Raw genomic sequence first — 72,089 nt, 5'->3', positions numbered from 1 at the left:
TGAAAGCCTTCTGAAAATCCAAGTATACTGCGTCCATCGACTCCCCTTTGTCAATTCTGTTAGTAACATCCTCAAAAACTCCAAGTTCGTCAAACATAATTTTCCATTCATAAATCCATGTTGACTATGCCCAATCAGATCAGTATTATCCAAGTATCCATTTATCACATCCTATAGAATAAGTTATAGCATTTTCCCTACAATCCCTTACCATCCCTCTGTTACAGATTGTCAGAGTGTCCCCTTGATCACAAGGGTTACCACTTGCAGAATGTGTAGCTGCTGTGCTACCATGATTCTAAATGCCTGCTGTCATGGCAACAGTCATTATGGTTTCAATCTCCATCAGTCTATTGTTCCTGCACTCTTTTAGCCACCACAGGCGATAAGAGGGTGACTGCCAGGTGACTTGTGACTCTGGTGCACATGCCAACTATACATGACCAGCATGTGTACAGTGAGAGCCATGAAAGCCATGCTGCCATGTGAAATATCATCAAGCAGACCACTGGAGTGCTGAGGCAACTGTTCTGCTCCCTGGACCACTCTGAAAGAGCACTGCAGTACCAGCCAGAGTGAGTGTCTAGATTCATTGTAGTCTTTTGCAGTCCCCATAACCTGATCATCATGAGCTTACAGGCCTTGATGCCAGGGATCTGGTGAACAGCTCAGAATGAGGAGGAGGATGAAGAGGGGGAAGGCAGGAGGCAGCTAACATATCCTCATTCCGGCCAGGTTTTCTGTGTTCCTATGAACAAAACCCCAGGAACGTGTTGCACTGCAATCCCACCCCCTTACCGTCCATCTGCTCATTATATTCCAGTCCTAACCCTTAGCATCCATCTGCCCAGTGTACCCCAATCCCATCCCTCATCATCCCTCTGCCCAGTTTACCCCAGCCCCCACCCTTACCATCTCTCTGTTACAGACCGTTAGAGCATCCTCTTTACCAAAGTGCCGCAAACCCACTACAAAACAACCATTCCGTAACAATTTTATCCAACAAACATCCAATATTTCATATAAAACACAATCAGTTACTCTTGTGCCATTCCTTCCATGTGCCTTTGCCTGTCCTAGTGCTGCTGCACTGTGCTACTCCAGTAGCTGTAGCATGGTTGGTGAAAAGCTGCTAACTTTCACTAAGACTGACTACAGATGGCCTTGGATGAGGAGCTCTGGGCCTAGAAGGCGTGGCTCCAGATTGCACTATGAAGGCATGGGCAGCAGCAGCCTAGGTTGGCTGGCTGACAACAGCTAGGGCACTGGCAGAGTGGCAGTAATGGGAGCCTACATGCTGTCATCCTGAGAGAGGACAGCAGGGTCGTGCTCCATGAAGGCACTGCTACTCCCCTGGGACAGTGCTTCGGCCACCTTAGTCATGTGTTGGAGGCATTGGTTAGAAAATGCTGCAACATGATTGGGTCTGCAAATGTTCTTGTGGAACTGACCGCCACTCTCATGCTGGAGAGGGTGGGCTCCTTGCCCTGCGCAAAGCTCTGTGCCAAGTTGGAGCTAGACTCCTTCCTGATCCTTGATGGGGACATCAGGCTTGCAGCAGTGCAAAGAGTGTGGGAGTGAGGTGTAGCTATGAATTTGAGTCCTGCTTGATAGAGGTTGTTGGCTGTAGAATAAAGGAGGAGTGATGAATTGAGCAGTGGGTGACTCTCGTGGTTTGGTTGTATTGATATGATGCTTGAAGATGAATTCACTGACCTTGCCCACTCGTGTGAGATCATTAAACTTCTGGCAGCACTGAACCCACATCCTCTGGGCGACACTATTTGCATTGACCCCAGTGGCCATCCGCTCCCTTTCCCTTCTGAGCTCTGGTCTGGAGGGCCCCTGCCTCCCTACAGGAAGAGGGTCTCTCTCCTCGTCTCCAGCTCCTGGACCAGGACTTCGGATGCGACATCAGACAATCTGGAGCCCGCCCTCTGCCATGCTGCACCATCTTTACTCTTCTGTAGGTCAGACCTTCTTCTCCAATGACTTCTGGTGCCTGCTGCAGCCAGGATACACCTCGCTTTTAGAAACTGCAGGCTGTAAGTAATGCAGACTAGCTTTCTGTGGTGCTAGCTTGATAGAACCTTTCCCTTGTGTGAAGCCACTCAACAGTGTATTTAGCACTGGGCTGTATATGCCACTATTATTTCAATCAGAAGGCAGCACCAAGTTTGCCTCTGCCTGCTTTACTTTGAATGGACACAGATTAATAATGTATTGCGAAACCCAATACCCATTTTTCAGGTCAATTAAACCTCCAGCTCCTAATCTCTTGATACTAGTGATTAACCTCACGAGTTTCCCCCCTGCACCATCTCCCTTGAATGATTCACTTACATCAGCAATGGGCTCGTCAAAGGATGTCGGTGTTAAAATTCCATACTTTAGAAATGAAACCCTAAAAATGTAGTCATCAAAATATTTTCCCAAAATCATAGAAAGGTGCAGCATTGAGGAGGCCATTCTGTCCATCGTGCCTATACTAGGCCTTTGAAAGAGCAGTTGTGCTTGGTCCCACATCTCTGATTTTTGTCTGAAAGCTGGTATGTTCCTCAACCTCACAAGTCTGTCCAACTCTCTTTTTGAATTATTTATGGGATCAACTTCCACACCTTTTCAGGTAGAGCGCTCCAGAGCCTAACAACACTCTGGGTGAAAAAAATTCTCATCTCCCCTCCTTTTGCCAATTATTTTAAATCGATGATCTCTGCTCCACTCATCAGGGAATAGTTTCTCTCTATCTGCTCTATTAAAACCACCCATCATCTTTAAAATCTTTGATTAGGTCACTTTTCAATATTCTCTGTTCCAAGAAGAGCAGTCCAATCTTCCCCGACTGTAATCCTTCATCCCTGGTAACATCCTAGTAAACCATCTCTGTACCCTTCTGAAGGTCTTTATATCTTTCCTGATGTATTGTGCCCAGATGTGTTCACAATACTCGAGTTGAGGCCTAAGCAGTAATTTATGAAGTTCCAGCATGATCTCTTTGCTTTTATATTCTGTACCCCTATTTAAAAACTCAAGAAACCCATATACTTTTTTAACCACCTTATCAGCTTGCCCTACGATTTTTACCTTAGGTTTGTGTACATGGACACCAAGCTCTCTCTGCTCATCTACACCTTTCAAAATATTGGTACAGTGTCTCAAAACCGGTAACCTTGGGACCGAATCCATGCTGGATTTTGGATCTTGCCAACTTTCTGGTCAGGCAGTTCGGGCTGGGTTGGGTTGTTTGGGCCAGGTCAGATCCAGTCAGGTAATTCAGGCCAAACTGCATTGGCAGGGTTAAGGGTCGCTCAGACCACTTGGAGAGTGGCAAAAGACTGGCGTGTGAAGTGGATAATTAGTCCAGCATGCCACTAAGCCAATGCAGCATCCAGTCAGACAAGCCAGCAAGTTATTTTTATCAATTAATAAGAGTTAAAATTCATGTTTGACACCTTATAAAAACGTCCCATTTTTGGACATCTGCAATTTTCTGATAGCCTGACTTGAGACACTGTACCTGCAGTGGCATTTACATTAAACTGTCTTTCCATATTTGTCCTCACTAAGGGCATCACTTCACACTTCTCCACATTGAACTCTATCTGCCAAGCTTCTGCCCATTTCATCATCTTGCCTGTGTCATCCTGAAGTGTATAAATAACCTCATTATTACCTCTGCCACTGAAGGTGAGTCGAGGTAATGTTTTCATCCCTGTTTGTTAGTCTGCTTGTCTGTAAACAATATATTTCAAAAACTAATGGAGGGATCTCACTGAAACTCGGTACACTGATAGGGTAAGAATTAATTCATTTTATATCCTGGAATTTTTGGAAGGATCTGTTAACATTGTGAGATTGGGTGAATTGATGTTGTTTTGCAATGTTGGGGTTTGTTTTATTTAGCATGTTGTTGATTGTGTTAGAATGTCATGGATTGTCTCAGCTACTGTGTTGGAATTTTTCACAGCTGTCAAAATGTGAGCAGGGTTTTCAGAGCAGGTTGTTGGGTTTGGATTGGCCTGAAGCCTCCTCACTGAGATGGAAGCTCTTAATGAAAAGATTTCTTTTTCAGCTTGGTAGCTACAGGCCCTTAAGAAAGTGCAGTATAATTGTAATAATGTTGAGCTAACACAGTGTGGAGGGGATATGTTCTCTAGTGAGTGCCTGCTTCAGTTGTGAACTACACATTTCAAACTATCTGCAAACTTTAAAATGCTGCTTCCTACAACTGAGTCTAAGTTGTTTATAAAAATTGCAAAGAGTAATGGACACAAAACTGACCTTCGGAAACCACTTTCCTATCTGAAAATCATCCATCCACCACCCTTTGTCTCCCGTCACTGAGCCAACTTTGTATCCATACCACCACTTTCTCCTTAATTTCATGGGCTTCCATTTTCTTAACAGACCATCTGTGGGGCACATTGTCAAACGTCTGCTGAAAGTCCATAGATACACTACTGTGCTATTTCTATCAACCATCTCTATACCTCATTAAAGAATTCAATCTATAATTAAATCAAATCCATGCAGGCTCTCCTTGATTAACTTTCCAAACAAAAGTTTATTTTGTATCTGAGAGTAGTTTCTAATAATTTGTCTACCACTGATGTTAGGCTGCCTGGCCTGTAGTTTCCTGGATTGTCTCCTCTCCCCTTTGTTGAATAGATCTATAACATTAGCAACCCTCCAGTCCTGTGACACTATTCCAGTATCCAATGAAGATAGGAACGTTGAGGGCAGTGTCTCTGCTATTTTTTCCTTTGCTTCTTGCAACAACCTAGGATGCATTCCTTCTGTTCCAGGTGACTTACCAACTTTCAGTAATGCTAAACTTTTCAGGAAGTCTTCTCTGTCTATTATAATCTTTTCCACAACTTTTCTATCATCTTATAGTGTAACCTTCACATCACCAGCTTCCTTTGAGAGGACAGATATAAAATGCTCATTTAATACTTTAACCATGTCCTCTGCCTCTACATGAAGATTTCCCTTTGGGTCTTTAATAGATCTAACTTTTTCCTTAACTAACAGGTTGCACATTGTGAGCAATATTTAATGGAGGAAATGCAGGGTCTGTCCTGCTGGCTGGAAGCTGACATCTTCTTTAAGGAAGGCCCATCAAATTAAGTGCCAGTCCAGCACTTAACTTGACAGCAGCAGGCCTACACTAGATTCAAGGACCCGGGGACAGAATCCTGCCCTTGCCCTTCTCAGTGGTGGAGGTCACAGGTTTGGAAGTGCTGTTGAAGGAGCTGCCAGCCAATCAGAGGGTCTTCACCAGGGAGGGAGTGGCTTCTGCTGTTACTACCAGCTGAGGTCGAGTAGGGTTGCCAACTGTGATTAAACGTATTCCTGGAGGTTTCATCACAAAATTTGCCCCCACGTTCCAGGCACTATTCGGCCAACACCTCCATCCTTGTGCCTTCCTACACCACTTGGAAAGCAAAAAGACTCATTATCCAATTGGATGATGCTTGACCACCAGCCAAATAGCCTTTTTCTCATGTTCAATATTTTTGTATCTGGTAAAGAGAAATATTCAAAGAGACTGACAACAAAACAATCTTTTTTAATGTCCCGATATTTCTCCAGGATTGCACGCAGCAGTGTCTTGGGGATTGATCTTCAATTCCTGGAGACTCCAGGCCAATCCTGAAAGGTTGGCAACCCTAGGCCGAAGATCACCGATGGATCCTGGACAAGTGACTAATGGTGGGAAGGAGAGTCGCAGGATATGGGTCATGGGGCAGGGTGGGGAGAGGGGTCAGCATCAAAGACAGGGGTTGGCTCTCAGCAGACCGCTCCTTCCCAATGTCAGGCCCCTTGATCAGGCACTGAGTGCCTTTGAACAAGGGACTGCCCCTTCACCCCTGGGAGCCCGCAAGCAACTCTGACAGGGTTTGCTTTTCAGGGTTTCTGCATGGAGAGTTCCATCACCGCCCCACCCAGCAGCCCCTCTTCTCCCGCCCCTTGATTATTGGAGGGTGAGTTGGGCTTGGGGAGAAATGTTCCTTATACTTTCCCTTAGGACATTCAAGATGTAAGAGAGAATTCAGGTCTGAGCAATTATGCTGTTTAGATTGACAACTTGATAGCTTTCAGTCAGATATGGGAGGAGCATTTACAACATCTAGAAGAATTATTTACTCAATTACAAGAAGCTAATTTGGTGATGAACCTGGCTAAAAGTAGATTTGCAAAAGCGCAAGTTACATATCTAGGCCATACCACTGGACACAGTAAAATGGCTCCGAGAGATGCGAAAGTCAAAACTATTGTGGATTTCCCACTGCCTACAACAAAACAAGAAATTTTGAGATTTCTGGACATGAGTGTGTTTTATCAGAAATTTGTACCAAATTTTAGCCAAGTGGTTGCTCCACTGACTGAACTATTAAAAAAGAACAAGAAGTTTTTATGGACACTGGAGTGTCAGAAGTCATTTGGCAGTTTGAAAACTGTATTAACTATGTTTTGGCAGTACCCAATTATGCCAAGGAATTTAAGTTGACCGTTGACGCAAGCAATATAGTCATTGGGGCTGTAGTGTTACAAGAAATTGACACTGGAATTGAAAAACCAATAGGGTATTTTTTTACAGAAGTTAAATGTACAACAGAGAAGATATTCAATGATCGAAAAGGAGAATTTGGGTTTGGTGTTAGCATTGCAGCATTTTGACATATATGTTGCGAACAATTCATCAGAAACCATTGTTTATACAGACCGCAATCCTTTAAAGTTTCTGGACAAATTTTGAGACAGAAGTGCAAGGCTCTTCAGATGGAGTTTATTACTGCAACTATTTAGTCTGCAGATTATACATGTGGCTGGACGAGAAAATCTGATTGCAAATGCATTGTCAAGGGTTTGAAGCTGAAAGGGAAAATGAAAGTTGGATATTTAAAACCTGGACACGGGACTGGAATAATTTCTGTTGATACCAATGATTTGTATATACATTGTTATGTTAATGCATGCATCTGGTAATGTAACAGTGTAATGTAAGATGTGTTCAGAAAATGAAGCCATCTTTTTAAATTATGGCAGCTCAGTTTTTAATAAGGAGGGGGATGTCAGGAAGAAGTAATTTTCATAATATTATTGGAATCTATTGTAAAGTAGAGTAATAGTGGGGTCTCTGTCTATGGGTGTGTGTGTGGACTTAATTGAATTAAAGCTAGCTGGTCTGAAGGTGTTGATGTATCAGGAGATAAGCGAGGTTTGAAATGTTAAGTAGGTAAACGAGGGGGAAATTTCAGAATGTGAGATGTAAAGGGAACATTTGCATTTTAAAATAAACCAAACTAGCTTGAATTCAAAAGAATGGGTGAAATGTTTCACTTAGCTAGGAGAAGTTAAGGAACAGTGTGTTTATTTTTCCCAACGATTACTGGTAAAATTGGTACTATGTTAGATTTTATTGTTAGAGAAGTAAAGTACAAAGACAAAGTGAGACAATGGGAATTTGCATTCAAAGTGGAAAATATGTATAAAGGAGAGAAAGCTGTGTGTAAAGGAAGGCATTTTAAGATCTAACAAGTGTGAAAAGCTTCCAGCATCTAAGCCTCAAACTGCTGTGTACAAGGAACCGAAGCTGAGAAAAACTCACTTTGAATTCGACTGTCCTGTTACTTTGCCTGGGTCTTTTTAAAATCTATGTGTCTTCAAATTGGCTTAATGGAGGTGTAACTGGGAGTTCGATTAATCAGGGAAGCAGCAGTCTAAATGCGAGAGAGGTGCAAGGCAGCTCAAACTCACTGCAGCTTCCCTTTCTCCTCAAGGAGTCAGCCAGGGGCCCTCAAGCATCCATTGGGAAGAGGATAATCAGGTCCACCCCATGGGGTCATCCATCCAGGTGACTCAGGGAGTGTCTGGCCCATCCGAATCCCATCTTCCTGTGACTCCCACAGCGCCAGCTTCACAGGCTGAGGAGGGTGCCATTGGCACACAGAGGAATACCCAAAGAAGGCCTGGGCTCTCCAGGTCTCGGCCCTCCAGAGGACGTAACAGACAGGGTGTAGCAGTCAGCAGGCTGCCTCCACCTCTGCGGTGGATGTTGGGGGAGCACCAAGATGTAGCGGCAGGGTAAAAAAGGTTAAGAAGATGCAATGGCACAGCCTGGACATGGGTATTAATCACTCTTACATAATGTTCACTTTGTTACTAAACTCCCAAGAATGTCTCCCTGTCTATGGCTCTTTGTTATTATGAACAGTGCTCGTGTCATTCAGATGTGAAACATTGGCTCCCGCACAAGATAAAGGCAGGTGTCTCAGTCTAGGTCCTCATCCCTGTGCAGTGTGTAACCTTCAGACCAAAGTGATGGTCCGACTTCACACTCACTGGACACATTACTGATTCCCGCACCTCGATGGTGCTTGCCATTGCTACCAGAATGTAGTGGCCAGGCATCAGAGAGTCCCATAATTCTCTCTGTGTGCTCTCAGCACCTTTAAGGTGGGACTGGCCCCCATCTCATCAGCACCTGCGACTGATGACGCTGTGCTCCTGAAGGTGCTGAACGCTGACAAAGGCTCAGGTCATTTAAAGTTTCAAGGCTGCGTCTCTATGATAGGACCCTACTCACAGAGCACAAGCAAGCTGTCCTCAGCCAGACAGAAGTCAGACATTCTCAGAGGCTATCTGAAGATCTATGGAGTGTCCTCACTGGAAGTTGTCATCATCCTCCACAAATCTAGCAGCTTTGAGGGTCTCCCAAGCACGCTTGCCTTGTCTGGCCAGTGTGAAGGCCTCATCACTGTCATCCTCTTCGACATCCTCCTCATTGGAGGAGATGTGCAGCTCCTCCATCTCCTCCTCAGCCGGGTACTCCCCCCCGTTGCAGCGCCAGGTTGTGGAGCACGCAGCAAGCGACAATGATGCGCGACACCCTCTGGACTATGCTGCAGTGTTCCACCAGACACCAAGGCACCAGAACCACATTTTCAAAATGCCTATCGTTTGCTCCACCAAAGTCTGGCACGAGCCTTGTTATACTGTCGCTCTGCTGCTGTCTGAGACCGTCATGAGTACGGGTGTCATCAGCCACGTCCCTTGCTCCCGAGGAGCCAACCCTGCAGCCTCTCTGGACCCTGGAAGATGTCAGGGATCTGAGATTTGCTGAGAATGTAAGAGTCTTGGACACTCCCTGGGAATCGTACGCAGACCTGTTGGATGCGTTTGTGGTGGTTGCACACCAGCTGCACATTCAGTGAGAGGAAACCCTTGCAGTTGCTGTAGTTGACTGTTGTTGCCACAGAGATCTAAGTGCCAGGTGAATGCAGCCGATGGCACCCTGCACCTGTGGAAAACCTGAGATCTGCGCAAATCCCAGCGCTCTTGCTTCCGAACTTTCCTGATCCCAGGCAAAATGCACAAAGTTCTGAGCCTTTGAGAACATGGTATCCATGACCTTCTGGGTACACTTGTGCATAGAGGCTTGTGAGATCCTGCACAGGTCACCTGAGGAACCCTGGAAGGAGCCACTGGCATAAAAATTGAGCACCGAAGTTACTTTCACAGCCGCTGGCAGTGGATGCCCTCTATATCTCTGTGGTGCTAAATCCTGCAGCAGGTGGCATTCATGACCGACCTGTTCTCTAGGCATGTGCAGTCTTCAGCAACACTGGCTCTCAGTCATCTGCAGGAATGACCAGTGCCGTCTATAGACCCTGGGTCTAGCGAGGCGCCTGCGAGTGACGGCGCACTGTGAATCTACAGCTGCGTGCACAGCAGGCCCTGCCGCTCCTTCATCTTGAGATAGGTGCTCCTCCCTTTGCTGAGGCAGGCGCCTCTGCTGCTCTCTTCTTCTCTGGTCTCTGTAAGCCTTGAGGCATACCGCTAATCATCAGGGTCCATGACCCTAATGTTCTCCTCCTGCAGGATCAAAGAGAGAGATGCGTAGTTTAGTATGGGTGTTCTAAGAACCTCTCTTGGTTAAGTCTGAAGGCCCCTTCACGCATGTAGGAGAGTGCTGGCCACCACTTGGTTGGCCTGTGTGTATTGCACTCATTGACTGTCTGAAACCCCACCCACCTGTGCCCCACTCCACTTGATCGTTTGGCAACAGTGTTGCCCATTGGACTGCATGCTGTGCTCTCAGCTCAGGCACAGGCATCCTCCTAACCTGCACTGTAAGGCTGCACCGTTAGCTTGAACCATGGGGGAGACTGGTCCAAACCGGGATGATGACATTGCAAGGGACTGTCAGGGCCTCCACCAATGACTGTTCCATGGCCAGTTTTAGCAAAGGGATTGCACAACTTGCTCAGTCGGCCAATTGCTCTGCACCTGAGGGGTATAAATTTCTGGAGCATTTGTTGCCACTTTCATGCTTTGTTATTTCTTGAGTGGTCAGAAATACTTCAGACGCCTGACTGGAAGAACGCTCACTTTTGACAAGCTTTTCCAAGTATGTGGCTGCTTCCCTCCCCCCACCCCCCTCCCCTCCCCCTCATGTGCTCAAGTACTTCCTTCAGTCTACGCTACCATATTCCCCCATCCCCACTGTAGACCCCCCAAGTCTGGCCCGTGCTGGAGCCCTTGCCCCGGAACCACACTGAAAGCTAGGTGGGAAAAAATGCACCCCCCCCCACCCCCACCACCCCCAGCGAATGCGCAGTGCCTCTTCCTTGATGTCCTATGGGTGATGCTTATGAATGCTGTGCAAGGTTATGTGTGCTCACCTCTGAGTTCACCTTGAATTTCAGGTTGCCAGGGGCACGTCTTTTAAAGACAGTTGTGAAGCACACTGTTCTGAAGTTACGCTGACGTGGGCGGTAAATCTGACATGGGGGATGATTCTGGTGAGCAGGGCTTATAATTAGATGCTAAAGTATTGAAATTGGGTTCCTGACATGTGGCGGTGGGAAATGCGCCATTGACTGAGGGAGTGCTGCACATTTGGAGGTTTTCCCTTTTGGATGAGACATTGAACCAGTCTCCATCTTCCCTCTCAGGGGATGTAAAAGATCACATCACACTGTAAAGGAGAGCAGAAGGGTTTATCCCAATGTCCTGGTCAATATTTATCCCTCAAGCAACATGGCTAATACATGTTATCTGGTCACTACCATCGTGCTGTTTGTTGGGCCTTGCTCTGAGTAGTTTGGTTGCCGTGGTTCCCACACTGAAACAGTAACTACACTTCAAATGTACATCGGTGGCTGTGAATTAGCAATCAACAGCTAATGATCTCAAAAACCAATTGGATAGGAAGTTGAAGGAAATAAACTTAACAGGGCTACAGGGACAGATTAGGGGAATAGGGCTGAATGGATTGCTCCACAGATCATGGACCTGAAGGGCTGAATGGCCTGTTCTGTGCTGGAATGACTCTCTGAAGTGTTTTGTGATCACTGCTATAGAAATGCAGACTCTTTATATAATACTTATTTTTTTTTCACCGCGCATCCTTATAAACTCTCTGAATCAAACCGTGGCTCAAGTTCTGTTGTGTGCCCCCTGACCTATCAGGAGCTAATCAGAGACTGTCCAAGCTCTTGGCACTTATGATCTGTTCCATCAACCTGTTCTGTATTTCAACCCAAGTCCCAGAAGTTAAAAGATGGTGTATGAACCTATCTGATCCCCGCACCATCAAGAGCCCCCTTCACCCATTCCACAAAATAACCTGAGGATTCAAAATTCCTGTGGCCCACTCTGCCAGCGAAGCAGATTAAGCAAAGCTTTGGCAAATCGATTTCAACCCAGCTATATTTCAGGTCATTAATTTTGGACCATATAAAGGATAGATCTGATTTTCGAAATGCAAATAGCTACTACCAGTGTTGGCCCAAGTATAGAACTGTAAAATGGTTACAGCACAGAAGCAGGCCATTCGGCCTGTTGAGCCCTTGCTGGCTCTCTGAAAGAGCAATTTAGCTAGTCCCACTCCCCATCTTTTCCCTGTAGATTGCAGTATTTTTTACCTTCAGGTACTTGCCCAGTTCTCTTTTGAGAGCCACAATTGAATCTTCCTCCACCACCATTTCAGGTAATGCATTCCAGATCATAACTACTTGCTGGCTTTAAAAACATATTACCTCATTTCGCTGTTGATTCTTTTGCTTAAGACTTTGGGTGGAATTTTACAGCTCTGTCATGATGCAAGTGGGGCTGTGAAATGCAGCGAGCCATTCAAAAGTCCATTGACTTCAGCGGGACCATGAAATCCTGCTGGCGTAAAATTCTGCCCTTCAACTTGGCAGTTTTAGGTTCTTGACCCTTCCACCAATGGGAATAGTTTCTTTCTATTGCATTCATGCCACCATTTTGTCTTTTATCCCATGGATTTCAACTTTACTGGCAAGTCTATTACGTGGCACTTTATCAAACACATTTTGGAAATCCATATAAACCACATCAACTGCATTACCCTCATTGACCCTCACTGATACCTTATCAGAAAACTCAACCAAGTTAATTAAAGATGGTTTGCCTTTAACAAATCTATGCTGGCTTTCCTTAATTTATCTACTCTATCCAAGTGACTGTGAATTTTGTTCTGAATTATCATTTCTTAAAACTATCCACCACTGAGAGTAAACTGACTAGCCTGTAGTTACTTAAACCCTTTTTTGAAAAAGGGTGTAACATTTGCAATTCTCCATTCCATGTACACAGATCACTAAAATGTAGTGGTGTGAGATGCAGAGGGATCTGTGTGTCTTAGCATGAATTGCAAAAGACTATTATGCAGGTACAGCAAGTAATTAGGAAAGCTAATAGAATGTTATAATTTATTGCTAGTGGAATTGAATACAAAAGTAGGGAGGTTATGCTTCAGTTGTACAGGGCACGAGTGAGACCACATTTGGAGTACTGTGTACAGTTTGGTCACCTTATTAAGAAAGGATGTTAATATGGTAATATGTTGAAAGCAGTTCAGAGTAGGTTTACCAGACTAATACCTAGAATGGATGGGTTGTCTTATGAGGAAAGGTTGAACAGGCTAGACTTGTATCCGCTGGAGTTTAGAAGAGTAAGAAGCAAATTGTTTGAAACATATAAGATCCTGAGGGGACTTGACAGGATGGATGTGGAAAGGATGTTTCCTCTTGTGGGAGAGTCTGGAACTAGGAGTCACTGTTTAATTATAAGGGGTTGCCCATTTAAAACGGAGATGAGGTGAAATGTTTTCTCTCCGAGGGTAGTGAGTCTTTGGAACTCTCTTCCTGAAAAGGTGGTGGAAGCAAAGTCTTGGAATATTTTTAAGGCAGAGGTGGATAGATTCTTGGTAAGCAAGGGGGTGATAGGTTATCGAGGGTAGCAGGGTGCAGATTTGAGGTTACTATCAGATCAGCCATGATCTTATTAAATGGCGGTGCAGGCTCAAGGGGCTGAATGGCCTACTCTTGCCCCTTGTTTGTATGTTCGTAAAAAAAAATCAACAAGGGAAATGGAATGTAAGACTGCATAGCTAGGGGGCTGAAGTATCAGAGAGGAAATTTGTCTACAGCTATACAAAACCCTGGCTAGACCACACCCTGGACTGCTATGTACAGTTCTGGGCACTGCATTTAGAAAAGATGTATTGGCCTTGGAAGGTGCGCAGTAGAGATTTGCCGAATGTTACCAAGACTCCAAACATTAAAGCTGAATGGAACCTGGAATTTAGAAGGTTTAGAAGAGTGACCTGGTTGAGACTTTTAGAATTAATAAAAAAAAATAGGGTAGCAATACTGAGAGAGAGATTTTCTACTTGTGGGGGAGTCCAGGGTAAGGGGACATAACCTTAAAATCAGAATCAGGCCAATCTTCACACAAAGAATGGTAGAAGTATGGAGCTCATAAACAACATGGCTAATAAGAGCCAAAGCTAACTGCGAAGTAGATTTTTCCTAGCCAAGGGTACTACAGATGATGTAAAGGGCCAAAATCCCAGGATAGCAATTGCTATGAGGATGAAGGGGTTAGGGTGGGTGGTGAGAGTGGGTGTGCAGGATCCACCCTGTGGCCTCCCTCAAGCAAATGGCACAGCCAGGTTCCATCATAAATCCCTGCCTCCCAACCGGCCTCCCATATTCCCCATCCCCTCTAGCACCAGGAATGTCAATCCTCCGGCTTCCACCAGATTTGCGGAAACATATATAAGCACAAAAACTACCAACAGTGAGGGAAATACAAAATACTGTATAATTCTATCAGGCCCTATTGCTTCTCTTTTACCCCGCAGGCCCAAAGGAGAAGACTGATCTGTGTCTAATTTCCAAAAGCCTAATCAATAAAGGGATAAAACTTCTTTGGTATGATTGTGATGTATGCAATATGTAGGATAGTTTATTTGTTTCTTTGGCCAGTGTTTCACATTGTTTGGACACAGTCTTAGGGGACAGCTGAAGATTTGTACCAGAGGGCTTACTTTAGAGAGAGAGATTTAAAGAAATCCTTTAAAAACTGTCCTGGAAATATTTTTTGGGGTCTCCCAAGGGGATGGATCAGACGCTGAGGGGTTCTCACAGCTGTTGAGTGATTGACGGCAGTGGTGGACTCCTTACAGCCAGTAGAAAGCAGGAGCTGATGGAAGCCCCCGAGAGTCGGGGGAGAGGGGCCACGGAAAAAATAAAGCGAGGAAGAAAGAGACACGGGATGGAGAACAAGACGAACACAGATGGAAGCGGCCCGGAGGGAAATCAGCCTGTCAACAAACAACAGAAAGCAAGGTGGAAATGCTTTCAGCAGCAACGAAACCCGAGGTCTTAGTGTTCTACAAATAAATTACCAACTACTTTAGTCAGTGTTTGCAAATTGTTATTGACACCATCAAAGTGACTGAGGCAGTAATTTCCCAGAATTGGAGCCGGTGAACATAAAAGCCTCCTGGTGGGCTAGACTAAAGAAACATGGGTGGCACAAAAGTGTTTTTTCTCTCTCTCTGTTTCCTTTCTCCTTCTGAAAGGCACAGGCTGCTTGGTTAAATACAGGCCTACTCCCATTAACCCTTTAGGTTCTGGATTTTTCTTCTGGCAGGCAGACAGTGCAAGTTACACCTTCAGTCTTTGACTGAAGCGTTAAAGGCCTCGGGACAAGCTTCCCTGCCCCCCAAGTGATTCCATTGTTAAAGGAACTAAGCTGTGCTGGTTGAATTAAGTGTCCTTCACCAGGATGACAGTATATGGTGCTTCAATTCCCACAGAAGACTCTGGGATAGGAAGGAGAAAATGAGGCACGATTCCTATTCCTGAACCATGGCTGCTGACCCCCTCCTGAATTTTGGTGTGATATCAGTCCTCCCTTTTTGTTGTTCTATGTCTTTAAGGGATAGGAGCATGGCATCACTGGAAAGGAAGTGTGTCATGCAATCCAGTTTTAGTTTCACTTTTCAGCAGAGCGCACACACACACATACACACACACACAGAGCTCTGTAGCTCTGATGTCTTCAAGCTTTAAGCCTCTGTATCAGTGTTCCCATGTGCCTAGTCTTTAGCCAGAGAGTGGTGAATCCATGGAATTCATTGCCATAGAAAGCTGTGGAGGCCAGGTCATTGAGTGTATTTAAGACTGAGATAGATAGGAGATCAAAGGTTACGGGGAGAAGGCGGGAGAATGGGGTTCAGAAACTTATCAGCCATGATTGAATGGCGGAGCAGACTCGATGGGTCGAAAGGCCTAATTTCTGCTCCTATGTCTTATGGTCTTATAGTCTCAATAAATTAACCCACAATGTGTTTGTACAATCCCTTATGAGCATTTGGTGCTTTATATCATTATAAAAACACTATACCCTTTCCCTCATACTATCTGTATCTGGCATGCCAGGTAGCAAAGGGGTCCTGATATCACTCAATGGGAATCATAATGTCCAGGATAGGAAGGAGGCAACCGTTGAGGGATTTACTATAGTGCTGTAATTAATATTCTGTGATGCTAATAGATCTCCATCATTGGGCTCAACGGCCTTCTACACAATATTGGTTCAAGGAAAAGTCAAACTTAAATATCAGGGAATCACCTGTGAAAAGCCTAGTTGAAGGACCAAGAAAGGACATTATCGAGAATAAGTCAAAGTGAATCAAAAAGTATGAATCAGGTGTTAAACATTGAAATTTTAAAGGCCCGTGGACTGTATGAGAAAGGGAAGGTGAAAAGCATAAATAATATATTTTATTATAAGCTGAAAAATACCATTGGTGATAATAATGGACAAATGTTTAATGAGTTTCTCGGCCTGTTATAACAAAACAGCTTGCATTTAAAATGCCTTTGGTATGGCAAATTCTCCCAAGGCACTTCACCATGTGCCATCAGACAAATATTGATAGTAAGCCAAAGACAAGCGACCAAAAGCTTAGAGACTGGAGCATCATAAAGGAGGAGACCCTGAGGGAATTTCAAAATATAGGGTCTAGGCAGCTGAAGGCTCAGCCATCACTGTGGGGGGGGGCGGGGAGTTGGGGCGGTGTTGGAGGGATGGGTGGGGCGGGTGGGGGGGTGGATGAAAAAAGTCGGGGATGTGCAGGAGGCCAGAATTGGAGGAACTTGGAGTTCTTGGAGTGCAGTCAAAGGTTACAGGAATCGGGAAGGAGGTGGCCATGGAGGTACATTATCATGAGGATGAGAATTTTAACGTTAGACTTTGTTGAGACTAAGAAACATTTTAGTGCAGTCATCTTAGGTTGGTCATAGGCTGGGAATTCTGCAGTGACTAACTTGTCTCCTGACTCCCCAAAGCCTGTCCACCATCTACAAGGCACAAGTCAGGAGTATGATGGAATACTTACCACTTGTCTGGATGAGCGCAGCTCCATCAACACTCAAGAAGCTTGTCACAATCCAGGACAAAACAGACTGCTTATCTTCCACCTTGTACATTCACTGTCTACACTACAGATGCACAGCGACTGCATTGTGTACCATCTACAAGATGCACTGCAATAACTTGCCAAGGGTTCTTTGACAGAGCCTTCTAAACCCATGACTGCTACCATCTAGAAGGACAAGGGGAGCAGATAGATGGGAATACCACAACCTGGAAGTTCTCCTCCAAGTCACTCATCATCCTGAATTGGAAATATATCACCCTTCTTATACTATCTCTGGGTCAAAATCCTGGAACTCTCTCCCTAACAGCACTGTGGGTGTACATACACCACATGGACAGCAGCGGTTCAAGAAGGCAGCTCATCACTATCTGCTCAAGGGCAATTAGGGATAGGTAATAAATGCTGGCCTAGTCAGCGACACCCACATCCCATGAACAAATATAAATAAACATTGCAGTACAATTTCACTGACATTGGCTGCTGAAGGTCAATCCTGTCCCCACGCACATGCAGACAGATACATATGCAAACAGACAGACAGACACACAAACACACACACAGACAGACAGACACACACACGCAGGCAGATGGACACATACACACCACATGGAGGCAGATACACACACACACATGCAGACAGACAGACATACACACACACAGATACACATGCACACACATACATGGAGACAGATACACACACACACACAAACACACACACACGCAGACAGACAGACACACACACACGCAGACAGATACACACACGTGCGCGCAGACACACACACATGCAGACAGACACACAGAAACACAGATAGACAGACAGACAGACACACACGGACACACACACACACACACACGCAGACACACACAGAGACACACACACACAGACACATACACACAGACACACGGAGGCACACACACACACACGGACAAACACGGAGACACACACACATGGAGACACACACGCACACACACATGCAGACATCCACACATACACGGAGACACATACACATGCAGACACACACACACGCACGCATACACGCAGACACTCACACACACACACTGAGACACACACGCAGACAAACACACACTCTGATGTACACACATGCAGACACACACACACACATGCAGACACACATGGAGACAAACAAACGCATAGACTCAAACACACACACACATACACACATGCAGATGCAGACACACACACACATGCAGACACACACACACATACACACACACGCACGCACGCACACACACATGCACATGCACAGACACACACACAGACACACACACAATATTCAACAAGGGTCATTGGTTTACAATCAGCAACGGGAACCTGGGTTGACCTATCCTTTCCTTAGTCTGTGGAGATGAGGCTATTTCTATTGTTCTTACTGCTCCTCGACTGAGATTCATTACCTCAGCACAGGTGAGGGATTGAATCATGAAGAGTGACCATTCTGAGACAGCGACAGGACTTGCTCATCACTTCCAACCTCTCGTGGGACACCCAAACCATGTCACCACCAACCCGCCATCCTTCATTGTATGAATAATGTTGCCTTGACCCTTCCTTGTATTTCCCTGCTGATTATTTCTCTACTTTCCACTCTAAATACTGCTCCAAAAATCCATGTCTCTGGGTTTCCATGGCCTCCAACATCCTTGTGCATCCAGATGATAAAATGTATATTTAATCACCTCGATTGATTTACTATTATTGGTGTGTGGCCTGACCTTCCCTTTCTCATTCACGTCTGTGAGAAATTACTTAAGTTGGCATCACAATGATGGCTTCACATCTTTAATTAAAGGAAACCTAGCAGACTTATTATAAAGACTTGGAAGTCTTCATCATCAAAATAGATGAGAATGTGACAAAGCAGGAATATAGATAAATCATATGAGCTGATGGCTAAGCCAAAGGATTGGACTGATTTTAAACCTTTCTTTACACTGGCAGAATCATCCTGAAGTCCTGGGGTCAGTGGGTAGTGCCCTCACATCTGAGGCAGGAGATCATGAGTTTGTGTCCCGTTCCTCAGTCAGAGCTGCAAAATCCAGACTGACACTTCAGTGCAGGACTGAGGGAGTGTGGCACTGTCAGAGATGCCATCTTCTGGATAAGACATTAAACCAAAGCCTGTCATCCCTCTAAGGCTGGCATTAGAGATCCCAAGGGGTACTGCTCTCAAGAAGAGTGGAGGATCTCTTCCCAGTGTCCTGACAAATGTTTTCCCTCAAACATTGTCACAAAAATAGATTATCTGGTCATTATGATATTACTGTTAATGAGGGCTTACTATGCTCGAATCGTGGTTAGCTAAATTACAACTGTGACAAACTTCAATGGTTGTTCAATAGCTGTAAATTGATCTGGGATGTTCTGAGGTTATAATAGCACAATGGGCTAGAACTTGCGTGCAGTGACAATCACAGTCGGATTGGCCACTCCACTCATGTTTTACTTACACTAGAATGCAGCCACACCTCCCTCGTCCGACATTCCAACCCAGGCTGGCTGAGGACAGTGCAGCGGGTTCCCAAGGCCTTCAGTACAGTGTAGCAGGGTCAGACGGGGGGGACATCAAGCTCCCCTTTTTTAGCATTAGCTTCCATAAAGCAGATAAATTTAAAGGCCCCAGCCACTTTGAGAAGCCAAGGAGAAGGTAAGTGTGTACGGTAAGTGAGTAGGATGGGTTGGCGGTTGCAGGGGGAGGTGTTGGATAGTCAGTTGGAGGTCAGCTGTTGGGCGGTAGGATAGGTCAGGAGGGCGAGTGGTCAGTCAGGTGGTGGGGCGTAGTTGGGGGTGGGGGGAGTTGGGGGTGTGGGGGATAGTGGGGGATGTCAGGAGGGTTGTAGGTGGGTAATCAGGGTGTGAGGTATAGCCAGGGGAGGTGCGGGGGGTGGGGGGTGCGGATGTGGAGGGTGGGATTGGGTGGGGGGTTAGTTAGGTGGGCGAGGGGGTAGTGGGGGCAAAGAGGGGTAGCCATGTGGGTGAGGTGGTAGTTGGGGAGTCATGAGGGTAGTCAGGGAGTTGGGAGGGTAGTCTGGGGCGATGGGAGGGTCGTTGGAGTACAGGGTGGTAGTTAGGGGTCAAGAGGGGGGTTGGGGGTGTAGTCAGGTGGTCATGGGGGCAGTCGGGTGGTTGTGGGGGTAGTTGGGTAACCCTGGGTAACCATTCTGGTAAGATGGTCAGAACCATTTAAAGTCTCCGACTCAAGTCAGAGTATTGGATGGTTCCCAGTGCAGGATAATTGTCCATTGGAAGGTTGACCTTCCCGGACAGTTCCTGTGCAGTCTTACATGAGGTCTTCTGGGGAGGTTGGGGGGGGAGGGGGGTGGGGTGTTGGTGGTGGAGGTCCCCCAGCTCATCTCTGGGGCACCTCGGGGTATGATGCCCCAGCTTTCGGAAGCTATGGGCCTTCAGAAACGCGAGGCTTTCTTTCTTTCATATGCTGTAAGGGTCAGGTAGCATCCATACAGAGAGAAACAGAGTTAAGGTTTCAGGGCAATGATTTTTCATCAGAATTAGAGAAAGATAGAAATGTAAGAGTTAGTAAGCCAGTGGAAAGGGGGAGGGGGCAGGAAGGGCAAAAGGAAAGGTCTGTGATAAGGGAGAGGGCAGGAGAGAATAACTAGGAAAAGATTTCATAACGTAACAGCCAAAAAGAGTGGTAATGAGTATAGTAAAGAAACAAAAATGAGGTGTGAATGGCAATACAGCAGCATCTGACTGCAACATGAAGGGTTAAAGAAAGAAATAAGTCAGAAAAAAACCCTCAAAAAAACACATAGAGCAAGATGGAGGCAGAGGTTATGTTCTAAAGTTGAACTCAATATTGAGTCCAGAAGGCTGTAGAGTCCAAGACAAAAGATGAGATGCTATCCCTGAGCTTGTGTAGAGCTTCATTGGAACACTGCAGCAGGTCAAGGACAGAGAGGTCAAAGTGGGAGCAAAGTGGAGAATTAAACGGACAAGTGACAGGAAACTCAAGGTCATGCCTGCAGACTGAATGGAGGTGTTCCACAAAGCAGTTCCCAGTCTATGTTTTGTCTCCCCAGTGTAGAGGAGACCATATTGTGAGCAGCAAATACAGTATACAAGTTGAAAGAAGTACAAGTAAAATTGAGATAGGAAAAATTTAGTGGGGCAGTAACAGGCTGAAACAATGGGCTGACCAGAACAGTCTTACTGATGGATTTTGGGAAGGCCAAGTCTGCCCTTCCTATCTCGACTCCTTTCTTTTCCCCCTTGTACAGTATTTTCCTACCTATATCCATGACTCCTCCGATGCCCCACGTCACTTCAACAGTTTCCAGTTTCCAAGCTCTAACCATCTCCTCTTCACTATGGATATCCCCTCTCTTCACACCTCCATCCCCCATCAGGATGATCTCAGAGATCTCTGCTCTTTTCTTGAATGGAGATCCAATCAGACCCCACTCCAAACCACCCTCCTCTGCCTGGCTGAGCTTGTTCTCACCTTGAACAACTTCTACAAATCCACTTGCTTCCTCCAAATTAAAGGTGTTGCTATTGGTTCCTAGCTTTACCTGCCTTTTTGTGGGTCATGTGAAACATTCATTATTCCTGTCCTACTTGGGCCTCTCCTCATCTGTTTTTCTGGGACATTAACAACTGCTCTCACCATGAACTGGAAAATTGTATTGACTTTGTTGCCAACCTTCACTCTTCTCTTGCCTTCACCTGGTTCATTTCTGATTCATCCTTTCCCTTCCTCGACTTCTCTGTCTCCATTTGTAAGGATAGGCAACAAACTAAAATTCATGACAAACCTGTGAACTCCTCCAGCTACCTGACTACACTTCCTCACACCCTGCTTCCTGTAAGGACTCTATTCCATTCTCCCAGTTTCTCCGTCTCCATTGTAGCTGTTCTGATGATACAACCTTCCATACCAGCGATTCTGACGTGCCTCCCATTTTCCTCAACTGAGGATGCCCCCCACTATGGTTGACAGGGCCCTTCATCATGTCCGCTCCATTTCACACAATTCTGCTCTCATCTATTCCCCTTCCTCCCAGAACCTGATGGGTTTCCCCTTGTCCTCATCTGCCTCCATACTCAATGGATTATCTTCTGCCACTTACCCTAGCCCCAGAGTGATGCCACCACCAAACACATCTTTCCCTGCCCTCCCCTTTCAGCTTTCTGAAGGGACTCTTCCTTCTGTGGCACCCTTGATCATTCCTCAGCCACCCCTTCCCTATGGTACCTTTCTATGTAAGTGCAGGTGATGCAACACCCACCCTTTCACCTTCTCCCTTCTAAGAAAACACTCCTTCCAAATGAAATAGTGATTTACTTGTACTTCTTTCAGCTTAGTCTACTGTATTCACTGTTCACAATGCTCTACATTGGGGAGACCAAACATAGACTGGGGTGACTGCCTTGCGAACATCTCCATTCAGTCTGCAAGCATGCCCCAAGCCTCCTTAAACTTGTCATTTGAATTCCCCAATCTGCTCCCACTCTGACCTCTCTATCCTTGACCTGCTGCAGTGTTCCAATGAAGCTCAACGCAAGATTGGGGAACAGCACCTCATCTTTTCTCTTGGCACTCTACAGCCCTCTGGACTCAATATTGAGTTCAACAACTTTAAATCAGAACCTCTGCCTTCATCTTGCTCTATGTTTTCTTGAGGGTTTTTCTCTGACTTGTTTCTTTCTTTAACCCTTCATGTTGCATTCAGATGCTGCTGTATTGTCATTCACACCTCATCTTTGTTTTTTTACTATACATTAGCACTCTCTTTGGCTGTTACATCATGAAATCTTTTGTTAATCAATCTTTTCTGTCATCCTACCTGTCACAGAGCTTCACTTTTGTTCTTTCTTCTCCTCCTCCCCTCACCACCCTTCTCCTGGCATTTCCTACATTTCTATCTTTCTTTAGTTCTGATGCTTTGGTCATCGACCTGAAACATTAACTCTGTTTCTCTCCACAGAGGCTGCCTGACCTGCTGACTATTTCCAGCATTTTTTGTTTTTATTTCAGATTTCCAGCATCCGCAGTATTTTGTGTTTGTGATGGAGGAGGAAGCTGCCTTTTTAATCCATCTAGTGGCCAACCTAAGAATTGATGGAACTGCGGATGAGTCAAACCAGAGATGAAAGATACAAGTCCAAAAAGCGTTAATCTGCATCACTTCAGAAAAATAGGAAGTTCATCCATCTAAAGTATGTTGAAGAACAGCTGGCCTGTCCCTTTAAGAAAAGCCGGACATGACCCACCATTTTGCTCAGACAATAAGGCAGGGCACCTCAATGTCTCTTTGGTCCACACATGGCTGGACTTATAGCTCTGCACCAAAAACAAAACACCCTTGTGCCACATTGCAGGCTTCCCTCATGTTAGTTGTTGGAAGGTCCTTAAGGTTTAAGATTCACCTTGTTTATAAGAGTAAAAGAATTGTAATAACCTGATCATTTGGTTCAGGAACCCTGAAACTCAGCTGTTCTATTCCAGACTGGCAAATGTAAATCAAATACACTTATCCTTTCTCACATGTAGCTGGCCGTAAGGGATAGCGAGAGACTTGAACTCATAACCGTCTGGGCACAAGGTAAATAATCAAGCGCTTATCACAGCAATCCACTCTATAAAAGCAATTTCCTAAACTCAAAGCTTTTTTGACCACTTATGCTTACATTATTAGCAGATGAAAATGCAATGTATTTCAGCGAGATGAGCAACCTGTACTATGTTCCTTGTGAATCTGCTCAAAAAAGCATCAACTCATCAGACAAATGATACTCAGGTAGTGGGATTGGGTGGTGCAGTGAGTTAGCACACTGTCCTATCCACCAAGCAACCCAAGAATGTTAACTATGGCACAGTGGCTTCTTAGAAAGTTGGAGGTTAAGTCCCACTCCAGAGACTTGAGCACATCATCCAGGCTGACACTTCAGGGCAGTACAGAGGAAGTGCTGCATTGTTTCCAATGAGACATTAAACTGAAGCCTCTTCTGCCCTTGCAGGGGGATATTAAAGCTCCCATGATGCTATTTCAAAGGAGAATAGGAAAGTTCTTGCCTTTGTCTTGGCCAGCACTTAGCTGGTAACCAATATTGCTGTAAGAGATTATTGCCACTTGTGGGGTGTTGTGATTTGAAAATTCGATGATGTGTTTCCCACTATGGCGACTATAATTCAAAAATAATTCAGCGGCTGTATAGCACCAATGAATACTTCCTTAATGACTATAGAACCCAGTAAACCTTTGGTATCCACACTTGGTCTCCCTTCTGTTATTGATCATCACAGTGTCCTCTTGCCCACAGTGCTGAAATAAAAAACACTGCAAAACCAACTTTGTCAAACAAACCATCCTAGTGACTGTCATCCATGTGCCTTTGCTTGGTCTATTGCTTCCAAGAAGAACAACCCCAGTGAGTGCTGCAAGGCTGCTGGAAGACTGCTGACTTTTACCGGGGGGTGGAGGGGTGAAAGCATGGGCGGCCACAGGCAAGGTTAAAAGCAAAACATTGCGGATGCTAGAAATCTGAAACAGCCTAGGTTGATTGGCTGACAGGCAAAAACAAGGGCACTGGTCGAGGGGCATTGATAGAAGCATAAATGCAGTCGCCATGAGAAAGGACAACAGATTCATGCTCCATAAAGGCATTGCCACTCCCCTGGGGCAGCAGCTCAGGAATCCTAGCAAACTCCTGGAGTGAAGATTGCTGGACTGCTGTGATACCCTGCAAGTCCCTTTGAGCACTGAGATCCACAGCCATGATGGCAGCAGTCTGAGTCTGCATGGCAGCAAGCTGAGGTTTCATAGTCTGTGCTTCCATTGCAGCATTCAGACTTTGAGTGGTTTCTGTTGGTGCTGCTATGGAAGCTGAAACATTGGCCATCAGATGCTGCATCATTGTTGGATCCACAAGTGTATTAATGGAGTTGGCCACCACTTCCACACTGGAAAGGATGGGCTGCAAGCTCCATGCAAAGCCCTGCACAAGGTTGGTGCTAGGCTCTTCCAGGCTCATTGACATTGACCGCTAGCTTTGTGGAAGACCATGCATGGAGCATTTGATTGTACATACCCATCAGCCTCCTCCTGTAGGCCAGCCCATCAAAATCCTCATCTGAATCGTCCTCCTCTGTGTGACCTCATCCTCCACTGAACTGGTACCTGCGCCCCCCCCCACCCAACCCACCCCGCACTCTCCCCCCCGCACCCCCCACCCCGCCCCTCCCACCCCCTTTGCTCCCTACCTTGTTGCAGGCCTCACCATGAGTAGATGCTGTCTCTAAGCTATGCTCTGAAGGGCAGGCAGGGCCAGTGTCTCAGCCACAAATGTGAGATTGAGTGATGGCGCTTCCTCCTCCACTCTCTCCCCTTCCTCTTGCACTTCACACTCCTGCGTATACTGCTAGCCAGGTGGCAGCTCCTGGGTATCTAAAAGGAGCAGAGCACAAAGGTAGGGTTGTGGTGATTGGAGGGGAAACAAGAGGCTTGCACCATCTGCAGCTTGAAAATCGGAGGAGATTGTGGGATGAGGGAGGAAGCAGGAAGTGAGAAAGAGAATTAGGTAGGAAGGCACTGTCACCTTGATGCTTTCAGCTCCGCTGCAGCCATGGCCTCAGTCATGGCTGCTCCTATGATGGGGAGAACTGTCTCCTTCATTGCAGTCAGGATATTCATCCGTGAATGTCTCCAGCCATTAGGTGTTGTACACCACCACAAGTGACAGAGAAGTGTGTCAGTGAGTGTTGTGTGATCTGTTTGTGCGATGTGGCTATCATAGTTGAATAGCTGGCAATGTGCGCAAACTGTGAGATATGGGTGTATATGAATGTTAGATGTAGAGATTGTTGGTAGCTTTGTGTGCTGATTGGACCAGTGTGTGAGCTCGTGGTGCAGTTGGTGGGATATGGCATTTGAAGCTGGATTCACTTACCTTGACAACTCGTGAGGCTATTGAACTTATAGAATAGAATCATTGAATGGCTACAGCACAAAAGGAGGCCATTCCGCCTGTTGTGTCTGTGCTGCCTCTCTGGAAGAGCAACTCAACTAGTCCCACTGCCCCACACCTTATAATTCTCCTCTCTTTAGGCACTTATCCAATTCCTTTTTGAAAGTCATGCTTGAATTTGCTTCCACCACCATGGAGGTGCTGGTATAGTGGTAATGTTATTGGTCTAGTAATCCAGGGGCCCAGGCTAATGGTCTGGGATTATGGGTTCAAATCCCATCACAGCAGCTGATGGAATTTCAATTCAATTAATGTAATTTGGAACATAAAGATAGTCCCAGTAATGGTCATCATGAAGCTATCATTGACTGTAGTGAAAACCCATCTGGTTCACAAATGTCCTTTATGGCTGGGCCTACATGTGACTCCAGATCCACACCAATGTGGTTGACTCTTAACTGCCCTTTGAAATGGCCTAGCAAGCTGCTCAGTTCAAGGGCAATTAGGGATGGGCAACAAACACTGCCCTTGCCAGTAAAACCCACATACCTTGAAAGAATAAAGGCAGAAAAGTACTCTCAGGTGGATCCTAACCACTCCCTGCATAAGAAAAACACCCTTGTGTTGCTGTTGCTTTTTCTGTCAATCACCTTAAATCTGTGTCCGCTGGTTCTCGATCCTTCCACCAAAGGAACAATATCTGCTATCTTCTCTGCCCAGATCCTGCATGATTTTGAATACCTTTATCAAATCTCCTCTCAACTTTCTCTTCCCTAAGGAGAACAACCCCAGTTTCTCCAATATATTCACGTTTAAAAAGTCCTTCATTCTTGGAACCATTCTCATAAATCTTTTTCCTGCATCCTCTCTAAGGCCTTCACATCCTTCCTGAAGTGCAGTGCCCAGAATTGGACACAATACTTCAGTTGAAGCTGAACCAATGTTTTATAAAGATTTGTCATAACTTCCTTGCTTTTGTACTTGATGTCTCTATTTATAAAGCCCAAGATCCCACATACCTTTCCAACCACTTCTCAACATGTCCCACCACCTTCAACAACACACAAATACCCCAGGGCCTCTCTGTTCCTCCACCCACTGGAGAATTATACCCTTTAGTTTATATTGTCCCATTGTCTCTCCTTTCTTCCTACCAAAACTTATCACTCTCTGTATTAAATTTCATCTGTTACGTGTCCATCTATTTCACCAGTCTATGTCCTCTTGAAGTCTGTCACTATCTTCCTGACAGTTCACAATATTTCCAAGTTTTGTGCCATCTGGAAATTTTGAAATTGCGCCTAGTTATTAATATATTTCAGGAAAAGCAGCAGTCTTAGTACCGACCCGTGGGGAATACTATTACCCTCCAATCTGAAAAACAACCATTCACCATTGCACTGTTTCCTGGCACTCAGCCAGCTTCTTATCCATTTTATTCTCTGGACTTCACCTTTGTTGGTAAGCCTATTACATGGCACTTTATCGAATGTCTCGGAGCTACATTGCTGGCATTGACCTGCACAACTATCTGCCTGCACTGTCTCCTTGGAGTTTGATGGAGGGCTGCCTGGCACCCCCTGTGTAAAGGTCCTCTTCACTCTGTCCACCTCCTCCACCAGGGCGTTCAGTGCGGTGTCAGAGAACCTTGGGCCTGCTCCCTGTCATGTTGTTTCATTCCTTGTTTTTCCCAGATCTAACTGACTTCTGGAATGACTTCCAGCACCTGCTCTCCAGCCGAATTGCAGCTCCCCTTTAAGATGTGGTTTGTTTTAAGTAGCGCAGCTTAGCTTCAACTCTTGTCACCCCTCACGATTTTGCACGCCCTGCTCAGGCATGCAACCACTCAGCCACGAGCTTAGCACCAGATGCATGCTGCAATCATTTAAATGAGCACAAAATTTGCCTTCTGCCTACATCAGTAGCAACGGATGCTAGTTAATCCTGCATTGCAACACCCCCTCTTCATTTTCAGACGTTATCAAATTTTGCCCGTTTGAAATCTGAAATAAGGTTAGTAAAAGCTTGAAGTGCAGCACAATTCATCAGCATTTGAACTGAGAGAAAACACATTACCATTTTGGATGGACTTTGTTAGAACTGAAAATTTGTTTTGATGAAGAATCTTCAGCCAAAACACAAGCTCACCTTTTCTCTGTCCAGGTGCTGATGGAGCTGATCTGTATCTATAATGTTGCCTGTTCTTATTTCATGCCCCTAGTCTGCTTCTTTTATTTGGCGTGCCAGGTCATCAATTCTTCTAATCTATTTTCTTGTAACATAACTTTATGTTGGAATAATTTGCTTAATCATTCAGTTTACCTCTACAATGCTTCTGGCTTCCAAAGTGACCTATTCATGTTTAATTGAAAAACAGTCTTGTAAACTTGAGCTAGTTCCTCACTTAATTTTAAATAAGGCATGTTTTACATCTGCTTTTAATGTCTTTTGTTGTAACAGCACTTTTATTTTTCATCTTTTGCTTAGTCTATACTTACATATTTGTGATTTGGCTTCAGTATGCAAATACTGACTGTGCATAAAGTTTCAGCAGATTAATGAAAGAATCATTGGCTTGTTTATTTTGGCGATCTTGCTCCACTCATCATATAAATGTCTGAAAAAGGGAATATGTTCTCAATTAGTGCAGCGGCATCTTCAACAAGTCAAGTGGATTTGGGTAGGTGAGTTGTGTAGCCCCCATCTCCGGTGTGCCAGATTGTGCTTTGGAGAAGATAGCTCCCATTTCCAAAGACCCATACAATATTGTCAAAGGACCAACCAAACCCTGAGGCAACAGCCTGTACATCAGAGGAGCCATACTTCACTTTCAACGAGCAGAGTAATTTATTGCTTCAAAATGTAAGAAGCACAAAACTTTGTAAAATTCACTGGCAGAAAGCTCATACAATTTGCCATTATACAATTTTGCTGGACTTCAGTTGTCTTCTAAATGAAACTCTAGATACCAATTGTGGGAGATATATCACTGTGTGTCCCTGTAAGATCTTCTTCTGTTCTCTGACTGAAAATAGGTCCGACTCACAGTGTCGAGATCTCCACCACAGGTAGCATAACAGGGCAAGCCCAGAATCTGCCCCAGCTGGAACGGGGATCGAACCCCCGTGCTGTTGGTACCAATCTGATCCACGCTGGGCATCCAGCCAACTGACTCCCCAAGGAACCCGAGTTGATGTGGCAACATGCACTTTTACATGCATGTTGCAGTCTGGAGTTATGAACAGTGATGATGGAGGCTCCAATTTTCTTTCCAGCCCATGGCTGACCAGCAATTTCTCCTGCTCTTAACACCTGCCAGTGGCACATCTTGGAAGGGTTTGCAGATTGACACTCAACCTGTTTGTCCCTGTAAGATACCTACAGCAATAAGTATGAGTGCAGTGGTGATGTTGACTAGTGTCCAGTCCAGTGTCCAATATTGTTCACTTGCAGAATCTCTTACATTCTGTTTTCGTTTTTCTTTCTAATTTGCTCTCATTCTATTTTCACATTATTTATCCATTTTTTGATCATCCTTTGCCGGTATCTAAAGCTCTCCCAATCCTTAGGCTTACTACACTTCTTAGTAATATTATAAGCCTCTTCTTTCAATCTGACATTATCCTGAACCTCTTTAGCTATCCATGATGGAGCACCTTACCTGTAGCGCTTTCATTTCTCAATGAAATGTATATTTGTTAAAAATTATGAAATATTTATTTAACTGTTTTCCATTTCTTATTGATCTTTATACCTTTAAATCCAATTTCCTGAACTATCTTTGCCAACTTGCACCTCATAACTTTGTAATTAAAATTGGAAATCTAGATGCATGTTTTTTTTAAAATCATCAGCCTGTACTTGCACCATGAGTTTGTGTGTGTGTGTGTGTGTGTGTGAGAGTTGGGAGTTCTCAGTTTTCTTCCCATCGGGAATTCATATGGTACTAGACCATTTTGGAGTGGAATTGAACAATCGCTCAGAAGTGCAAGTTGGATGTCATGGTTCTTCTTCAGCAATGCTTTCACTGTACACGCTCGTCTTTCTGCTTCACTGTTGGCTTGAGGGTATCTTGGTGAGTGAGCTAGTAGTGTGGGCCAACCCATATGATATTGTGAATTCTTTAAAGTATTCATTGGCATTGTCTGAGATCTTGGATTCCATGGTTCCAAATATCTCCTTCACCACTGCTTCAGAAGTGTGACCCTGCAGTTGCTTAACTTCTACGATCAAGAACGTTTTACCTCTGTGTTCAAAGAGATCCATCCCAAGGTGTTCCCATGGTCGTGATGGGAAGGAGGATAACATCAATGGTTACATCTTGTCTCCTGATGGTGAATAGCATAAGTAATACAGCTTGATATCATTTCTTCCAGCGACTTAGACAGACATGGCCACCAAACAGAATATCTTGCTCTGGTCGACATTTTGTGATGCCCCAAAGGCCTTGGTGCAATTGTTGTAGCGTATAGAGTCTTGGAACTCTTGGAATGACCACCCTCTAATCACAGATGAGTAAATTGTCAACTACGCTGAGCTAGCTGTTCATAGTATTGTCTGAGAATGGGATTGTGTGACATGTATACTAGCCATCCTTGGATGCAATGCTGTCTGACCTGAGCACATTCTTCATCAGATTTCTGTGCACCTTTGATTTCATTCAGTCACTGAGCTGTTGCTGGTAGAGTTGTGCTGGTTGTCGACATAAATGTGTCTACCTCTTCAACAAGGACTATGTCACCTTGTTCAGGCCTTGCCACTGGGATACAGGACAAAGTATCCACTGTATTCTGCTGCTTTTCCAGAACATTCTCTGCCTTTGTGTCAAACATCATCATCCTCAGCCTGAATCATTGCACAGGTGGAGGCATTTTGCTAACTCCCTAGAATTTAAGAGTGTCACTAATGGTTTGTGGTCTGCATCTATCTTAAAATGTTCACAAACCCATGTCACAGCTAATGCTTCGTTCTCTATCACTGCATATCTCTGTTCAGTGTCTGTCAGTGAACGGGATGTGTAGTAAATTGGTCTACGCTTTCCATCCATCTGTAACTGAAAGAGTACAACTCTGAACCCTGTAGAAGGTGCACCTGCAGCAATGATTGTGGGTGGCTCTGGGCCATAGTGAGCTACAATATCAAGTGATATCAGTATCTCTTTGATTTTCTCAAAAGGCCTCTGTCTTGCTTCTGCTCTGCACCATGTCTTGTCTTGTTGGAACAGCTGACATGGTGGCTTCTTGACGACAGCTAGATTGGGCATGAACTTTCCATCTCGGTTTACCATACCCAAGAATCTCTGAAGCTGTCACGTTATGAGGAACTTAAAACTCCTGGATTGCTCTTGTCTTCTGTGGATCAACTCTGACACCGGACACTTCCACAATATGTCCAATGAACTTGACAGCCGGCTGTGAGAATTCATATTTGTTGTGGAGTGTAGGTCCTGCTTCCTGTAGGCATTGCAGAACAGCACACACTCTAGTGTCATGTTCTGTCAGAGGGGATCCATGGATCAGGAACTCCCTCCCTAACAGCACTGTGGGTGTACCTACACCACATAGACAGCAGTGATTCAAGAAGGCAGCTCACCACCACTTTCTCAAGGGTAACTAGGGGTGGGCAATAAATGCTGGCCCACCAGCGAAGACCACATCCGATGAATGAAGAAAAAAAAAAATCCATGTGACATATAACTCCACCCAGTCCTCCTATGATACTTGACATTGTCCTCTGGAAGATTTCTGGCATTTATGCGATGCCAAAGGGTCATCTGTTGAAGCAAAACCTCCAAAATGGAGCAATGAAGAAAGACCACTGCCAAAAACTAGTAATTGCAACTAGTTTCATAAAAATTGAATTCTTTCCCAATTTAACTAAGCCATTGTCCACAGATGACATAGGATGAACTTCGGGTTCAACTATTTTGTTTAACTGTGTGAGGCTACACCAATTCTGATAGATCCATTGGGTTTTGGCTTTGGGACCATCCCTGAGCACCAGCTTATTGGTTCTGTCACAGCTGAAATAACCCCTTGCTTCAACATGGAGTTGCCTTTAGCAAGAGTGAATGAGGTACATTTTTGGGTGTAAACATGCACCCTGGCTTTGTTTCAGGATGTAGAGTGGTATAGTTTGCTGTCTTCAACTTTCCTAGTTCTGTGAACAGCTGTGGAAATTCAGCTCTGAAGTTTAGAGGCTGATCTTCTTGGCTTTCCAGTTCCTCTGCTTGCAAATCCAATGTAAGTCGGTACAGGCTTTCCTGTTTAACAGTGAACAGCTCTGGTTCAGGATCAAATACTACGTTTCTGTGATTTATTTTTTCTCTTGATATTGGAAGGTTGCATTCAGTTCTCTGACCATGAGTTCTATCCATCTCAGTCTACACAGTCTTTTGCATAATGGCTGAAGAGGGCTTCTCTCCAACCACGATTATGCATCAGAAAATTGCTGCTCCTGCTTTAACTTAAAAGGCATCTTGTTTCCTTCTACTAGGGTATCTGCACTCCAGTGGCTTCTACTTAGTTCCTGGATCTGTCCAAGGAAAGGCACCTCACTATCATGGATATCATCAACTTCATAGACCTTGCCACTTTTCAAAGGCTTTCCTATGTGTGTATTCTGCACAGGATTCTTGTTACAGTACATAGCCTTGAAATGGCCCATTCTTCTCATAAATGGTGTTTGGCCTCCTTGGCAGGACACTTTTCACACTCATGTTTTTCCTGCCGCACCAATTATAGTCAGCTGGGACTGTTGATGGATGCTCTTCCTGTCTTTCCTGCTTTTTAACAACGGCTTTTCCTTTTTCATATTTGATACTCAGCTGTTTTTGAGATAGGGCTCTCCCTATCACTTCAAACTGCAGCTCGATTCTGTTTTCTGACCTCGGCTTGCCTGCTCAGTTAGATTGCTTTTGCTAAGGTTAAATCATCTCTCGACTGCAAGTGGTCAGACAAGGCATCATTCAGCACTCCCACAATGATCCTTTCTCTGGTCAGTTCATCTTTCAAGTTACCATACTCACAGTCCTCTGAAAGTCTATACAGGTTATTTATGAATGCAGCAATGCTTTTGCTTTGACATTAGGTGTTCTTGTTAAATTTAGCCTGCTCAACAATTATATTATTTCTCATATAGAGTATAATCAAATGATTTGATTACTTTCTCACATGTGGTTTTTTTCCTCAACAATACCCTGCCTGACAAGGATATCATCTTCACAGTCACCCATTGCATATAAAATTGCACTGACCTGTTCACTTCTTGCCTGACCAGTGAGGTCCGACACGGTTTGATATCTAACAAATTTCCAATATTTCAGCCATGCTTCTGCTTGACTGGGGCTGCGACTTTCTCAAAGCTTTCTGGTGATGGTAGAGGCTTCTACATAACTGTTGTTTCACTCACTGCCACCATATAATATTCTTGGTATTATTCAACTAATATTGAATATATAATAAGTCCGCAGAGGTATATAAAACACAAGATTTATTCGAACACATCTTACTGCCCTGGCTACATCTTCCTATAAGGCTGCACAAGAGGGAACAAGTCATGTGATATTATATCACTTCCTGATGATATACACGGTAAATGATTAGTATATTAAATGGTTCAAAATAACCCATTCAACTACCTTGAGAACTATTAAATGTTGATGTTTAGAGGAATTGACAGGGTAGATGCTGAAAGATTGTTTCCTCTGGCTGTTAAGTCTAGAACTAGGGCTTACAGTCTTAGGATAAGGGGACTGAGCTGAGGAGTGATTTTGTCACACAGAGTGCCTTGAGTCTTTGGAATTCTTTTACCAGAGTACTATGGATACTCAATCGTTGAGTATATTCAAGGCTGAGATTGACTTGGGGCTCTAACAGAATCATGAAGTATGGGGTTCAGGCAGGCAAGTGCATTTGATGTTGAAAATCAGCCATGATATCATTGAATGGTGGAACAAGCTCGTGGGACATAGGCCAATTCCTGTCCGATTTCTTATATTCTTAAACTATCCAAGACCCCTTTAGGCTAATGAAACCTCATGAAGCACTGCTCCCTTGTGATCTCCAGACAGCAAATACAGTTCCAGTTTAGCTGCACCCAGGGTGTTTGTCCTGGGAATGGTAAGTTTTTATCATGCAGTCTACGGAACAGGATTGGACTCCCTTGCTACTGGTCTCCTAACCAATATTTTTCCCTCAACAAACATTCTTCAAACCTGAGGATTTGACCATTTATTTTTGTTGCTGTTTGTAGGACCCTGCTGTGAAGAAGAAAGGAAAAAAACTTGTTCAGAACAAATTGGCCTCTGTATTTTCTAGATTACAAAACTTCAACATAAGAACATAAGAAATAGGAGTAGCAATAGACCATTCAGCTCATTGAGCCTGCTCCGCCACTCAATATGATCATGGCCGATCCTTAACTCAACTTCACTTTCCCATCCACTCCACATATCCCTGGCCTCCCCCCCCAAGAGATCCAAAATCTGTTTAACCCAATCTTGAATATACTCAACAATGGTGTAAATAGTTCTAAAGATTTACAACTCTCTGAATGAAGAAATTTCTTCTCACAATCCTAAATGATCAGCCCCTTATCCTGAAACTGTGCCCCCGTGTTCTAGATTCCCCAGCCAGTGGAAACAACCTCTCAGTGTCTACAGTACTTTGTTGGCTGCAAAGCACTTGGAGACATCCTGAGGAAGTGACAGGTGCCACATAAATGAAAATTATTTTCCTTCTTTTGGTTTTATTATGTGTGCGGGAATCCACAGTTTGCGGGATCAGTGGGGACCAAATGGCTGAACAAATAACTTGTCAAATGTTCCATTGGGTGCACTGACCCCGGTTTCAAAGCTTATATTTTTTGAGTTAGATCCTAACTGAAAAGGAAACTGAAACTTAAGATTTTTAAGGGAAACTGAAACTGAAACTGAAACTTAAGGTTTCTGGGGAAACTGAAACTGATTGAATCCAGAGCTATCTGAACTCATATCACCCAACAGTGCAGTGCAGGTATGCTGAAGAAAATGAAGACTGGATCCAGGAGTTGGCAATAGGCAAATACAAGGTTGCTGCAGCTGCTTCTGTTACTTAAAGTTATAAAATGACCAGACCCGGCCATACAGTGCACAGGATTGTCACTAAGGGCTCAGATAAAGGTAACACTGGTGGGTCTACATCATCAAAACTACCATGAGCAGAGCTGAGGTGGTTATGTAGAAGTAACCATTTTGTTGAAGATTGTATCTTTGCAACTCATGTTGGTTGAGAACTCTTGTCCGATGAGAATCGGTGGCTAAATCTTTGAAGAAAAACAGCTGGAATTCTATTTGAGGTATATCAGAGTCTGCAAGGACCTTGTGGCTGAATTTGGTGCATGTTAGTGAGCTGCCTTGTGGATCCATGAGGTCAATCTTTGTTGTACCTGCTATTTAATGTGTAAATCATAATATATATTAACTGCAAATTGCCTGTTAATTTGTGTTTAATTTATATTGATTTTGGTTCCATTGTTAAAGTAAAAGTTAGAAAAAGTGAAATCCTGTCCATTTGTTTTCATGTTGGGGCTATTCGGTAAATTTGCTTCTTTGGGTTTATTGACCTAACATATGACATATTAAGACATTTCCCTTACACTCATTCTCTGAGGCTGATGGTAACTTCTACCTGTGTTGCTTTTACACTTGGAAATGTCACTTCAATTTGCATGTCATTTGCCAGTCACTTTCATTTCCACCTTCAGGAAACGATAGCATTTTCTCAGGCAGGATTGTTAACAAGTCCTTAACTTGCAAGTTTTATTTCTGTTAACCACGGTGCAAATATTTCAGAATGGATGGAAAACACTGAATAGCGGTGATAATAGACAATGCCAACTTTTACCCAGTTTTGAACTCTCTTAAACAGGATTCTCTATGGTCATTACCTTTAACGCCCACGGGAATTTATAGTCCATGTTGCTACTTTGTTTCTGTTCTTTGCACATTGAGCAAACACTGTGTGATTGAGACCGTGACTAAACAGTAGCACATATTTCAGGATACCTCATTCATATTCTCAGCTCTACTGCAGTGAAAATTCAGGCCACCCATTGGAAAATGTGTCAGAGCCAACCTGTTATTGTGATTGGCTTTAAAATAGCTGCACAGTTAATTCTGAAGCCAGAGTGAGTACCTGCTTGGCTCTCGCCCTGCTCCAGTTTGCTTGGCAGCCAATTCTACAAAAAAGAAAACTTTCTAAGTATGTCTATTGAAAATGTTTAACTCTTTAGCCTCAGAGAAACTCTCTTTCCATGTTTGAATGATCTCCGTGTTTTCAGAGCTAGGTTGATACATAAGGTGGTCTTATAGGAGAGATTAAGGACAGAGTTGGTAATTTGTGTCACTAGTTAAGATGGTAAATGGGCAAGCTGTTCACCCACCAGTTTTAGCACCCATTATTGAATTAGCAGTGATCTGCTCTGCCAATTTACCACCCAAGAGGTAAAGCTTAAAATTGTCTCCAGGTTGTCCAAATTATCATACTTCTGGACACTGGTGACCTAACGCTGGGGTCTACTGTGAATGGAACTTACTTTTCTATTGCATTTGGCAGGTTCAAAGTCCACTGGCTCCCAGCACACTGATTTCATGCAGCTGAAAGCAATGCCAAGATAAAAGTGGGGGATTTGTTGAATGCTAGGAGGAGCCATTAAACATCTGGCCGTAACAAATTGGTGCTTATTTTCTATTCATTCATGAGATGTGACTATCACTGGCAAGGTCAGCATGTGTTTCCCACCTTCAATGGCCCTTGAGAAGGTGGTGGTGAGCTGCCTTCTTGAACCGCTGCAGTCCATGTGGTGTAGGTACACCCACAGTGCTGTTAGGGAGGGAGTTCCAGGGTTTTGACCCAATGACAGTGAAGGAACAGTGATACATTTCCAAATCAGGATAGTAAGTGGCTTGGAGGGGTACTTCCAGGTAGTGGTGTTCCCATGTGTCTACTGCCCTTGTCCTTCTAGGTGCAGAGGTTGTGGGTTTGGAAGGTGCTGCCTCAGGAGCCTTTGTGAGTTGTTGCAGTGCATCTTGTAGATAGTGTACACTGCTGCCACTGTGCATCGGTGGTGGAGGGAGTGAATCAACCTGAACCTCCGTGGAGTGGCAATTGGAGTCGAATTGTCACTCCATTCCCACTTCCTCACCTTGAAATATTTTCGATTCTGTCTCATCCGGCCTTCTGACTCAGGCCGAATGAGAACTGTACAGGGCTGCCTGCTCCTGAGGCCTTCAGTCATGTGTTACAGAATTGGAGGCAAGGAAGCTACACCTGCTTTTTTACAGCACCAGTCAGTTTAAAGGTCCAGCTGCTTTCAAGTCAGTGAAGCCAGGTTTGTCAGGCAAGTTGTTAGAATTTGGTTTAGATGCTTGGCCAGTCAGGGGTTAGGGGGGTTGTTGGGGGTTGGCCAGCTGGTGGGGGTGGGAAGGGGGGTGTGGGGTGTTCAGCCAGTTGTGGGGGTGAAATAGTGTCAGGCACCCCAGGGGGTGTCAGCCAGTTGGGGTTGACGGTTGTCGGCCAATTGCCGTGGGTGGTGGGGAGTGGTGGTGGGGGAGGGGTTGTTGGTCAGTTGGGAGGTGGTGGGGTGTTAGCCTATTGTGGGGTGGGAGGAGGTGTCAGCCAGTTGGTGGGGGGGGTGGGGGGGGGCATGGGGGCTTCCGCAAGTTGGGGGTGTGGGAGGTTTGACCAGTTGGGGGTGGTTGGGGTCAGCCAGTTGGGGAGGGGATGTCGGAGAGGGTCAGACCAGGCCTGGAGGGTGTAGTCGGAGGTTGGGGGAGTCCCATGGAGGGGGGTGGTGAGGCCTCATCCCCTGTCGGGTCAATCCTGTGTTGGGAAGGGGGCTGACCCCTGTGGGTTCATGAGTGTGGTGGGGGGGGGGGATATGGGTCTGTACAGACTTCTATAGCTAAAAGCTTAACGTAGTTATAATTCTTCTAACATTTTCTGGGTAACAATTGCTCTATGACAGTTGGAACAATCTGCATATTGAGATTTAAATCACATGTTCCCAGTGCAGGGCAATTGCCCAAAGTGAGTTTGCATTTCCCAGGCAATTGCCATGCAATTTTTACCTGGGAAATTCCAGGTTGGGGGTTGGTGGGTGGGGGGGGGGTGGTTTCCCCCAGCGCATCTTTGGGTTACCCCTCCAGATACAGCACCTGGAACTCGGAAGTTAGGGCCTAGTGTGTTTAAGGTGGTGGATGGGGTGCTAATTTAGACAGCTGTTTTGTCCTGGATGGAGTCAAGCTTCTGGAGTCTTCCTGGGGGCTGTTGTGGGATTGGCGAGACTGGGTACAGTTGGCCTGATTATCTTCATTGTCAAAGCAGCAACAAAAGCCTGGCAGGGGTCAGAACGATTGCATCCAAACTTTGCTGTGATTGCTTGCGCAAGCGAAGCAATGGAAGGAAGTAGTGGCAAGGCTACCCACTCCCCCACCCCCCCATCAGCCCCCCACACCCTACCCGCCCTACCCCACCTGGCCCAATCCTCTGACTCTTCCTGATACTCCGGGTGGCAAGGGGCCGTAGGAACATGCTTCTTCCTGGGGACATGAGGAAGAGGCTAGCCACTGATGAAACAGGCAGGGCTGGAAGTAGCCAAGGCTTTCAGCAGCAGGAATGTGATGTCCAGCACCTGGGCACAGTGGTGGCAAAAGTTGAATGGCCTCATTTGCCTAGGAAAGGTGAGTGGCCTTCCACTTCCACCACTCTTTGACTTGCCTTGCTTTCACTTGCACAGCACTCCCCTGACCAACACACTGCCATTCTACTCATTCATCTTTTTCACCTTCTCAAATCCCCACTTGAACAACCAGTGCTCGCACTTACATTTGTCTGAGTGCCAAATCGCACCCATTCCTCATTGTCACCCTCTGTTTTCTCTAAATTCATGATTTCATGACTTCAGGGAGAGGCTGGGAATCGGGTTGCGGGGTGGGGGTGGGAGGGATGGTGGTGGTGGTGGTGGGGTGGCGGGGGATAGTGGGGTGTGTGTCTGGTGCCCCTCTAGCCATTACCATCCTGATCAAAGTGGTGGAGGAGGCCTTGGAGATCATCAGCATGGCACAGGCATTAGGTGTAAGTGATAGGGAGATGAGGGTTACCCACAAACCTGGTGACAGAATTCAACATCAAACAGCGACTTGGCACTAAACAGTCACTTATATAGAATAGTGTTCACCACTAGCTGAGGTGTTAAAATCTGCCCAATCTCGACTGTTAACCTTTTCCACATGTTTGTTTGAATTAATGTCTTTCAACTCCCATAAGTCCTTCACGTGTGACTGAGGAGCTGGGGCAGGAGGAAATTGAGGCGCCCTCAGAGGAGGTTGAGCACCCTGACAAAATACCATCTCACAATCCGTGTGCAACCGCCACCAGTGCAGATACACACATCGTGGTGGGGACTCCAATAGAGATAGGTAGATTGTCACTGGTGAAGCACATACCATGGGCAGAATTTTTTGGATGGAGGAGTTTTCTGCTTTGATGCCCAAGGAGTTGCTGCCCCTCAACCATTTACCACTCAGAGAGGTTTTAATTGGGTGAGAGTGAGACATCCACCCCCACCTGTTGAGGAAGTTCCATCTTAGACAGCTGTCAGTCAATCTGATTGCAGTCCCAGCAGTGCCATGTTCGAGCAGTGGCTGCTGCTAGGACTATAGACAATCCCCCATAAAGAGGAGGTTCTGGAACTTGGGCTGAAGGCGGGTGAGGTGGGTGGGGGGCCAGGTTTGAGAGGCCGTGGGAGGGGGTCAAAGTGGGGCCTTGGTCAGGCAGGGGGGTGGTTGGGGGGGGTTGTTGGGGGTACCTCCAATGGACACAGGAGACCTCGAGGAGTTTCTCCTCTTCCCCAACATCAGTTTGCCCAGTAAAATCTGTCAGGCTACCCACATGCTTTGAGTCTCACCCTTCCACAGGTAAAATAGCAACAGGGCAGAATGAGGCACTTAATTGGCCACTTCAGAGCCTCAATAAGCTCAAGGGTGGGCGGGTGGGCAGTCTGCCCAGTGTCTCCACCGCCCGCTGTAAAATGGAAGACAGGTTGGGGGACAGGTGGGTAGGGGGAGGGTGGCCACACGCTGCTTTTTACAAACGCCCGCCCCTTCAAACCTGCTGTTGGGGTACCATAAAACCATACAACCACCAATGTGTGGATGCAGGTGTTGGAGACAGGGACAGCAGTGGAAAATCTCTGTCTGAGGACAAAGGATGGTCCAAGCATTATTCAACTGCATGCAATGCTGAGCCTCGGAGATCATATACGAAGAAGAGAATTTGAGAGCAGAAATAGAAAATGTGTGAGGTTCTGTCAGCATTTCCAGAGGCACTATGCACTCTTGGAGAGAGATGAGAGGAGCCCACCTCAAACCCGATTATCAAGGTGTCTCAGGTGTTTGCGTTGATATCCACCTCCATGGAAAGAGTGGACACCTGCATGGAGTATCAGATATGGCAGGCAATTGAGTGCAAGCTGGTCCCCACAGGCATCCCAGCTGTCAGAGGACGCGATTTAGCAACCTGCCTCTAACTCTGCTGAAACCACAGGGATAGTATCACATAGAGCGATAGAAAATACAAGAGGAAAGCTTATTACTTGCACAAGACGATTCATTTGGGTGTGTCTTGGTTTTGTTTGTGTTATTGATAAAGAATAATGAACTTAATTTGAACTCTGCATTGTTCTGCTTTCTCCATTGTTGCATTCACAACACAACAGAATGTTACTCCTTGAATGGAGGGCGATCAAACTATGTGAATGTGATGGAAGGATTTATAACTGTGTAAATGAATTAAGTTGCTGTGGCAGGCAGAGGGTTTAGATTAGTGCTGCTATATGTTTTCACATCATGAATTATTAGAGATGTGCCTGTATGAATGTGTCACAGGTATTATCTGGCAGCTTCACTCTGGAGTCACATGTAGGCCAGACCAGGTAAGAACAGCAGATTTTCCTTCCCTCAAAGGCATTAGTGAACCAAATGGGTTTTTACAACAATTGATGACGGTTTCATTTTCATTAATATCACTCTGTATTCCAGATGCTATGGTGGGATTTGAACTTATGTCTCCATCTTCCCTCTCATGGTCTCCCACTAGTCAAGAGCTAGGTTTCTGAATTACTAATCCAGCAACATTACCACTACACTACCATCTCCCCACTGTGGTGTGTATTGCCACATTTGAGCTTGAACTCTGTGTCCTTACCCTCTGTCCTGTGGAGTGGCATTTGGCTGAGAAGAAGCCCTCTGGTGTTGTTGTTGTTGGTGTGGTTCCTGGTGCTACTGGAGCTGGCTTGGCTGTTCCTCTTTCTCTTCTTCAGAAGTTCATGTTATAGCTGCATAAATGACACCCACACTGTAGTGAAGGCTGACAGCAGGGAAGCAAGGTGAATAAAGTCCAAGGTAGGTGAAACAACCTCCAAAAAGCTGAAAATCACCTCTGAAACAGTGATATCAGACTCTTGGTCCAACTGCTGTGAGGACAAACCTTTCACATAAGGCAGGGCTGCAGGTCTTCAGTTTCATTGCTTAAAGGCTTTCAAACCTGCCAGTTCCATTGAGCTCTTCTCTTGTTGATCAAGAGAAGTTCTATACAGCTTAGGAAACCTGTGCGCTGGTTGCTAAAGCCAGAACCCCAGGTTAAAGCCACAATTAACTGATTATTTGGATATTCAATTTACTGATCCATCAGTTCCATGGGGTTTCCTACTCACTTGCAAACATGCCTCAGTGAAACCCAAAATTGAGCAGGATTGTGTCAGGTTTCCGAGTCGTCACAATTCATGGAGGTCTAACCCCAAAGCTGGAGGTCTTGTGGCTCACTGGGTAGCATCCCTACCTCTGGGCTAGAAGCTCCAGGTTCAAGTCCCACCTCAAGACTTGATGGCTATGGAAGGTGCGTTCATAATGTGGCCAAACAGGTTCATTATCAGTCTGTAAATCCTTCTGATATGCCTGATGGAAGGTGGTAAGACCAGGCAAGTTTCCTGGTCAGCCATACTGTAGAAGACAATGACAGATCATTGCAAGACTTTGCCAAGGACCAATCCAATGGAAACTCATGGTAACCAATGCCCTCTCAGGCCATAGTATGAGGAGAAGGAACCCCTCATGCCAGCACACTTGGCAGTTAAAATTCTGCCCTATAATGAGTTTAATTCCCACTATGGAAAGTTAAGAAATTGAATTCAATAAACTTGTTATTTTACTGGTTGGCACTGGAGAAGCAAAAATGAGCAGGAAAGCTGCCAGACTATTGTAAAAATCCAATTGGTTCACCAACATCCTTTGGGCAGAGCAACCCATTTTGGCCTCTCTGCATTTTGCCTTTTGGTGTCCCCTGAAATTGCATTGTTAAAAAAATTGGGATGAAGCCATGAGATGCCCACCAATTAGATTGTCAATAAATGTGACCACACCACAAACAGAATAAAAGTTGAAAAAAAAATCGCACGATCCAACAAACAGCAATGGGATGAATCAATTTTATTTCCAGTCCTCCAGAACTCTCTCCCTTGAAGGGAAATATTGTAGCCTCTGGCTCTAACCAAGCACTGAGGGGAGTTGGGAATGTAACCTTCGTTCTCCCACCCCAGGTCAGTACTCTAACACTCAACGACACTCATAAATAATACCACAACAGCAAATAATGCTTCTTCATGAAGTGTGTTCCTTGAATAAATATGAAATAATGGCTAACTTGGCAGTGAGCTGGAATTCTGTAATCTAATCAGGGTTTTGGATTATGTCATGAACTGTGGGAGGAAAGCTTGAGTCATTAATAAATGTCACTTGAACTCTATGGTAAGATTACAGCCTTTAACTCATTCCTTGACATCAGTTATTTCCAGTAATATTTACATTTTTTTAATTTTTAAATGGGAAATTAAAACTGTTGCCTCATACTGTGTTGGAGGAGCTTTTGTGTCTTATTGGTATAACTATGCAAGGTGATGTTAACCTCCTTCCCAAAGTCATTGGTGCCACATTACCAGAGCATAATTCATTGTTGACTTCACAGTAATCCTATATACAGTCCAATGAATTTCTTCTCTAATGATTTCCTGTATTTTCAAGATTTAGGCACAAATTCTAGATAATACAGTGTAGTGGTCAGAGAATTTTGCATTGTCCAAGGGACTGTTTTTCAGCTTAGTGATTCAGATGGCTGTTAGAGATCCAATGGTCTTATCTGATTGAGGGCAGGGAGTTCCCCTGGTAACCTAGCCATTGGCTCTCCCTATATCAGGCATTTGATTGTGTGGGGCCTTGTTGTGCACACAGCAACAGCTACTGCTCTCTACTTATGTGAAGCAGTCTAAGTCTTTACTGCAAGATCTGTCCTCCAAAGAAAATTGTTTGTTAACACAAGATATTTTGGTAAAAAGCCTTCCCTCATATGTTAGGCTGCTGTGCATGCCCTGAGCCCCTGAGAAACACACAGGTTAGAATTTTAACTTGGCAATGTGAGGAGCCTGGTAGCACATGAAGAACCTGAAGGTTTCTGCAGCTTATTTGCCAGTGGCTTTTTAATGCAGCTACTGCATTAGCATCTGACATCCAGGTCTCCCGAAAAATTAGTGTGCTTGAGTGTGATGATGACCCGCATGAGTCTACTTCATTTATTTTAAAGGGACCATGCAAAGGTGATGATTGAAGGAAAGTTCAGGTATTAGAATAGTGGAAGGAACTGCAGCAATGAATTCCTAACTTGGCAAGGCTACAAGTTGCTTTAGTGGTGCCACTCCCTCCCAGGCACCCCCCACTCCAATCATGCCCCACAGATGCAACCCCCCCCCCCACCCCCACCCCGACCCACTCCCTGCCACTTCCCCAGAGCTGATTCTGTGTGCTATAAAGTCCCACAGAAAGATTCTCTTCCTTGATGAGGGAAGGAAGAAGCATGTCTCAGGTCACAAGAAGGCATGGCTGGAGATTGCAGAGGAGGCTTGCAGCAGGAGTGTGATGCCATATTCCTGGACACAATGCAGGAAGAAATTTAATGATTTGATCAAACCAGGAGAGCTAAGTGCAATGGCTCTTTCAAGTGCATCCTGATATGCAACTAATCCCAATTCACTTTATTCTGTCTCCTCCTGCACAACAGTACTTACTTTGCAGGTGCACTCATCCCTCTCCGTCTGTGAACCACCTCACATCCCTTCTGATCATTCGCCACCAACACTTATCCTTGTCTTAATGCAATGTCACATCTATCTGTCACAGTGACCCTCAACTAATGTTGTCCATCCATCCATCAAACCAATACCTTCCATTGCCCTCAATTATGGGTCTCACTTTTCCCTCCAGTTAGTTTAACGTCTGTTGTTAGGAAATTGTTGGAATCCATTATTAAGGAAGTAGTAATGGGGCATTTGGAAAGTCAAAACGCAATCCATCAGAGTCAGCATGGTTTTATGGAGTGTAAATCATGTTTGACTAATTTGCTAGAGTTCTTTGAAGATGTGACAAGCAAAGTGGATAATGAGGATCCTGTAGATATAGTATATCTGGACTTCCAGAAGGCCTTTGATAAGGTGCCACACAAAAGATGAATACACAAGATAAGATCACACGGAGTTAGGGGTAATATATTAGCTTGGATAGAGGATTGGCTAACCAACAGAAAGCAGAGTGTCGGGATAAATGGGTCTTTTTCTGATGGCAAGCTGTAACTAGTGGGCTGCCCCAGGGTTTGGTCCTTGGGCCCCAATTACTTACAATCTATGTTAATAGCTTGGATTCATGGATAGAAGGTACTGTAGCTAAATTTGAACATGACATCAAAATAGGTGGGAATGTAAGTTGCAATGAAGCAATAAGAAATTTACAAATGGATATGGACAGGTTAGGTGAATGGGCCAAAATTTGGCAGATGGAGTTTAGCGTGGATAAGTGTGAGGTTATCCATTTTGGTCGGAAGAATAAAAAGGCAACTTATTATTTAAATGGAGAGAAACTTCAGAATTCTTCGGTGCAGAGGGATCTGGGTGTCCTCTTGCATGAATCGCTGAAAGCTAGCATGCAGATACAGCGGATAATAAGAAAGGCAATTAGAATTTTGGCATTTATTGCAAAAGGAATTGAGTATAAAAATAGGGAAGTGTTGTTGCAACTGTACAAGGCATTGCTGAGACAACACCTGGACTACTGTGCACAGTTTTGGTCCCCTTACTTGAGGAAGGATGTAGTTGCATTGGAGGCAGTTCAGAGGAGTTTCACTAGGTTGATTCCAGAGATGCAGGGCTTGTCTTATGAGGAGAGATTGAGCAGTTTAGGCCTATACTTGCTAGAGTTTAGAAGGATGAGACGAGATCTAATTGAGGTATATAAGATGCTAAAGGGGATAGACAAAGTAGACGTGGAGCGGATGTTTCCCCTTGTGAGGCATTCTAGAATGAGAGGCTGTAGTTTTAGGCTAAGGGGTGGTAGATTTAAATCAGAGATGAGGAAGAATTACTTTTCTCAAAGGGTCGTGAATCTGTGGAATTCACTACCTCAGAATGCAGTGGATGCCGGGATGCTGAATAAATTTAAGGAGGAGATAGACAGATTTTTAATTAGTAATGTGTTGAAAGGTTATGGGGAGAGGGCGGGAAATTGGAGTTGAGGCCGAAATGAGATCAGCCATGATCGTAATGAATGGCGGGGCAGGCCCGAGGGGCTGAATTGCCTACTCCTGCTCCTAGTTCTTATGTTCTTATGTCCTTGCAGGAGAAGAAGGCACATAATGCCAGGGAGAGACAGAAAACCAGAGGTGGCCCTTCAGCCATTTCCATACTGACAGCTACAGAGGAAGAGGTGCTGGAGGCAAGTCTCACAATGTGTGCCCATTGAAGATGTAGAGATGGTGGACTCCCAGCTACTTGTGACAGAATTAAATATCCCACAACTTCATTGTGTACAGCACTTACTCAACCCTAAATGTCACCAACCACTGAAATAAGTTCACATGTACAATGTTGTCTGTTGATGTCTATCATGGGGTAGGTGTTAGAATTTATCATTAAGGAGATTAATGCTAGGGACTTAGATAAACTCAAGGTAATTGGGTAGAGTCAGCATGGGTTGTCAGAGGGTTGCATGACTTTGGAACTCTGCCTCCGAAGGTGGTGAAGGTGGGGGTCATTGAATATCTTTAAGACAGAAATAGATAGATTGTTATTAGGCAAGGGAATAAAAGGTTATCAGAGGTAGATGGGAGTGTGGAATTCGAAACCCAAAACAGATTAGCTGTGATCTTATTGAATGGCGAAGCAGACTCGAGGGGCCGATTGGCCTACTTCAGCTCCTATTTTGTATGTTCATATGTTCATATGTTGACTTAAAGCTTCCTTATTGTAACTGTTCTAATTCATGAGTTTCATCTCCCACAGCCCCAACAAGTGTCCCACTGGAGGTGATGCAGGAGGTCACTCATGCTGATGATGCTCCATCACAGGACTCATGCAGTCCGTGCATCAGCTCAGGTATGCATACACCTTGGTGGCACTGGCAAAACAGATGGTTGGATTTTCACATAGTGTTCCACACATCACCAGTGAGCAGGAATGGGTACTGGAGGCAGCAATAGAAAGTCATGACTGGGGTTGGGCTTGGGGCACAGGACTCTGCAAACTCTGCTCGAGCAAGTGTAATATTATACCACAGGTCTTTGCAACGATATCGTCATCCACAGAAAGTATGGCCATTTGCACTAATCAAATGAATGCATACTGGCCCTCACCAACAGCTCACACACTCTGAATGCCATCTTAAACAGGATTGCTGGAAAGCTAGCCTTGGTCTTTCATTGTCCCACTGATGTGCAGCAAAGTGCTCTCTAGCTAATTGTTAATAGGGAAGTCTGGGTGGGCCACGTGAGTGTGGAATGAGAAAGTTGGAAGTTGGGACTCTGTTCAAAGAGCTCCTACTTGTCACCCATTGCATCCTCCCCACTCAGGCAGTGTCCCACATGTTGCATCATCTCCTGCATTGGTGTGGGGGGAGAGTGGGGGGGCATGGGGAGGGTGGTGGCTGCTCCTTTTTGACTCCAAAAACCCAGAGGATATCAGGGAAGAGCTTCTCGGCAGTCAGAGCAAGGATATGAGCAGCCCACCTTTCCCACTGCTGAAGCCACAGGTGTTGCACGTTGAAAAAATAATAGTAAAAGAAGAGCAAAGATTTGTAGTTGCACAAGGGAATGCTCATGGGTGTGTTACACAGTGTCCAACTGTTATGTTTCTGTTCACTTCTTGCATTCACATAAAATGATTTGTTTGTATCATTCTCTCTATTTCCCATTTCACCTGGTTACCTGGCAAGTGACCTTTTTAATTTGTGATAAATGATAAGATGAGACCTCTTGGTGAGAAATGGGTGTCTGTGACAATGATGCTTTGTTGTCTGTGGGACTGTGTTGTGCTGGGGGTTGCAGGGGTTGGGAGGTCAAGTGGGTTTAACACTTGGTTGGCAGATGAGTGCATGGCTTCAATTTAACCAAATGGACAAAGTTAGGCCATCTTGGGCAGCAATATATGCCTCTGCTCGTGCCCCTGCCATGCCACTTTTCTTCTCCTTCTCCTGTATTCCCACTGTGCCACCTCATCCTTTGAGAGACTGTGCACTCAGCAAACACTTATTTCTGCTGCTCCAAGCCTCACTGCCTTGCAGAGCACAGTTCTTTGCTAACAATCTCGATATCAGGTTGTGCATAATGAAGAGACCCCAGATCCCTCCAGGGGTCTAAAGCACATTTTCAGCATTCTGATTGTTTGCTCAGTGTTAGTTCTCATTGGCTTGTGGCTTCAGTTGTATCACTCCTGGGCCTCATTTCTTGGGCTCTAATGGATGGCATTAACCTTGACTTCAGTGGGTTGTCTACAAGGAGCCGGTGGTAACTCTGTTTTGAGATCCAAAATGCTCAGAAAGTGTGGGCTGGTGCAGGATAAAAGCATCATGGAAGCTCCCGGGAAATGTTGTACACATGAGATGATGATCTTTATGTGGTTGTACATGAGTTACATATTTATGGAGTGTAAGCCATTACAGTTGATGAAGACCTCTGGATGATGTGCAGCCACATGTGTGGAGCATTTTTAGATCCGGCGATTGTGAAATTCTGAAAGAATCTCCTGCAGGTATCTAGAAGGAACCCAAGGCGAAGAAGTTGAGGGTAGCGGTCACTTGGATAGTTAATGGTCAATGCTTTCCATCTGTCTAACATCAGTTAAGCAAGGGTGAAACATATACAGTTTTACCCCGGACCTCAGATGAGGACCAAGATGAACAGCACCGACACCAGTGGGAGCAATACTAACAGGGGCAGCAACAAGCACTGCCATGTCCTCACTAAGCAGCAGCTTCACGAGAGAGAGGAGACGAGTGCAACAGTGCAGCTTGCAGGAGGCATTCTACACTGAATTGCAAAGTAGTAGAAATGACCTCCAAAGTAGTTAGAAAAGAAGTCCTTTAAGCAAATGCCTTTCACTTAGGCAAGGAAACAGATAGTTTTCAGTACTTATAGGGCTTTTTTTTTGCCTGACATTTGTACAGCCCTCTCAAGTGGTGCTGTGCTCTCTCCTCCCCACAGGAAGCCTGGGAAACCCATGCATCCACAGCGAAAGTTGAAAATCCCAGCTCGTTGGCTGTGGTTGCTGGTGCAGTGTATCTGTGTATTCCTCAATTCCAGATGGTCTTGGTTAATTGGTAGAGAGAATTGTATACATTAGTACTACATCACTGTAGCTCCATGACAGCATCAGCTGTTAGGTACACACCTATCTGCTGACAATTATTGCATGACATAAGGCTTGAGTTCAGTAACAGTGATGCCATCCTGTTCAATTCACGATGCCAAGATGCCGATTAAGTAAAACTTTCCTCAAGGTATAAGAAACTAAAGGGAAGATCCTCCATTTAACAGCAAAATATCCAACATCAGCTCTCATGACTCCTACAGTTAATGCAGAACAGCTGGGACCTATTCTCTGCAACATCTGTCAATCTCTACAGCTGCCAGGGGATTTTTTCCAGTTGTTCTCCTGGTTGGGCTGTGTGCGTAATCTTCTCTGTGGTTGTTTTCTTCACACACTTCAACCCTTGCCTCACCCCTCACACCTGATTTGCCAGGTTTTCTTCGATTGCCAGGTATCCTTCTTCCTGTGTCTTTGATTCTAGGGTTTGAGGCTTGTTCCGAAATCGCTACCTGCTAAACAACAGCCTCGTCCCCAATCAGGCACCATTTCTTGCTCAGTCTCTCTTGCCTGTGTTTGACATGGCTGATCGTTCTCCATCAGTTGTGCTTATATCATTCTCGACTGGTGAGTTAAGAAGGAAGGAATGACTTAAATCACCTTTCACAACGTCCCAAACACCTTAAAGCCAACAAAGTACTTATGAAGCATGCAACAGGGTCCCCTAAATTACATCATCATAACGGCCAGGTAATCTGTTTTAAGGGCTGATTGAGAGATACCTTTTGACCAGGAAGACCTGCTCTGTGAATTAGTGTATTGGGATCTTTCACGTTCACCTCGGAGGGCAGAAAGTGCCTTGGTTTAACATATCTCACCCTTAAAACAGCATCCTTGATAGTGTAGCACTCCTTCAACACTGCACAGGAGTGTCAGCATAGCATACTTGCTTAAGGATCTGGAGTGGAACTCAAACCCACAACTGTCTGACTCAGAGGTGAATGTGCTACTAACCGAGTCAAAGCGGTGCGCGGATCACTTTGAGCTTGTTAAAGCATTAACGAGGCTGTTGCAACTAGTAGGCAAACTAGGTGGTCGCCTAGTGTGGCAAAATTTGGAGGCTGGGGGCAGCAAAAAATGAAATTAACTATTCACTAAACTACTGAAGTAAACAAACAGGCTTCAACAGTGGGAATGAAAGGTCTAGACGTATTCATATACATCCACATATACTGACAAACATATCGATTTCCACCTTGCAGTCCATCACAAAATTTTATATTATATTCCTCATTCTGTTTATGCAACATTTTTACTAACTTGCACATCTACATGACTATTCCAAAACTGCAAGCCAGTTAATAATATCAGAGAACGTAATTTAATGTTGTCCACTCTATTGAAATGGTTATTGATTGTGTAAATTGCACATAAAATCATCCAGTAATGTGAGCCATATCACACATTATAATGTGCATTTCTACTAGTACACATCCTGTGAAAAGTGTAGAACAATGATAATTCACAATCAGTATCATAATATTCTCCTTTCTCAAGTAGAATAAATCTGTAATTATAAATGTAGCATTTTTATTCATCCTAATGCACCATGTTGATTTCTGAAAGTTAATAGTGAGAGGTGTGTGTACAAGGCTGAAGGTTCGCCTTGGGTACCTATAATACTCTTGCACCAACCCTGAGTATTAAACTGTACTGATTGCCTTACTTATTGCGACCAGAAGCTATGGCTTGGAGCTTAATGCATTCCCTCCAGGGCAGTAAGTAAAAGCACTTACTGCAGTAAAGCCTTAATTCCAGCAGATTGGAATATTGCTTTCTATTGTTTAAACATAACTAAAGAGTGCTAACTGCAGTCACTGTGTGATAAATATTGTATGAAAGACTCTAATAAACAACTGGGATTTTGCAATAAAAAAACAGAAAGTGAATGGATGTGGGAACAGATGGCTCATCAAGTGTATTGCCACGGAACACAAATTAAATGAAGGTGCAGATAGGTGCAAACAACAACAGATGTGCCTAGAACTGAACCTCAGTACAGACTAATGCCAATTTATATTCCGTAGTTTAAGTAAGCTGGAATGCAGTGATGCATTCCGGTCCTTAAGCAATTCAAGCCCAGGTTTGCCTCCTAAACCCCAATCTGCCTGTTTTGAAGTTTTGACTTGCATTCTTAAAAGCCAGAGGCGCAATGCATTAGAGGCACCATTGTCTCCGGTTCTGCTTAGAAGTATTACGTTGCATGGTTAGAACGTGCAGTGTACTTTCCGTTCACTCCTGGCAGGAGGGTTTACACCCAGTGCAGTCCAATGTGTGAGATTTTCCTCCTGCTGTGCCAGTGCTTTGTCACTTGACTCCTGATCTGCCATCCCCTGCATAAACCACCCTCTATAACATGGACAGAACCAATGGATGATGAGTAAATGGGAGCTGTGCACTGGGACCAGCTGCAGCCAGTCATTGGTCACAGTTAATGGAAGAAAAGGTTTAATCTACATGGCAGATCTTAAATAGAAGGAGTCATCTGGTGAAAGTTAAATTGGGTTAGAAAGAAAGAAAGAAAGAAAGAAGACAAGAACTTGCATTTCTATAGCACCTTTCAGGACTTCAGGATGTCCCAAGGTGCTTTACTGCCTGAAGGGCTGTCACTGTTGTAATTTAGAGAAATTCAGCAGTCAACATGCTCACAGCAAGATCCCACAAGCCGCAATGAAATAAATGCACAGGTCATCTGTTTTAGGTGTTGGCTCATAGGTAAATATTGGCCAGACCACATTCACATTTTGGGTGTACTTAGATGTTGGGGGAGCCATAAGCCAAGCCAAGATCGCAAAGATGGTGCTCAGAGGGTCACTAGTTACACTAACCATTAAGATCTGGATGGATCCATCAGATTCTGAACACTGACGCGCATATTTTCCTTGCTAATTGCTGCTATTTGCTGTCTATTAAATATTTTTCCAGTTGTTCCCTGGAGAAAGAAAAACTTGATTTTGATGCATGTCAGGAAGATATAATAATTTTCACAATGTAATTGGAATTTATTGCTGAGTAATAGTGGGGTCTGTGTCTATGGGTCTGTGTGCATGCACGTGCATGTGTGTGTGTGTGTGTGTGTGGGGGATGGGGGGGGGTCTTAACTGAATTAAAGAAAGATGGCCCATAAGCCTTGATGAAGAAGAGAGGCTGGGTTTGAAATGCTAAATGGGTAAATATGGGTGAAGTTTTAGAATGTGAGGCGTAAAAGGAACAATTTCATTTTTAAATAAACCAGAGTAGCTTGAATTCAAAAGAGGGGGTGAAATGTTTCACCTAGCCAGGAGAAGTTAAGAAACAGTGTGTTTATTTTTCCCAAAGATTACTGGTAAAATTAGCACTATGATAGATTTTTATTATTAGAGAGGTAAAGTCCAAAAACATAGTGAAACAATGGGAATGTGTGTTCAAAGGGGAAAATATGTATAACGGAGAGAAGGTTGTGCGTAAGAGTAGGCATTTTAAGTTCTAACACAAGTGTGAAAAGTCTCCAGAATCTAAGCCTCAAGCTGCTGCCTACAAGGAACCAAAGCTCAGAAAAACTCGACTGTTTTGAATTTGACTGTTCAGGCTATTGTGTTACTTTGCCTGGGTCTTTTAAAATTAATGTAACTTTTTGTTGCCTTAATGGAGGTGTAATTGGGAGTTAGATTAATCAGGGGAGCTAGGAGTTGTCATAATTTTAATTTGTAGACCTGCATATGTGCTTAAAATGATTTCTTTTATTAGTAAATGTTTAATTTAGTTTTGTAAAAACCCTGTAAGGCTCGGTGGACTTATTACTACTGAATTCAAGGCATGCATCTCAAAATAAAAATACACATTGCAAAACAGTTGTGGCAATTATTTCAAGTTTCCCTTTGGATTTGAGCAGCTCAGCATTTGCCATCGGCTGTGCCATACTGCACATTGAGAATGGATGGAGGAGGAACAGTATACAGGCCTGGATCTTCTATGGAGCAGCAATCATTGGCAGATTGCCGCTCCACTGGATCTTTTGCCTGCCCTGGCAGTGCTCCACATTTCTTGCCATGTCCCCCAAGCCCAGTTCCTCCAGAGGTGCAGAGTGCGGCATCCAACAAGGAGGTCCATTGTAGCAGTGTAGCGTCAGGGGGAAGGCACAACATGCTCCCTTTTTATGACACTAGCTGTCATATGGTAAGATAAAAGGTGCAGTTTGAATGTTAGTGAATGGATGAGGGGGTGGGTGGATGAATGAGTGAATGGGTAGAGTGGTAGGGTGGGTAGGTGGGTAGGTGGGTGAGGTAGTATGGCAGATGGATGAGATGGTAGATGGATAGGGTGATAGATGGATAGGGTGGTAGGAAGTTGAGATGCTTGAGGTGCTGATGTGGCTGAGGTGAGTAGGTAGTGAGTGTGTCAGTGATTCGGGGTATAGTTGGGTTGGGGCAAGTCAGGTGGCAGGATAGTCAGGTCAGGAGCTAGTCAGGTTGGGGGTAGTAGTCGGGTGGTTGGGTGTTGGCGTGTTCAGAAAGGTCAGGTCGGGTATAGTTGGGCTTGGTCAGGGAGGATCATTCCAGTTGGGTCAGGAGGTTGTCAGGGGGTCATGGGAGGTAGTTGGAGATTTGATAGGGGGCATAAGGGGGGGTGAGTCAGTGACTGGGGGGGTCAGTTCTGGAGTTAACTAGGAGTTAGATTCGGATTTTCCTGTCTAACATTTCCTTTGTTAACAATTCAAATAAATCCCATGGAACTGTCTGAAGGCTCTGACACCAATTCAGAGTCAAAGACTTTGGCGCAGGGTCCTGGGGAACAGGGGAATCACCCATCAGAAGTTGAAACCTCAAGGGTAGAGGTGGTGGTATAGTGGCAATGACACTGAATTAGTTACCCAGTGTCCTAGGCTCCTCTTCTGAGATATGAGTTCAAATCCCACAAAGACAGCTGGTGGTGTTTAAATTCAATTAATAAACTCTGGAATTATAAAGCTAGTCTCATGGCAGCTATCACCAATTGTTGTAAAAACCCATCTAGTTCACCAATACCCTTTAGGGAAAGGAATCTGCCATCTTTACCTGGTCTGGCCCTGATCTGACTTCAAACCCAAAGCAATGTGGTTGACTCTTAACTGCCCTCTGAAATGGCCTAGCAAGCCACTCAGTTTAAGGGCAATTAGGAATGGGCATTGCCTTGCCAGCAATTCCCACATCCCTCGAAAGAATAAATTTAAAAAAAGCATAGACACTAGGGGAAAGTTTTCCCAATATGTTCACAATTCTGTAACACTTAGACACCGGAGGAAAACCTTCCCACTGTGATTTCACATTTAATAATGGATTGAACCTTTCTCTGAACCAGCTCCTACAACCGACAAATTAATAAAGGAGGTAAAGGGCATAAAACTGTGATATTAAGGGTGATTCTTCAGTGTTTCACTGCCTGGATCAGAAAATTGTAGCAATAATTTTGTAAACCTATCTCTGACTTTCTCTATCTCTAACCTGTGAGCATGTCTGTCAAAGGCTCACACCAATTGTAAAGCTCTGCACACCTGCCTCTGCATTTCTTCCAAAAATGAGTCATGTTCTCAGAACAAATATTCTGGTGGCTGCACTTCCTTTTTTTTAAAATTGCCATGTAGAAATGTCATTGAAATCATTAAAAGGATTATTCGAAGCTGAATCTTGTTGTATCTTGATATTGTTTACATTCCTGCTCTCTCAGCGATGGGGAAATGCCTCCCGAAATGCTGAACATGTACAGACCAAGGAGGTCTCATGTCCTTTCTCTAACTGCCCTCAGATAACTTATCTCCCCCAGGGCTCCAGTTCGAGGGGTCCAATTTGCCTTAATGCCTCTGGACTAGAGAGGCATAGACTCTGTCAGGGCTCCTCTTATGGGAACCAATATGAACCTTGCTATTAGAAGCTGCAACTGGCTTGTTTGACACCAATGCCCTCCGTAAACAAATAGGCCACAAGATTAGGCTCCGTTGTGCCTGTCCTTTCAATGCTGTGGTTGTTGGTCTGTTCCCAAAATGGTGTCTGCGCTGAGTGACAAATATCATTTTGGTGATGGCATCACACGGGCATTAGGAGCGAGCACCAGAAAGGTGCAAAGTAGTCAGGTCATGATGTTGGTCAGTGCGTAACACTAATTTGAGTTCATTTTCAATCTCTTACTGGTTTGTTGTTGATTAATCTCTACTGGCTTGATTTGAGTTTGTGAAAGTACTTGGTGGTGTGGAGGGTTGGTTAAAGCTGGAGAAGTGGGAGTAGTGCTGCATGTGGAGAAGGCAAGGGTTCTGGTCAGGTCACATGCTCCCAGTCATGGACGTATAATTACTTGGCCTGCAGCAAGAGAGGGAGATGGAGCTGTGACAGCACAGGAGAGGACAAGCTGCTCAGAGAGTAAGGCGGAGGAGGACTCTCAACAGAAGGTATTATCCTCCCAGAGTCTTCCAGGAGAACTTGTCTTACCTCCACCAGGAGCGTGTGAGTTGTTTGCACTTTATAAATGGGGTGCTCACAGAGTTCTGCCACCTTTTTGGCAAGACTTGGAGGCTCAAAACAGGGCAAGGACGGCACTGCCAGTGACAGTGTCTGGGGCCTTGAATTTCATCACATCAGAATCCTTCTAGGCTGGAGCAGACAGCGTATCTAACATCTCCCAGTTTGCTGTCCACTGCTGCATAAGGGAGGTGACAGATGCTCTTTATGCTAGGAGCGGGAAGTTCATTACTTTCTCTCTGGCCTGACAGAAGCATGGCAGAGTATGCACATGGCTTTACCAGGATTTTGGGCTTCCCCATGGCACAGGATGCCATTAACTGCACTTGGTTTGGTGGGCACTGCATCTAAATGTGGAGATGTCCTGCAGCCAGACATGGTCCCACTCCCTGAATGTTGCAGTTGGTGTATGACCATTCTCAGCACCTCTTGTTGGTGAATGCCTGTTATCCTGCTAGCTGCCAAGATGCCTTTATTCTGCACCAGTTCATGGTTCCTTCAGTTTTTGAGGCACCATGTCAAATCAGAGGGTAGCTCCTGGATAACAAGGGATATCCACTCTGCACCTAGCTCATGACTCCACTCTACAACCTGACCATATGTGGCCAGTAAGTGTACAATGAGAGCCCTGCTACACGGTTAGTTCAGGTGCTGAAGCAATGGTTTTCCTGCCTGGATTGTTCTGGATGAGTCTTCTAGTAATCAACTGAGCGAGGGTGCCAATTCGTGGTGTTGTCCCTATATGCTTTGAAAGCTTGCCATCATAATGGCATAGCTCTTACCCTCAAGGATACAGGGAGCAGCTCAGGAGCAAGAGCAGAAGGAGGGTGAGGAGGAGCTGCAAGATGGGGTGGTGACTAGCACATCTCCTTTCTGTCTGGGCTGTCTGTGACTGCTGCATTCAATTATAGTTCCACTGAGAAAAATCCCAAATCCTTGTTGTACAACAGTCCCACACCTTAGCACCCGTCTGTCACTGACTGTCACAGTGTTCTCTTGGCCACAAGGCTGAAATAAACGTCACTACAGATGAACTATTCCAAACCAACTTTATTCCACAAATTAATTCCATACAAAAGGCAACTTATCATCCTCATGCATTTCCTTCTTGCCATTTTTAAATTCTTTCATGGGATGTAGTCATCACTGGCAAGGCCAGCATTTGTTGCCCATCCCTAATTGCCCTTAAACTGAGTGGCTTGCTTGGCCATTTCAGAGGACAGTTAAGAGTCAACCACATTGCAGCAGATCTAGAGTCACAGACCAGGTAAAGACAGCAGATTCCCTTAAGGGCATTAGTGAACCAGATGGGTTTTTACAGTTATGCAGTTGTTTCATGATCATTATTCCTTTTATTGAATTGAATTTAGATTGAAGACAGTTGCTGTGCCTCTGGAGTATTGGAGATTCGAGGCATTGTGGACAGCGAGGAAGGCTTTCAAAGCTTGCAGTGAGATCTGGACCAACTGGAAAAATGGGCCAGAAAATGGCAGATGGAATTTAATGCGGAAAAGTGTGAGGTGTTACATTTTGGAAGGTCAAACCAAGGTAGGACATACACAGTAAATGGTAGGGCACTGAGGAGTGCGGAGGAACAAAGGGATCTGGGAATTCAGATACATAGTTCCCCGAAAGTGGCGTCACAGGTAGACAAGGTTGTAAAGAAAGCTTTTGGCATACTGGCCTTATAAATCAAAGTATTGAGTATAGGAGTTGGGATGTTATGGTGAGGTTGTATAAGACATTGGTGAGGCCAACTTTGGAGTATTGTGTGCAGTTCTGGTCGCCTAACTACAGGAAGGATATCAGTAAGATTGAGAGAGTGCAGAGAAGATTTACTAGGATGTTGCCGGGTCTTAAGGAGTTGAGTTACAGGGAAAAATTAAACAGGTTAGGACTTTATTCCTTGGAGCGTAGAAGGATGATGGGAGATATGATAGAAGTTTACAAAATTATGAGGGGTATAGACAGAGTAAATGCGAGTAGGCTCTTTCCACTTAGATTAGGAGAAATAAACACGAGAGGACATGGCTATAGGGTGAAAGGGGAAAGGTTTAGAGGGAACATTAGGGGGAACTTCTTCACTCAGAGAGTGGTGAGAGTGTGGAACGAGCTACCATCTGACATGGTAAATGTGGGCTCACTCTTAAGTTTTAAGAATAAATTAGATAGATACATGGATGGGAGAGGTCTGGAGGGTTATGAACTAGGTGCAGGTCAGTGGGACTAGCGGAATAATATTTCAGCACAGACTAGAAGGGCCGAAAGGCCTGTTTTCTGTGCTGTAGTGTTCTATAGTTCTATGGTTCTACTAGGCCAGGCCTCTGGATTATTAGTCCAGTGACATTACCAGTACGCCACCATTTCCATCTGTGGGGGTCCTGTCTGGCTGCAGGCCACTGCATATCTGGTGGGAGGCTACAGGCAGGCTGTCACTGGAGGAGACGGCAGATGGCATTGGAGGATTTGCTCAAAGAGCTCTGGGTCTAGAATGCTCGGCTTTGGACTATGCTATCGTGGCATGGGAAGCAACAGTTTGGGCTGGCTGGCTGACAGGCAATAGAAAGAGCATTGGCAGCATGGCAGCACAACTGTTGTCATTGCGGGAGAGAGGACATCAGGTTCGGGCTCCACGGATCCACTTCACCTCCTGCAGTTTGGTACTTCAGCAACCCCAGTGACATTTTGGAGCACAGATTGTTGCTCTGTTTCCAGAGCCTGAAAGCCCTGTTGCTCACTGCCATCCACAGCCATGATGGCAGCAGGCTGAGACTTCCTGGCTTCAGTCTGAGCTTCCAGTGCAGCGCTCAAACCTGGAGCCTGCTTGCTCTGCAATGGAAGTTGAGATATCGGCCGTCAGATGCTACATCATCGATGGGTCTGGAAGCATTCTCATGGAGTTTGTCATTGCTTGCACGCTGAAAAGGGTGGCTTCCAAGCTCTGCCCAGAACCGTGTGCCGAATTAGTGTCACAGTCCTCCCTGTTCCTTAACAGTGACAGCAAGCTTTCTGGCAGGCCTGCCAATGCATCAATGATTTCTATTCGTGCACCCATTAGCCTTTTCCTGTAGACCATCCCATTAAAATCCTCATCTGAATCCTCCACAGCAGAACTCTTGTGCATCCTTGCCCTCCTCAGAGCTGGCAACTGCGTTACCCTTTGTTCCTGCCCTGGCTGCAGGCCCATCATGCTTGGTGGTGACGCACCACATGCAGATCCCAACGTTATGCAACCCTCTAAATTGCCAGTATCCGAGTTGTTGGCTGTGAACGTGAGATCGAGTGACAACATTTCTTCTTCTTCAGTCTCTTGCTCTTCAAGTGTAGTGTTCAACTGTTCTGTGTTTGTTTATGTGAGTCTATTTACTATTGATGGTCACTGTGCTTGATTGGTTAAGCCTGGGTGAGGTACAGGGAAAAGTAAACAAAGCTGCAGAAAAAGCTGGAAGCTAGAGCTGGAGTTAGAAGCATGGAGTGGACATTTTAAAGCTTTGTGAATGAAATCAATTACACACATAGAAACCTGTGTCATCTCTGCATAGATCTGAGATATAAGATGTACAACATCAAGGCCCCACATCAGTGCCTGACCAAGTGACAGTTCCTGGGTATCTGAAAGGTTAAAGGCACTAGGGTAGATTACATGTGAGAAGAGGGGTGAAAGCAAGTGATTAAGTGATTACACTATCTACAGCTTATAAATCAGAAGGGATTGTGAGATGAAAACGAGATGTGATCAGATAGATTAGGCAGAAATATAGCGTCATCTCCAATGGCTTCAAACCCACCGGCAGCCACAGCCTCAGTTTTGGCCACACCAATGATGGCCAGCACCGTCTCCTCCATCGGAGTGAGGACATGCAGCTGCACCTGTTCCTGTCAATTAGGTACTGCTGCCTTTGATTATGGGTGGCCATGACCTGCCAAGGGAATTGTGTCAGCTCATTTCGTGCAATGTAGTTAACAAGATGTGAGTGTTGTAGCTGAATAGCTGGCAGTGTTTGCAAGCTGTGAAACGCGGGTGTGAGGCTTGCAGCAGTGCTAAGTGTGTGAGGGTGAGGTGAAGCTATGACTGTTAATTAGGAGTTAGGTATTAGTGAGAACATTGTAAATGGCACTAAGCTCCAGTGCACCAATGTTAATCTGAAGATATTGCTTCAGTTTTCAGCCAACTGTTCTTTGGGCCAAGCTGCTTTCCACAAATTCCTTGACAGATTGTTGGTAGGTGAGTGAAGGGTGTGGTGAATGGCCCCATGTGTGGGGCTAGTGTATGGCATTTGCAGATACATTCACTGACACTGGACACTCATCTGAGGTCATTGAACTTCTTGTGGCACTGCATCCAAGTTCTTATGTTTAGACTATGGCATTGAGTATGACAACCGTCTGCTTCCCGGTGCCTTTGTAGTGTCTGTCTAGAGGACATCCTGGCCTCCTGAAGGAAGAGGACCTCCTGGCCTCCTGAAGGAAGAGGACCTCCTGGCCTCCTGAGGGAACAGGGTCTCCTGAGGGAATAGGGCCTCCTGGCTTCCTGAGGGAAGAGGACCCATCTCCTTCTGTTCATGTCCTGCCCCAAAGCTGCTAGTGCTGCCGTGAAGAGCCTTGAGGCAAACTCTCTGGTATGTTGCACAATTTCTGCCCACCTTTCTGCTCAGCGAGTCTTCCATAATTACCTCCAGCACCAACAGCAGCCAGAAGACACCTCCTCTTTTAAGCTGGCTGTAAGCTAATGCAGGCCAGCTTGAAATGGTAGCAGCCTCACATGCAGCCACTCAGCAGCGAGCTTAGTCTGGGTTGCACACCACTATCATTTAAATCAGCGGGTAGGGTACAAAGTAGGCACAAAGTGCTTCCTGCTATCTGCTTCATTTCAAATGGGCTTGGGTTAAGCATGTGTTAAGATCCTCACACCAGTTTTCCAGCCTAATCCAATCTTTCCCCCATTGTCTGTGGACAGACCTCATTGTCTGGGTGTCACATGTGGAGAAGGGCCTGTTGGCAAAGAGCTCTCCTGTGCCTGTGGAACCATTAGCAAGGGAGACCTCAAAGAATTCAAGCCCAATAAGCATGAGTAGGTCTGGTAGAAAAGATCAAAAGTGGAAGGCACAAATTGGAACTCAGCTTTCAGATCACTAAAACTGCTTAAACATCAATGAGTGAACAGTGATCAGAAAGGTGAACTTTGAAGGTTATTCTGTGACTAACTAAGTCTGAGTCATAATCAGTTCCTGTATGACTGAATACATTGATTAGTCAACAGTCATTCTTGTTATATTGTCCTGGGGTATAGTGTCATGGAGATATAGATGTACAACTCAAATAAATGATGTAAGTCTTGTTTATAGAGGGAAAGCTTGTTTCTCTGTTATTTTGCGTACACAGCGATAGAGAAAGGGGTCAGATATGGAAGAGTATGAAAGGATCACTTACCTTTATAAAGCTATTTTTCAATTATGTAAACAAAGACAGAAAGACTTGCATTTTATTTGTAAACAAATTTCAGATAATCCTAAAATAACCTAGAGCTTATGAAGTACTTCTGAAGCATTGACCCTGTTGTAAATGCAGCAGTCAGTTTGGTGCACAACAAGGTCCCACAAACAACTATGGAACGACAATCACATTGACTGGTTTAATGATGCCAGTTGAGATTTAATTATTGATTATTCTTCGAAAACTGCCATGGGATTTTTTAATCCACTTAAGAAGGTAGACAACGGTTTAACATATCCAAAAGACAGCACCTCCAACAGTAGTGAAGAGGAGATGACATGTACTTAAGTTAGACTTGAACCCACACCATTAGAGTAACAGTGTTACTGCTCAGCCAAGCTTACACCTTAAATGTCAGTCAGTCACAGCTTACACCTTAAATACTGGTCAGTCACAGACAACACCTTAAATACCGGTCAGCCAAGATAACACCTTAAATACCGGTTAGTCACAGCTTACATCTTAAATACTCTATCAGTGCTGAAATTCTGGCTGCTCTTTTTTGTAGCTATCAATGCGAAACGTACATTAGAAATGCAAGTTTATTCTTTCTCTATCTAAATTAGTGCAATTATTGGCCATTATATTTGTTAAGGTGCTAGGGATCTCAATCTAACCCCTTTAGTTAAGACCCCTGCCAGGTGATATACCCTGTCAATGTGTGCTTTAGTGACCATGGACGGTGTTTTATTTTTCTGGTTTGTCTTTGCTCCTGCACTGAGCTTCTGTGGAAGTTTCCTTCGTTGGTGGTAAGACATTGGAAAGCATGGAACAAGAAGAAAGGCAACCTGATCCATCGAGCATAACCCTTTCACAAAGCAAAGTGCTGCTGGTAAAAGCAGAATACTGCAGATGCTGGAAATCTGAAATAAAAACAGAAAATGCTGGAAAAACGAGCAGCATTTGTGGAGAGAGAAACAGAGCTAACGTTTCAAGTCCGTATGTCTTTTCTTCAGAGCTGTTGCACTGAATGGCTATTGGGGTCCTGAGGTTGTGAAAGGTGCTATAGAAAAGCAAGTCTTTGTTTTTCCCTTTCTAAAGGGCCCTACCACCACCTGTTTTGTAAAACATCAGGCGGAATCATCCCAGATTTGTACAAAGTGTGGCAGCGAGAATGAAAAACGTCATTTTACCCACCGGCCGCAATGGTGGATTTTCACGCTATATTGTCCCCTTCCTGGTGCAACCCGCCTCATTAATAATCCATTTACAGGAAACACGCTGGTCACTGGTGGGTGAGCTTGGATTCCCCCGCCGCTGTGACCTCAGCGCTTTCTCGCTCTGGGCGCCATATTTAAAGCGCACCAGAGCGCAGCCTACTTCGTGTCTTCAGACCAGGACTGCTCCAGGCGAGAGATGGCCCTGAAAGCAAAGCTGGCGACTTTAGTGATGCCTCAATGGGGTGCCTGTTGGATGCAATGGAAGGCCTCTGCAAACTCCTCTACCCCAGCTCTGGTAGCAGAAGGTCCACCAGAGTCACCAATCTGGTGGCAGTGGCAGTCAGAGCCACTGGAGCACAGAGGAGGTCAGCCATCCAGTGCTGGAAGAGGATGAATGTTCTCATCCGTTCCGTCAGGGTAAGTCAACCACCTCATCACTCTCAACTCACACGCTCACAAACCTATCACACATCCACAGGGATCTCACACCACTAACTCTCACACACACCCTCACATCTCCATCAGGCTCATATCCTCTTGAGCTCACGTCCTCATCCCATCCATGGATCCACTCATGACACAAACATTCCACTCCGAGCCATGTGTCCTGCCCACATTCTCTCCAACTGTTTTCATGCAGGAGAAGCTGACTCGCAGAAGCAGGGAGTGGTCCCAGACTGGGAGTGGAGTGACCCACATTAGACCCCTCCCTCACTTTGAAGAGTGTACCACCGTACTGACTGGTGAGGATATGGACCGTGCCCGCGGTGGCAGTGAGGTCGGCAGTGAAAACCCACGTAAGGATCCTGCACCACATCATCTCCCTCTCAATGCAAGTGTGAGTGCTCTCTCTCCTGCTTTTGACTCTGCTGCCATGCACTAATTATCCATACTTTGGTTCACAGGGAGCTCTGCCAAGTGACCGACACCCTCAGCCAGCCAGTCCCTCAGCTCCATCCATGTCCTCAACTCCAGCTAAGAAGACACCTCCTCCATTGAAGAGCTGGAAATAAGCAGTCTGGAAGTTCTGTCAAAGCGCCTACCCATACCCTCCACCAAAGCAGACACACACCTTGATGGGACCTAGGTCAAGAGTAGGCTTGGGTTCACAATCTGGTGGTCACCGCATGGACACGTGTCCACAGCAGGAGGAGGCAGGTTCAGCCGAGCTCCCCAGCAAAGAAGCACTTGCGAGTCAGATGACGAGCCTCTGGATTAGGCCTTCCAACTCATGGTGGAGAGTCAGCAGAAGGCGGGGGAACATCACATAGAGCTGTTGGAAGCCCACAACAGAGTGGCACGCGAGTCCAAGGACTGCGTCTGCCTGCTCTCTGATGAAATGGTGCCCACATGTGCCTGTACAGAGGTCTCCATGAGAAGGATGGTGGATGCCTTGGAGAGCCTTGTCCAGCAGAACACAGAGATGCGTGCAGACCTGCACTTCATTGTGATAGCCATGGGTGAGGTCCTACAGTGGCAATGCGAGAGGGAAATGGGGCACCCCAACATCTCTCCAGACGCTCCTTCCTGCCAAGGAATCAGGCCGAGCCTCTTGGCACCCGAAGGGAGGAGGAGTGACAGATGGGCGCTCCTGGGTCATCCACTTAGGAATTTCAGAGGCTTCCTCTGAGTTCCCTTTGCCTGTGACCCCCTCAACCTTGTCCTCTGTCACTGCAGAGGGAGCAGTTGGCTCACAGGAGGACAGCCAAAGCATAGAGGCCCCCAAGGCCTCAGCTTTCCAGAGGATGCATGCCAAAGTCATCAGAGACAACAGGGCCAACCATTGTACAGGTCTCTACCCCTGCTGCGGATGTCAGGGCAGCACCTAGATGAAGTGGTGGGTGTAGAAAAGTTAAGAAATCCTGATCATTAGTGGTTGCACATCTGAACACATTTTGTCACTTTATAATCTGAAAATATATTCACTTTCACTGAATACTGTTTCACTGAGTAATGTTGTTTTTCAGCTTCATTTACAGGCTTCGTGAGTTCTCCTCCTGCATCCCCCCACCACTAGCAGTTCAGTTGCATGCAGCCAGACCACAAGTGATTCTGGAGGGAGAAGTATGTGTGTGGCAGGGCCTGTCAGAACCTTGTGCAAGCATATGGAGCCTTCCTCCATCACACTCATCTCAATGTCCTGAGCATTTTCAATGCTACCTGCTGGGTTCTCTTTCAGTTGCCCATCTGAGGCGACCTGAATCTCCGCCCGCCCACTGATCACACTCCCATGCAGCACCTGTGCCCGTCCAACATGAGGCTCTGCTCACTTTTGATTTCTGTGAAATGGTAATTGTCAAGTTTGGGATAAGCTCCCCTGTCCTTTCCCCTCCCCCAGTCATCCAGGTCCTTTCCTGCATCACAGTCCATCACCCTGGCATCACCTTTGACCTTCCCACCATTACCCTACAGTCTGAACCCTTCTCCTTCAGGGATGTCCAGGTGAACGTGCAGGTTCCCTACCTTCCTGAAAATCCCACCCCCATCAACATTGATCTCCCTGACTTCCTCCTTCCCACCCCCAGGATCCATGCCTATGTCCATGACCCCACCAACTACCCTTGCTGTCCCTTCTATCGCTACCAATGCAACCTCACCCTCCCACACTACCGGCTCCCTCTATCCTCTTTCATACCCACCGTTCCTGCCTACCACACCCACCCTCAGTTCACTCCCCAGGAGGCAGTCATTGACTCCACAGACCCCTCTCTTGCACATTCACCTGGGCATTCCAGCCCCTCTCCCAACACCTTCCCCCATCCTTACACCTTCCTCCCACCCCCCACCCCCCTCCCCTTTCTGGGCACCTCCCCACTCTGAACTCCCCTCTTCCACTGGGGACACCTTCCCTCTCTGAACTCCCTCCTTCCCCTGGACATCACCCACCTCCCAAATCCTTCCTGTATACCTTCCTCCCCCCTTTACACTTCCTTTGCCACTTGCACCATTCTCCCTCCTTCCAACCTCATCTCTACAGCAGCTTCGCTCCTACCTTGCAACCTCAACCCCTTGCAACCTCAACCCCTTGAGACCTTCACCCACTATCCCCCACCGCACCATCCCCCACTGCCACCCCCCCCCCACCACCAACCCCCTTTGCAAACTCAAACCCCACCTCCCCCACCGGTACACCTTCCTCTCCCACTCACACCTAGACCTTCCTCTATCCCCTCCTCGCTGATCATCTGTGCCAGCCCGTGGTGAAGCCCGTGAAGTTCCGAAGCCTCAGTGAAGTCGAAGCTGCTGCGTGGAGACCTTCCACCTTCTGAAGCTGGTTTGTGGTGGAGCCAAGTGCATGAGGATCCATCCAGCATGTGATGCACATGCCCCCCAGGGTCTGGTAGCCGTAGAGCTCCAGCATCCTCTGCTCCTCAGATGTCCGCGATCCGAGCAAGATCCTATTGGTAAGCCCTGACTTTGGCACATCACGCTTGTCTAGATGTGATCTGGGCCAGCCTGTTTTCCCACCTAGTGGGTAAATCAGGCATGGATCAACGATTCTGGCTGGGCCTTACTTGCCTTCCATTAGTCGGCCTCCAGCGGGATTCACAATCTGCCACCATTGGATGATCCCACTGTGCTTTCACAAGGTTCAAAACCGATTGCTGTCCCTCCTGCCAAATTCTACCCACCATGACATCCATGCCAGCAGGAGAGGAAAATTATGGCCATCATCTTAAAATCTTCTTATCCCTCCAAGGCAATGGAGGAAAATTCATTTTACTTCTCATTTTCATATTTTTAATGATTTAACCCTGGTTGTTTGCTTGCCTCAGACCCATCATTAGGTGAAACATTGTGCCACATGGAGGGTTGGATCATCTAGGCCATATTTATCTCTATTATCTTCAGTTGTGATCATTCCAATATGTTTCCCAACAATCTTTTGCGTCTTTTTTAACCTCAAAGCTTTTTACTGGTGCCAAGAAGGCATTTCATTTCCTTGAGAGTCTCTTGTTCTACAAGATCTTCCGTAGGATTTGGAAGATCCTGCTTTGATTTCCCAAGCCCTTGTGACCAGCCTCCACCATCTTGAATCCCCTGTGAACTTGAAGAGTTGCACGCAGTTATTTACTGCGCTGGGGAGTCAGTACATAGATGCCAGCTGATATTTAAATCAGGGGGTGAGAATGTCATGCCATCTAATTCTGATGCAGTACCCACACCCAAATGTTAGACAATCTCCATTTTTCAGACGCTGATGGGAGAGGAAGTGTACTTAATTCCTTTTATGTTTTCAACTCTGCATACAATGACATTGTTCTCTGAAACTGCCTAAGGAAGGAGAGGCTGAATCCACTCTTCCGAACATTCCTTTCTTTTATTGCAGAGCCAGCTATTTCATAGGACATTGTGATGACTTTGATAAGAGTAAAATTATCATCTGGTCACATTTCCATAAGAGTTGCCCTTGCCTGTGCATCCCAGCTCAGGTGGCGACTCTCGAAGTGCAAACTAAGCATAACAAGCAACTTCGAAACCAAATTCATAATCAAACCTATCCTGACTTTAGCTAATTTTAGGCTTAATTTGTGAACGCCAGAGCTTTGTGTTTTCATCTTTTTTTAAAATCATTATTTTCCACTCCCCTTCCTAAAGGCTCAGCCACCAACAACTTCACTGTGGGGGAGGAACAGTTGTAAGTTGGGACTCACTTATGCAGAGAGTAATGGGCAAAAGGATTGGGTCAAAGCCTGATGTAGCGAGGAATCCCTGTTAGCTTTAGTGATTGCTTTCCACTTCACTGAAATGGAAATGGCACCATTGTAAATAAGATTCCTGCTGCAGAATATTTTCTGTGCTGCTCTCGAAAATAGAATTACGAAGAGTGTCTGCTGAAGTTTGCTAAACCTTTTAAATCCCAGATGTATACTTTAGAGTGATATACCTGCAGTGTTGTGCCTGATAGCACAGCAGGACAGCGAAGTTGTGACAATTCAAAGAGTGTGTGAAGGAGTATCAACTATTAATGATGTGCTGTGTTATGGGGGGCGGAGATGGGGGAGATGCCAATCTTCACTGGAGAATGAAAGCAAAGTCTTGAAAGCTCTATGTGCAATGCATGGTAATTACAACATGGCATTAGTGCCATGGGTGTTTTTCTGGTTTGTACCCCCAGCGCATTCTACCCTACGCTTCACTCTGGAGCATTGAGTAAGAGTGGGTGACCTAAGCGTTAGTGTAACGGCACGCATGATTCAGTATTCAAGGTCACTATATTTATAGACCAGTGTGCATAATCTGTGCATGCTCATTTGTTCTATTTATACCACCTTCTATGCCAAGCTCTGAGCTAATAAATAAAGTTTTTTATTCTGAGACTTTTATTCAGATGAATAATGCAACATTTCAATAAAAGTGTAAACAGTTTGTCGGATTACTCTGCTTTCCTTTCTCTCTTTGCTTTTAAGTCCAATTACAGAGACAACCCTATTTGATATTGTTCTCTAACAGGCCAAGCCCACAAGATACTGTTTACACAAACAGAACTGTATGAAAGAATTTGCGATGTCTTAAACTGATGCAGCGTCTAGAGTTCTTTTTGAAAGCCTGTGGGTTTCTCAACTCCTGTTTTGTTTGGATAAGGCATCTGCAAGCTTTTGATGAAAGATTACCCCTTTTGTAATTACTTCGTTGGGTGAGGGGGTGGTGGTGGGAGGAGGGGTCAAAAACTGGGGCCCATGAATGTAACATGGTCACCAATAAATTCAATAAGGAAAGCAGGAGAAATCTCTTTAACAGAGTTTGGTGAGAATGTGGAATGCACTGCAACAAGGAAGAGTTGAGGAAAATGGCATTGAAACAGCTCATGGGAAGTCAGATAAATATATGAGGGAGAAAGAAATAGAATATGTCAGTGCGGTTTGATGAAAAGGGGTGGGATGAGGCTAGTGTGGACACTTGGCTGGACCTATTACACCTTGTATCCTGTTTCTGTGCTGTATATTCTATGTCATTCTAACTTGGGCAATGACCCACTTTGTCAATCCTTTCAGAACTGAATGGAAAGACTATAAAGAAAGATATAATTCCACAAATTAGCCCCAATTGAGGTTAAAATTCTTAGTGCAACATGCCAAATATCAATTAGCAGGTATAGCTCAGAGGATTTTGAAGTTTATTTTATTTAATAAAATTAACTTGCAGAAGGGGTTTGCTGGCAGGAGTGAGACAGTGCAGCCTTGTACAACTACAACAACAATTCATATAGTCCTTCAGCACAGAAGCACTTTACAGAGACACAATTAGACAAAAATTTACACCAAGAGAGGAGACTTTAGGACATGTGACCTTGGAGCTAGGAGATGCAGTTTAAGAATAAGACATCTGCTGTTTAAGATGGAGATGAGAAGAATTCTTTTCTTTCAGAAGGTCGTTAGTCTGTAGAATTCTCTTCTACAGAAAGCAGCGGAGTCTGGGTCATTAAATTTATTCAATGCAGAGCTAGACAAATTATTGATAGACAAGGGAGTCAATGGTTATCACGGGCAGATGGGAAAGTGGAGTTGAGACACAATCTGATCAGCCGTGATCTTATTGATGGCGGAGCAGGCTTGAAGGGCTGAATGGCCAACTCCTGCTCCTAACTCTCATATTCCTAAGGCCAATTATTTTATCACAGGGGTATGTTTTAGGAAGTGTCTTAAAGCAGGAGAGGGAGTCTTAGGGAGGGAATTTCATCTATAGGGCCGAAATGTTTGAAGGCACGACTGCCAATGGTGAAGCAAAGAAATTTGGAGATGTGCAAGGAATTGGAGGAATTCAGACCTTTTGGAGAATTACAGGGAAGGAGGAGGTTACGGAGATGGGGGAGATGAGGCCATGGAGGGATTTGAGCACAAGGTTGAGAATTTTAAATTCAAAGGTTCAATAATGATGTAAAAAGGGCCGGTGATAGAAATGCTGATGTCTCTCACCTAGCTGAGTACAAAAATACACTTACAAAAGGGGAGATGGTGGTGTCATGGTAATGTCACTGGACTAGTAACCCAGAGACCCAGGCTAATGTTCTGGGCTCATGGATTAAAATCTCACAACGGCAGCTGGTGAAATTTACAATCAATTAATAAAATCTGGAAATGAAACCTGGTCTTCATAATGGTGACCAGAAAACTTTCAATGGTCATTAAAAAAAAACCCACCTGATTCACTAATGTCCTTTAGGGAAGGAAATCTGCTGGTCTTGCCTACATGTGGCTCCAGACCCACAGCAATGTGGTTGACTCTTAGCTGCCCTCTGAAATGGCTGAGCATGCCACTCATTTCAAGGCCACTTAGGGATTGGCAGCAAATGCTGGCTTTGCCAGCAATGCCCACATCCCATCAAAGAAAATAAAAACAAGCCATGAGCATAAGAGGTTTGACTTTCTGTGGAACCTCATTACATCTCTCAGAAACACCTTCAAGCATGTCACAATCGCGAATGACTTTGAAATCTAGCCACTGCTGTTGTATAGGCACAGCATGTTTCCCCAAACTGCAATGAGATTCATGACCAGTTAATCTGTTCTTACTGATGTTCACTATGCCAGGGTATTGTACTTTTGTCCATCATCCACCTGAACCACCAGAAGTCAACTTGATCTCCTTTCTGAAAGCTAGAACAGCAGAAATGCTGCACTCCTTCAGCACTACCGCTTTGTCAGCCTAGATTATGTGGTCACATCCTGGGCCTTGAGCTCACAAGCTCCTGTCTCACAGGTAAGATAACAACTACTAACTGAGTCAATGTATTTAAATGTATATAGTCCCCTGTGTCATGAACTAAAGTTTATAGTGGGAAAGTGGTAATTAACCAGTCAACAAAGATGTTGCAACTCATCAATTTTGAGTTGTTCCTCATTTACATACGAACATACAAATTAGGAGCAGGAGGAGGCCACTCAGCCCCTCGAGCCTGCTTCGCCATTTAATGAGATCACAGCTGATCTGAATGTAACCTCACCTCCACATTTGCGCTTATCCCCAATAATCTCTCACCCCCTTGCGTACCAAGAATCTATTCTACCTCTGCCTTAAAAACATTCAAAGACTGCTTCCACCACCTTTTGAGGAAGACAGTTGCAAAGACTCACGACCCTCTGAGAGAAAAAAAATTCTCCCTACCCCTGTCTTAAATGAGTGACTCCTTAGTCTTAATCAGTGACCCTGAGTTCTAGATTCTCCCACAAGAGGAAACTTCCTCTTCATATCCACCCTGTCAAAACCCCTCAGGATCTTATATGTTTCAACCAAGTCACCTCTTACTCTTCTAAACTCCAGCGCATACAAGCTTAGTCTGTCCAACCTTTCCACATAAGTCAACCCACAAGGTATTAGTCTAGTAAATCTTCTCTGAACTGCTTCCAACGCACTTAGAGGATATCATGGACAGTCAACTGCTTTGCCTTTGCTATCTCTTATATAGCATTTGATGGCTTTAACTTATAAAAGGCAACACAAAGACTGAACTGATGGATTGGAGCTTCAGAAATAAGCACTCAAATCATTGAACATTTTATGCTTAGATACTGACTACATGTTTCAGTGTTGTACATCAATGAGAAATGTAGGGTACTGTGAAAGGTTCATATTTTAGAGCAATTTTGCCTTGTATTGTAATTCTATACAATGGGAATGAAGCATAAAAGATGTTTGCATCAGTTTTTTTTTTCTACAACAATCCAAAACTAATCCCAACTGCAGTGCTCTCTCCACATGACCCTATACCTCCCTCAGCTTCACATATTTACGCAAACTTCCTTAAATGATCCAATGGTGTCTGGCTCAACTATTCCCTTAGGCAAAATGTTCTATTCTCTAACAATGTTCGGAATATAAAAACACTTCTCTTGACCGCTCCCTGCACCATATTAGTGAGAAATTGAAACTGATTTCCTCTCATCACTGCCTATGCAACATGAGGAAATGGCATTCCCCCACTCACTCTATCAAAACTCTAAAAACCCATATTAAATATCTCATGTTCTGGTGGGAAAAGTCCAATGTAGGATTGCACATTGGAACGTTGCACCATGTGAAATTCGAATTCCATGCAATTGGAAGTGCTTATCCTTTCATGTACATAATGTGAGGTGTGATTTGCTCTGTTAAAATTCCATAAAATGGGAAGCAACTTCAAACATTGGAATTGTAAGAAAAACGGGAAATGAAATCATCCATTAGGGATTTGATTTGGTCCATTTGAATCACGAAAAATGTAAGGTGGAATTCCATATGATTGATGATGTGATTATTTGTCCACTGCAGGATATCTGTGTTTGAGCCTGAATACTTGATACATGGATCATGAGTGCAATTTAATAAATTGCAGTGTGCAATATTATTACACAAATGTTTAATGTGTACATATCAAATTTCTTCCTCAGCTATTTTAACAGAGACAGTTACCCCATTCATTGTAAACAGACTATTAATACCTCTGTAGCAATAATGGTTTGATCCACGCTTGTAATATTGCAAAATAACATCATTGGCAGCAATATTCAGGCTGTATCTGCCCTGAGTCAACAAGCATAGGATTATATTTAGAGATGGCCTCTGCCCGAAGCAAGAGAGTAATAAAATAATGATAATGAAAGAGATCTATATATTTTGTAGAGCATTGACCTAACTGCCAGGAATTTGCAGTATGACTTTCAGACAGATTGAGATATTACAAGGTATGGAAACACAGGAATTTAAAATGTCAAATTTCAATGAAATGTATGTTGAATAATGGATACCTGAAACTGAGTTGCAGGCCTGTAATTTAATGGGGAGATCAAATATCATTGTGTGTGTTTTTGTAAGTGGACACGAAGTTTAAGTAGTATGAGAATGTCCTCCGAACCCAAGATTAGATTACAGTTTAAGAACTCACAGTCTTAAATCTGTTGTCTCATATCTGTTATTTTATCTCTCTCTCTCCCTATAAAATACGTCTGTTATAATTCAGACATCGCACTTTGTGAAAAACACCGGCAAGTATGCAAATCCAGGAAGAAAGACAGCCTTCACTTGCTTTCGTCCTCACCTTCAAATGATCTGCCACCTCTCCTAACAGCAATAGTAATTTACTTCTAAGTATTTCCCTGAGGTGTCGGTGTGGACCACTTCACTATAGGGTTGGTCTGAGCAGTGGTCTGAAAATGGACCAGGTGAATTGGCAGCTGCACATCACAGCTATGCTGTGTTGCACACACCTGTGAGCCACACAACAGGTGGATAGGTGGCCAGCTCAGAACCGTATCATACTTCAACACACCCAGCTGTCAAATTCCCAGTGTCCACTTTGCCCCAGATGTAAAATTGGTCTCTGCTCCTCACTGAGGTGTCAATCTAACAGGCATGCTTCAATCAGCTAGGTGTCAACGATCACACAACAATTAAACTTGAGTAGTGAGGTCAAGTTTACAAGAATTATGACCTTAATTTTAAATGCAGATCCACGTTTGCAGCAGAATACGACATTGCATATCACGTGATGTGTTACT

Source organism: Carcharodon carcharias, chromosome 8, assembly GCF_017639515.1.
Source record: "Carcharodon carcharias isolate sCarCar2 chromosome 8, sCarCar2.pri, whole genome shotgun sequence".
In the NCBI taxonomy this organism is placed as follows: Eukaryota; Metazoa; Chordata; class Chondrichthyes; order Lamniformes; family Lamnidae; genus Carcharodon; species Carcharodon carcharias.
The sequence above is the reverse complement of the archived record's forward strand: the minus strand, read 5'-3'. Positions refer to the sequence as shown.